Source organism: Drosophila tropicalis, unplaced genomic scaffold (assembly GCF_018151085.1).
Source record: "Drosophila tropicalis isolate 14030-0801.00 unplaced genomic scaffold, ASM1815108v1 contig_158, whole genome shotgun sequence".
In the NCBI taxonomy this organism is placed as follows: domain Eukaryota; kingdom Metazoa; phylum Arthropoda; class Insecta; order Diptera; family Drosophilidae; genus Drosophila; species Drosophila tropicalis.
This window is the reverse complement of record NW_027172602.1, coordinates 544,125-596,950: the sequence shown is the minus strand read 5'-3', so window position 1 is coordinate 596,950 and position 52,826 is coordinate 544,125. Positions and strand designations below refer to the sequence as shown.

Below are 52,826 nucleotides of genomic sequence, written 5' to 3'. Positions count from 1 at the left end.
CTTGACCAGGTTTTTGAGTGGATTTGTTTTCTGTTGGTTTTTGGTAGCTTTTTTTGGGCGATTACGCGAAAAATTTCCGCCTCGTGACTGCTACTGCCGTCGCTGCTGCTGTTGCTGCTGCTGCTGCACTTTGTCAGGCTGTCAGTTTGCTAGTTTGCCAGTTTGCCAGTGGGCCGTATCCAGGATTAGGATATTACATAATCCCCAACAGCTGCGCATCTTCATTTGCATACAGAGAGAGAGAGAGAGAGAGAGAGGGAGAGATGATTCCCAGCATACCTTGAAGAGTCTTTTTTATTGTTATTGTTATTATAATGGCTATAATCGTTAGTGGCAAATTCAATCATTCATCAATTACATTTACCTGCATTATTCTCTCAACATTTAAAACTAAACATTTTACGAAATATTTTTGAAGTTTTCTTGTAATTATTGCATTCCGCATTCCAATTAAAATACGAATTTTATGACACAGTTCAGTGTGTAATTATTATTTGTAGCCGAATATAACATAATTATTTCAATTATAGAAGACTTTGGACTTTAATTGTATTAATCAATCGAAGATTGAGGCTATAATAGATCATTCTGGCAGTATCTTTAGACTGTCTAATGACAATCTTTGCATTTTGTTGATATGAATCTAACTAAAACTGCCTAAAAATCTTAATAATTTCTGCATTGTCATTGTTGGCCATGCACTTTGCCCACTAGCTGAGTTAAAACTTATTAATAATCAAAAATGAAACCAGCGAAAAACCTTCGATGAAACAAACATAACTGACCACAAAGACAAAGTCTTTGTATACATACACACGTATGTACATACCTACATATAGTCAGTCAAAGCCATAGATAGCTGGTTATAACACTTTGTGGTTAACGTTAGTGATAATCTTATGAAAATAGTGTTTGGCTATGTTCTTGAGAGATGGACGAATGGTTAGTTGGTTGACTGAAATGATCAATCGATGATTTTTGATTACGATGATGATGATGATGGTTGAATGTAGCCTTAAGCTGACCTTCTTTAAATTTCAAGCTCATCATCATCATCTTCATCATCATGAAGTTGCCAATGATCATTATCATGGACGACATTTTTTGAGTGCGTATGCGTGATATAGTGAGTGATTGAGTGAATGGAAGGCGAATCGAGATGAGGTTGGGTCTATTTAGCCATTTTGATTGTTCACACTTAAGTGTCATTGTGTGCTTCCTATATATACATACATATGTATAGATTGGTTGGCATATATGAACGATAAAGATTTAAATGATGATGGAACGTTCAGGTCAAGCACACACATAGCATAGATTGACTTCTTGCTAACGTACTCTCAAATACGTTGGTCAATTATGTAAAGATAACTCTTTAATTAGCGACCGGAAGTCGTGTTTGTATGTGAATTCATTATGCGATTATTGTCATTCCATTGCTTGCTTCAGTTTTATATGTCTTCATTTTGTATAACCATACAAACACTCTCAAACGAATTCGAATTCGATATCGATTCAAAGATCAGATCAAAGCAGAGCAGAGTAGAGTAGAGTAGAGTAGAGTCGTGTTACCTTCGGCAACAAGTTGCCAGCTGAAGGATAACCAGTTGGAGGTTCGTTCGAGTGACAGATCTGGCTTGCAATGGGTTAACGACACAGTCTAAGTCATATAAAGAGCAACTAGACATGCATGGTAAACTACAAATTACGCATACGCCGCATTGTACAAACCTGAGCAAACTGTGTTGTTTCTTCTTACACATGTGTATGTATGTTCGTACACACATAGATAAAGTATCTTTTCACGTTGTTTTTGCTGTTTTTTTATATATATATGTATGTATGTTTTTTTTTCTTCTTCTTCTTCTCTTGCTCCGAGGAGATTGCAAAAGCCCAAGCACAAAAGTCGAGTCAAGAGACTCCACTAAAAGTTGCATGCGTTCGAAATCAGTTTAAGGTGAATTAGATTTTGACACACACACACACACACTAACACACGCATAGTTATACATACACACACTCATCCGATATTTTGCATATGCGCTAAAATTATGAAATTAGTTTCAGTCGCTCTTTTGGCTATTTGCAAAGGCTGCCAAATCGAAAATGACAACGAAATTAGCTTTAATGGCTTGTCTGGGGTTTTTGTTTTTATTGCATTTGGTTTTTCCTTTTATCTGCTGGTTTTGTTTTGTTTTTTTTTTTTTTTGCTGAGATGGCCACGCCTACTATTAAAAGTGTAATGCGTGATCAGCAAAGCCTTTGACATTTGGTCTTAAATAAATGAATGTCATTTATCAGATAATCTATAATCTTTTATGCTGGATTTTTCCATTCGAATTTGTTCATTAAGATAATAGTGTATAAACTATTCGGTCAGAGCGTGTAACGATGGCCTTTATCAATAAGTTTTCTTAGCTCATCAAAGGAATCTGAAGGAATTTACTTTAGTAACTTGTAGGAAAATGCTTAAACTAAGAACCAGCTTCACATAGTTAATAAGTTACGAAGATCTCTTAAGAACCAGTTTCACATAAACGATCTCTTTTACTTACCATAAATGATATTTTAGATTGTAATTACCATATTGCTGCAGTTGAGAGTTAGGTTGAGTTAATCCGAGAATGATTTGAGTTTAGAACTAGTTTTAACCAGATTGCAAAGTCTCCAAGTTGCCACTATGAATATTTGTTGATTGAAGTGAAATGCATAATTATTATTGGCCAAAAAGACAAATTACGCAATCTCATTCAATTAATCGCTGGCAGTTTCCTTTTCGTCTCTGTGCTGTTGATTTGATGGTTTTTATTTTCATTTTCATTTTCGTTTTCGTTTTCATTTTCCTGCCGTATCCAATCATTCCAATCAAAGTCAGACTGTCTGAATCAGACAGACGCCGCGACGTTTCGGCAAACTAGCTACTAGGAGCTATCTAGCAGCTGCTGCCAGTTGCAGATTGATAGAAAACCTAAAAATAATTTGATATTTTTTGGCAAGTCATTTGGCCTATACTTGCCGATATTGGCCACAAGTGCAAGTACAAGTACATTTGCACGCTGGCCTATCCAATTACGCGTACTTATTGGCCAGAGTACGAAAGCAGCCACGACAACGACAACGGCAACGACCCCGACCCCCAAATTCGACCCCATCATCAGAAATGCCATCATCATGTCACAATTTGCATAGCTTTTTGGGGTCGGAAAGCGAATTGTAAAGCGTCAATAAAGTTATTAAAAATGTGTTTTTGCGGTGAAGAAAAACTGAAAGCCTGAAACCTGATCGATATCACGTAATGCTCGACACACATAGACCCCAAAAAAAAAAAAAACAACAACAAGAAAAAGATACATATACATACACAAAAAAATAAAAATCAACTGATAAATCATGGCTCTGGCCTTTCCTTTACCTACTTTTTCACACCCAAAAACCCCGCCACGTTCACCCTGTTTGCCAATCAGGCCAATATGATGGCTGAAACGAAAAGCCGCAGAGTTGTTAACTTGATTTAAATGCATTATGAATTTTATGATTTTTCTCTCCTCTTCTTATTTTTTTGTAATTTTTATTGTTTTTATGACTTTTGGTCTGTTGCAGTACTTAGAGTCTGAGCTCTACAAAAACAAAAAAAAAAAAAAAAGAAATATATATAAATATATGTATTGTTAAATGTTATGGCAAGCAATAACCAATTATCTATTATGCTTAAAAAGGCATTAATTTGGTCAAGAATGTGAAGAACAGCTCATTTGAAGTCAAAGGTTATGAAACAAAGAACTAATTTTCATTATGATCGTTTTGTTTTTTGTAATCAAAAGTTTGTTATGCAACTTTTGGTAGCCTTGTCAGGCTTTTCCTTTTCCAAAAGTCAGTCAGACAACAACAACCACAACAACAACAAAAAGGCAAATTAGCATGTCAACTTGGATTTGAAAATATGTTCCGTAGTTAACATTAAAAAGAAAATGGAATATTTATTTCATTTAACTGACAGAGTCAGTTAGTTACTACACTATAAAGCATAACTATTCTTGTGATCAGTCAATTGGAATAAGTGCTTTAATCTAACATTTGGCCATGCAGATGTCGTTAATAGGCTGGCTAAAAGGCAAGAATCACATAAAATGAAGAGTGTATATCGTGTATCAACCATTTAGGACACTATACCGTAAATTTCAAGTTCCAGCTGGCAGCTGTGCGATCGCAAGAGATGACGAACGTTAAGTTGGTCGTTTTGGGAATTCCCATAAGATGAAACGTCTAGATTTTGCATGGTCGTTTGATGGGTGACGCTTTGGCTAACAATCAATTACCAAAGTAGGATTTAAGCCATGACTCTATTCAAAAGAAGAACAACTAATGGCCGAGTTAATAGGATTTGCATTCGTATGGAATAGGAATTACTATATCCATTACACTTTGCATAAGACAACAAAAACAACTTAAAAATTCTACTTATATATTGCAGAGGCCACAAAATGGAAGCTATTATACAAAACTTACTTAGCAAGCATCGATAGGCGCCAGTGCAGGATTACCAATAGTTATGGGCTCCAGGGTCCCAGTGCTAGCTTAACCCGGCACTGATATTCGCAGTTGGTCCATGGCAAATGTGAAGCTTTGATATATATTTTTGGTATAGAGCATTTACCAGTCTGTCATTAATAAATCTGTACACACACAATTATTTCGTTTTTAGTCGTTTTGTTTTTTGCCAGTTGTATCTGTTAATTTATTATTACTAATTGTTTGCAATTAGTCACAGGTGATGCTGGAGACGGAGATGAAGTGGTTTCTGTGGACTTAGGCAATTGCTGTTACTTGTGGACTAATCTATGCAAATACGAATATTGTTTTATGCGATTACAATAGTTTTTAGCACTTATTTGTTGTGTTCACTTCCTATGACCCCCCACCACCACCACCAGCACCACCGACCCACCAGACATTCCATCAATATATGTTTGTACATATGTACATATGTATAATTTTGTATACAAAAATGTGACAAAAGTCACAGTCCATCAATGACTTTGACTTGAAATCTGGTCTAAAGTCTAATCGAAGTTTTATGTCTAGTCATACCAACAGATGGACCGAGCTTTAAAAATTAAGTAGATAAGGGGGGGGCTGGAAATTACGGAGGGGAATGGCGGTTGAAGAGGGGGATAAACGATGCTACTTAAAGTATATAATGACGGCAGGCTGATGAAAAATAAGTTTCACAAAATTAGCTAAAGACGTCCGCCATTAAATCAAAGTCGAACAATAAAACTGAGCAATGACTACGAGTTTAGCGGAAAAACAGAAAACTCTGTGTATTATAAGTATATATATGAAATGTGGAATAGACACCAAGATACCCTGTGCAAGTATAACTAATATCAAAGTACATGAAGTACATATAAGAATAGTCATCTTCTAGTTATAAATATCATATATTTTCTGCATTTTCAATAAGCTCAAAGCAAATAGCTAATTTGATGGACGAAACTTTTAAAGCTGGCAAAGGTCAAAAGGGCTGCAAATGTCTATAAATCCCTATTTATATTCATGGGTATCAAAAAACATTGCCAGTGGCCAAAATCGACGACGACAGCGACACGGACATGGACATGGACATGGACAGGTTACACTACGAACCGACACCAATTTTTTTGGATTCGTCTAGTAAACGGAGTTCGATTTGTAGTAACCTTGTTGTTGTCTTTGGGCTGTCATTAAACTGAAAAGAGAAGACAGCAAAATGAAAAGCGCAAAAGAGAAGATAAAACACAATGGCATCGGCAATGCCTTTACATTTAATTGCAGCATTCGAACCGAACTCTGAGACGGAGAGACAAACAAACGGTTGGAAGGTATCATCCACCGATGTGCCATGAACTAACCTTACCTTAGCCATCATCAGTGTCTTGACATCAAGTGCATGGGCAGACAGAACAATTTAGGCTTTAATTTAGCTTTCAATGGCATTTAGTCATTTGACTAAGAAACATTTCTGATTAGCCATGGACCATTGACAATAGTTTCCAAGAACTCTTTAAAAGATTTGAGTTTAACTTCATTTGACCCATACAACTCATTAAAGAATACACCTCAAATAAATATATACAAAAAGTAGGTATAGTTATATTTTGTCGACTTTTCAAAAGAGTAACACAATAAATTGTATAAAAATTTTGTTATCTCTCTGGGTTTTTTTTTATACCTTATTTTATTTTAATTATTCTCAAGGTAAAAAAATGTCAATGTAAGATTTTTATGAAAAAAACTGTAAATTGTAACAATATGAAAATTGTAATAAAAGTATAAAAATAACTATTTATAATAGCTTCAGTTCTTTTTTTTTTCAAGGAGTCGTAAAGTGTCAACTTGTTTAGAACAAGAAATAAGTAGTCATTACTTTGTACTTCAAAATAATAAGAAGTATAAAGTCTTTTTATTGTATTTGACTACAAATATATAGTTAATTGTTAAGAGAGTTGAAATTATTGTTTTTTTAGTGTTACAAATAATTCAAAATTAACAACAAGTTAAAAAAAAGAATATGTAAAATGTTTTTGTTTTTATTCCAGTCGACACTTCTTAAAGTTACAAAAATAAAAAGAAAGCTTGAGGTAGCTAAAGGTCGGACAAGAAAGGATTATTTTTAAGAATTCTTTCCACTCAATAAATAAATCAGGTTTTTAACAGACAAAAGTAACAAAATGCGAAACGGTTTTTTATTATTTTTAAAAATTTGCAAAATTAGCACTAAATTATTTTATCTTAATATTTGTCAGCGTCAGTCGAAGGACTTTTGACTTGATGGTCAAATTGGCTGCAAAACGTTTTGAGTGATTAGGTTATTTTGCTTTTATTTGGGTTTTGTTGTTATTTTTGGTTTTTTTTTTTTTATTTGGGACTCGAGGCGGTCTTGACGCATTGTCTGTGGCTAAGCCAATTGTGGCTTAGAGGCTAAACCAATTGTGTAATAAGCGCTAAAAAGCAAAATCCAAGAAACAAAATAAAAGGTAGAGAAAAAGTCAAATGGTTTGCCGCCGACAAATAAAAAATTGCAGCAAATAGTCATAGTTAAAAATATTTATAAGGCTATTTATTATGCTAATTTTTTCGTCTGTCCTTCTTCATCGTCATTTACTCTCTAGTTATCTCTTGGTTATAGCCATGCTCTAATTCCGGCCACAAATGCAAAGTTCAATTTTGAAAATGCAATCATAAATTGCTAATAAAAGTGCAAAGTTTATAACTATTTCGTTTTTCGATTGTCTGCGCCGATAAACACACAAAAGCCTTACATATACATACATGGAAAATAAGCCGAAGTTTTTGATACCCTGCACTTGTGTCTTATTAGTGATTAACAAACGGCTAGACCCACTGAAAATTAAGCATTGCCAATCCAACTGATATCCTGACTAGCCATTTGAATCGATTTACATGTTAAGTACCAAGGTTTTTGTTTTTGAGCATAGCACAAACAATAAATCATAGTTAATGCAACCATTTTTGGCCAGGGTATTTAATACAGACTAGATATTGTGTTTTCATTTTTCGATTTCTTTATTGCAACGCGGCGTATGAGCAACGTAGCGTTGCCAAGCAGCAGACACGAAGAAACCAAGTCAAACGATTTGGCAAGGTTATTATTTATTGCACAAAGATATGTGTTAATAATATACACACACACACACACACACACACACGACCACAGACACAAACACATGCATACATTAAGCGGTCTTTTTGCTTTTTATTCGAAATGAATAAAACCAAAATAAGAAAAAAAAAAAAAAAAAAATTGAAACTGATCAACTGTTTTTCTTATTTGATCCGATTTTTCAATATTTGACATTTCCTAATTGCCTCAGTTCATGATAGGGTAGACAGTCAGTTGGTTAGCCACACACACACAATGTCAAGTGCTGTCTGGCTCATTAGCAGTTAGTTTTGTCGGGGCAATGACGTTTGGCGATTTCCGCTTCCGGTTTTTTTTATGTTGTATAGACTTGGAAAAGGGCTCAAAAGCCAACAAAGAGGTGTCAAAGGGGTGGGGGTAGGGTATGTCTAGTAAAACTACAAGTCAGAGGATAATGATGATTATGACAATTAAAATAAGCCAAAACTATTGTCATTAAGCGGAAAGGTTTTACGCTGATCATTGATCCAAAGGAGCCGACAATCAAGTTGAAGGTCGTTTAATTGTTAATGAGAACAGGAAATTTCCAAGTGGTAAACAAAAATGTAAGCTGCTTACTTATAATTACATTCATTTATTTATTAAAAGAGATGCTTATCAAATCTCCAATAACCTCAGATTTTTGCACTTTCTTTTCTTATTCTCCTCTCGTTTGTTCCTACTGTAGGATACGGCAATGAGGCATTCATTTTGAAGCATTATCTTTTTAATCACTTTGGACTCGGTCCAGCGACCTGAAATACATATGTATATGCCAGATCCAATTAGGGGCATGCGAATGGATGGATGTATGGATGCTTGGTAGTAGATAATGGCTTGCCATTTAATTGCTTGAGGTAAAGATCTCAAAACATTTGGAGCATTAAAGGGCGCAAAGTTTGAACAATCTGTGTAATTGAGGCATTATGTTTTCGTATATTATAATTGCGGGAATGCTGTGGTGAGGAGTCAAAATGGCAAACATTTTAATTGGCTCTATAGGGTGATCACACACACACACACACACACACACACTCTTACATACACATATTTATATGGATACAATATATACTTTTATAATTATTTATTTAACTTAACCCCAAGTGAAGCACGCTTCAACAGTTTTTATTTAAACTTTCCTCTGTTTTATTTTGTTTTTTTTTCTTGGTTCCCCCCTTCTCTATCTCTTTCTCACTGTCGTTCTCTCTCCCTCTCTCGCATCATTTCGGAATTGTACAGCTAAACGAATTGCGTTTTTTGGCTTATGTCATGCGGCTAGTATGGTGACGGTAGTGGCAGTAGTTGCTAGTTGCTACTTGTAGATGGTCCGATCGACCCATTGTCCATTTGGCCTGCCTGCCCCAACCCAACCCCTCGACAACGATCTTTGCGCACTTGAAAGGTTAAACGAGCGTGACGTGACAACGACTAAGCATTACGCTAAAACCACCACGTAATCTCGTCCAACCATGTTGATGAAGATGATGATGATCATCATCATGATAATTGTGAGCAGTAGCTATGCGGCTAATGGTAATTAATAGACACGCATAACTGCGACACCTGCTTGCCTCTTGACTTCCCCTTTAAACACAAAACCCCAAAAAAAAACGTTTTATATAAGCCGCGAGGTTAAAGTTTTCAATCACCTTAGACTTGGAAAAAAACAAACATCAAAATTGCATATCAGAAATGGCTCCATTAAATAAATTGTCTACAACAATTATGGTCACAATGTTCTAAACAAACAAACAAAAAAAAACAAAAACAAATTCCTCTTTAGGGTACATTAATGTACTTATGTTTCAGTTCAAGATTGCAAAGTGGAATAAACTCATTATGAAAATGAGAAAAAATCACATTACAATTGAAAAGTACAATCCATATCAGGGGGCAAGGGGGTGGTGGACCTTAAACTAAAACTTTTCACAACTCATTTAGAAGTAAGTTTCATTTCTTATCTGGGAGGGCATTATAGAGTTTTTCCAGTACTTTCAAGACCTGAGTCTGATTTCTATAGTCTATTACACAATGTCTCAGTAAAAGAGTGCAGTGATGCGACAGATTGGATTGTTTGATCGAAGGAGGAGCTGACACGCCCACATCAGCATATGTATACATAATAGATAAGTCAGTGAGCGGAAAACTTTTAAATTATATGACCAATTTGATTGATATAAAATAGGCATCGATCTCCTGGGCCCAGTTTTCATTTGGCTACCATGGAGAGCAAATCGAAATCCATTGGGCAGCTAATAGTCCTGTTAGTCCTAATCAGTCCACCGGCTAGTTCCCGTCCCCAATTGCAGTCGCACTATTTGCGAGCTGTGACCGCGTATAGGCGTTTGGAAAGGACTCTGCCGGCAGAGGAATTGCATGCCCTGACTGGAATTGGTGTGCTAAATGGCGCCCGCCTCGCGGAGCAAGCCATGGAGGAGCAGCTGGTGGCTGCCATTAAGAAACTGCTACTGCAAACGGATCTACAGCAAAGCCAACGAGTTGCAAGCCAAATAAATGTAATTGAACAGCAATTGGCAAGAGATGGGAAAGCTTTGGACATACTTGGCATGGCCATCGATGTGCTGAGCAAGGCCAAGGATGAGCAGGAGTTCCGACAAGAGTTACGTGAAGTGCGATATCAGCATATGGAAGAGGAGCTCTTAAAGCAAGAAGAATCGGCCAATTATGTGGTGGAAACGGAACTTGGCCAGAGATTGGGCCATCTGAGGACAGCTATACTGAAACAAGTGCCACAGATGAAAGCCCAATTGGAAGATAAAATAGAAAAGGCCCTGAAACATCTCATGGAACAGGCCACTGCCGATGGAATTCTGGCCAAGGCCAGAGAAAAGGTAAAAGTGAAGCGAGCAGTCACACCAGAGCAGCCCGATGAGATGCGCGTGATTAAATCCATACTGACAGAGGTTAGAGAAAGACTTTCTTCGGGCAGTTCTAAGGTATAACTTGCACTTCTTAATTTCAATTTCAAAGGATGACTTTCGTGAGAATCTGATTGAGCAGCGTAGCGATGGAGCCAACCAAAAAGCCAGCCTAAATAACACCAAAACTGAACTAGTAGATGAAGAGTTTGACTCTTTGGAAAAGGATTTGAAGGTAAGTCGTTCAACTCATATATTTGTAAATGACAGTAGTAAGTAGTGTGACTAACCATCGATAGGGGGAATGAGTTCAGTTCTTTTGGTTGTTTGCATTTAAAAGTCTTGACTAATGAAGTCTGTTGAAGTTGCCAAATATTACAGCCAAGAGCCGCCCCAAGATACAGACGCATGCCAAACAGGAGGAGGACGGCGAGAAGGGAGCTGGCGGCGATTCCAATGAATTGGGTGATGAGGATGATGCCGGAGAAGGCGGTGGTGGTGGCGGTGGTCTAGTCGGACTGATTGGCAGTCTTAGCGGTGTGAGTAGGAAATAAATCTCATGAATGTTGTCACAAATGTATTTGAAATCGTTTTCTACATTTCAACAGGGCGAAGGCGGCTCCGATGTGGGAGCCCTAATTGGTGCCCTAACTGGCCTTATATCCACATTATTCGGTGTAAGTTTTGCTTTAACAATTTCAACTTTCTCCTCAATGAACAAAGGATTCTCTGCATTAAGCCTGGCGGACTGGATATTGATGCATTAATTGGCACTTCGACTTCATTGCTGGCGGGTCTCTTGGCGGGTAACAAGAATTTCGGCACCGTACTGGGCTCATATGTGGGCACGGCTTTCGATGGTCTCTCCGGCGGTGGTGGTGCGGTATGAATCACATATTATCTCGTTTATCAGAAGTCTATATCCAATCGTCAAACGTTTAATTTCAGATCAATAATGGACAATTCTTGGGCAATTTCGTGGGCACTGTGCTGGCTTCGTTAAGCGCTGTATTTATTGATTTTCCATTTACTCGAAATGAACTTTGCAATCCTTTACCCATAACTGTCCTACTAACCTATATGTAGAAACAGATGTTGAAACAATTCGAAGTTTAATTTTAATTTGCCATTTTTGTTTCTGATTCTGTGATTTTGTCATACAGGATCCCGAAGAGGAGGGACCACCCCAACCTTTGACATTCACCAAAAATTTCGTAACCAGTTTCCTTGAATCGAAATTTCGCCCGGTTGAAGGTTCAGAGGAACGACATGGCAGCGCCGAATTGCCGAGGCAAAAGGCCAAAAGGATGGCGGAGCCGTTGGAGGCTTCGATTCGGGCGGCTTTGTCAAGCAGGTGGCCTCGCATTTGGTTAGCAATGCCCTCAGTTTATTGCTTAATGCTCTGTTGGGGTCATCGGGAGGAGCATTCCATGCATCCGCCGGCATATTCTCTAGCAGCAGCAGTGCACATCATGGCAAGCCAGGAGCGGGCGCCGTCCATTAGCCATTGCAGTACTGCACTTACATACATACTTAATGCAAATAATAGTATTTTTTTTTTTTTTTTTTTCTCTCGTTTGTTTATTGCTAGTAATAAATTTTTGTTTAAGTTTGGAAAACTTGTCGGTCATTTTGGCAGTTAAGAAAGCGTGAAAATGGAAATGATGTTACTGTTGTTGTTGGTTTTAAATAAAATGGATTAAGTCAGTTGCTTGGCCAGCGTGAATGATGCAAGAGAATGATGTCTAACTGCAGCTATTCGAGACTTTCGCAAGGACTACAAAACGCACTCAATAGAAAGGGAAAGTGGGCCGGCTGGCTGGAATGACGGAAACATGTTGTTGGCAAAATGCTTATCAACAAATGAAATATGTCAGTTAAATTTGGGCCTGAATTGCATTCATTCACGATTAAATGTTGCATAACAAAGATACTTTCTAGACTTCATAATAGATGATGGGTCCAAATTCTGTGGTGAAGATGATAGCAAAGTTAAATCAGCTCTTATTATGGATGGTTTAATTGATTACAACAAGCAGTTCACATTTTAAGGTTAAAGGAAATTGAAATGGATGTACTCTATAGATACATCTGTATATCTATATATTGGATAATTGATATGTAAATATATATGCAGCTCATGTGCTTTTTCTTTTCCTCTTTTATTCCGCTCAATTGAACATTAATTGTTTTCTTTTTCTCCCTTATTCTTACTCTCTCTCTCTCTGTCTCTCTTTCTCTCTCTCTCTGTTACTATTTCGCTCACTCTCTTTCTCCATATGTCTCTCTTTCTCTCTATATATGTAACTTTGCCACTCTCTTGCTGTCTTTTGCTCGTGCTCAACTACTTTAGTCAGTGAAGCGGGCGTTTTGTCACTTTCTACTGATTGCACGTCACTTTTTACTTTTCACTTTTCTTTCATACATCTATATATTTGTATGTATGTATGTATGTATGTATGTATGTATGTATGTACCTATATCTTTTTGCGTTTTCCCTTTCTTTTGGTAATTCATTCATTTCTTTTGCCTCATTCTGTGCCGTTTCGTTTCTCTCTCACACTCTCTCGGGCCCATTGAGGGGGCCTAGTTGGCGCAGTTGTCTTCCCAGCGTTTATTTTGTTTTTTTTTTCAGTTACGCGTGAATCTTTCACAAGACCGAGTGACATTTTTTTGTTGGCTAAGTTGCGGGCCGCCTTTAATTTAAATTTTTCATCAAAAATTGTTGAAATTGTGTATAAAAGTCAATTAATAGTGTGCCTCTGCACTTGTGTATATGTGTGCGTGTGTGTGTGTGTGTGTGCAATATAATTATTATAATTTTTTTTGCTTCGTATTTATTTTCGGGTGCTTTGTGCCGAGTGTTGTTGAAAAAGTTCACATTGCAATTAAGCCGAACAACTTTTTGCTGGTTTGTTTCTTGGTAAGTGATTTATTTGCTAGATGCAGTCAAATTAAAGAGAGAAACCGAGAGGATGAGAGAGATAGACGACTGGGGAAGTGAGAGAGATAGAGAGTGAGGGAAAGAAATACTCAAAGCCAAAAAATTAAAAAAAAATAAAAACAAAATGTGTGCCAAAAAACAAAAGACTTAGGCAACAAACTTGCTAACTAGGCTAAGCTATATTTTTGGGTTGTGCGTGTTTAATACCCTGTACTTAGCAAAGACTTCTTTGGGTAGATTCAATACATTAAGCAGTACTTAATCGTCATAAAAACGAAAGACTTAGGCAACAAACTTGCTCACTTTGATATGCCATGTCGTTTGAGTATAATTTTCTAAAACCAACTGGAGAAATCCAGATCAAGGCATGGGTACATTGAGTCGGCATTTCGCCTATTATTTGATAGAGGGTAGCTCCGGGTCTATACTCTGCTGTTAAATTAGGGATTAAGATTTGGAAAAATGTTGTTTTTGCTTTTTGGGCATAGGTCACCATGAAAGTTCGCAAAGTTAATGCTTTCATCGCATTGCAACATTTCAAAAAAAAAAAAAAAAATAGTCGAAATGCATGTATCTGTATGAGTGTGAGTGTGAGTGTGTGTGTGTGTGTGCTTTTGGTTTGTTCGTTTGGGTGTGTGCAATGTTTGGCTTTGATTAGCAGACTTTTATTAATCATTTTTTAAGATGCCGCTTTTGAAATATATCTTTCACACTTTCTGTCTATAATGTGGCCTTCTGCCAACATTTCCATAAACCAAATTGAAATTAAGCCATCGAAAGTCAATAATTTCGTTTTGCCAAATATCATTTGAAACTCAAACAGAGTGCTCCGAAAATAGGTTAATATTTTTCAAATTCATTTTCAAATCGGGAATATATCTGTTTTTATTATCTTCTCGAACTGATTTTGACTTACATTGGAAAGATAATTTTATTAACATTATTGGATTTTTGAAGAAACTCAATTATGGTTGATGTCTTAGACTTTATTCACTTCAATTCTCATTAACCTATATAGAAAATAGCAACTTTGATTGCCTAAAATTAAATATTCCAATAAAATCTTTTGCAAATTCTTTGAACAAAGATAACTCAGCTAAAATCAATTTGAGGAAATATTAATTGATTTATTTAGATTGCCGATTGGCGTATCGAATTTTATTGAAACATTTCAAATGATATATTCGCTTGTTGATAGCCGTCGCATTCATTTTTCAACAATCAACTGAGGATGAATGAAAGTCAATGGCATAGGCCACCGAGTCACCGATAGTCACACCAGCCATTGCAGAGTCACATAAATCCAAATGAATAGCCAAAAAGAGTGCGTTAACGCAAGCCACTTTGGTTTGGTTTGGCCCCAGCAAACCGGTAACGATCTTCAAGGTCGTTGACAAAATGAGAAGAAGAAAAATAAACAAAAAAAGACTAAGCGTTGGCCTGCTCCGCTTGGTCGATATATTGTCGCGTCTCGCGTCGTCGCGAGTCGATGGCTATATCGAGATAAGCCCTTGCCCAGCAGCACCATCGACACCAGCAACAATGCCTGGCGATGAGTGGCTGAAACGGAAAAGTTTCCGTACACTTTCGTTCAACTGTCATCGACTTGCGTGTACCCTGGCTTAGACAAGAGGCCAAGAATAGGTTTGACATTTGCCATTGGCAACTTAAAGGTGGTAACTGCATAAAAATAATAGGTATTAAAAGTTTGAAGCGTATGATTAGTTGTATTTGGCTTACCTTAATATACCCTTTCTCTGGTTGGGCAGTTGCAGGGTACATTAAAAGCGAAAGTAAATGCCATGAAAGTGGAGCAGACCAAAAGCTGGCCGCGTTGAAGGCAAACCAGCGAGGGGGCGTTCCTCTAGCCTATACCAATGCTCCATAGATACAGGTGTTTGTCTCTCTAACTCGGTCAATAAGTTTATTAACCTTTTTTTTTCTTTGCTGTTGTTGTTTTCTTATTTTTTTTTTTCTGTGTTATTGTATTTAACACATTTTATGCATTTATTTTTCGTAATTCGATATAAATGCTCTGATTTTGGAGATTTCATTTTCTTTTTGGATTATGCAAATCGGAAATGTTTGAGTAACTGAAAACCTAAAATAAAGCTATATTAAACACACACACACACATATATATATAGGCATTTGCTAACCAATCAAAATTGGCAATAAAACAATGCCTTTTCATTGTATTGACTTGTTTGATTTGCTTTCCGCCCTTTATTTTTCACTTTTCGGTTGTTGTCAATTTGCTTTTGCATTTAACGCTTATTATGTAAATTTGATGTGCCGCATTTTCATTCCCCCTTCTTACTCTTGTTTCCTTTCCCCCCCTTCTCACTATATACATTATTTTTTATTGTTTTTAATGAACTGCATGCTATAATTATGAGCGTGCCAAATCCGTGTCGGTTGGTACTGATTTAATACAGTTTTGTTCACACAATTTTATGGCTAGGCGATAGTTTCAAGTTAAATAAATGAAGTTTCTGGAGTCAATTTGAATATCCAGTTGTTCGAATCGTTTTTTGGATTATTTTCCTATGAAATTCAACAGGAATTAGATAGGCATTACTTACACGAAAACGATCAAATTGAAAGTGTTGGAAAGGTTAACAAACTATCCACTTTTCGAGACACTAGTTTATCCTATCTATATGTTTGAATCTTTGGTAAAAATATTTATTTTATAGATTTTTTTTTATTGGTTTAGTACAGAGAACAAAGCTCTTTGAAAAGTTCTTTTTCACTTTATTGACAATTATCAAATGTAAGCTCCAATCTGATGGCAATCAGAGATAACAGAGAACTGAAACAGAAAGTGGAGTTGGTGTCAAACTGGACAGTATGACGCCAGGACTATGGGAGAGAGGGCAGTTGTGGGCAAGGGTCCAGACGGGGGAAAGAATAATACAAAATTTAAATGATAAAAGCAATATCGATAGAAAAGATGGAGAGATAGGAAAGATGGAGAGAAGAATATTTCTGGAGAATTCAAGAATTGGACATATCTGCCCACAAATCTTTTATTTGACTCGCTGAGAATTAAATTTGTTGAATTCGATACACCATGCTGCAATTAGATTTGAGTAGTTGCAATTTGTTAATCTATTGAAGCAAGTACAACAAGTTGTTCAGATTTTTTGATACTACACTTAAGAATAAATAATTGGCAATTAATTATGAGCAAGCAATTTGCAAATAGTTTTTTTCACTCGCAACATGATTTCTGTCAAATTCTATCTAAAGTCAACCTTCAAATGGCATAGTTATTTGTATCTATCAAATACTATAAATAATTATAACTATTAGATTCGATGTAACAAAAAAACAAAGTCAAAACCCGAAACGATATTAAACGACTTTTTGTGTGTAGGTACACATACATAAGTTGATAGGCAGACGAGAATCGTATCGAATCGAATCGTATCGTATCGTATAGTATCGTATCGAGTCGGCATTAACCTTTGCACATTGACTTTAACTTGGATTTAGTTGGATGGATCAAATTGGCCACACCTTTTTCAAATCACGTCAATTCGTTGTGGCGGTTTTGGGAGCAAGGAATGCATGCATTACACTTTACTAAGGTTAAGTAGTTGCTGTTGGTTATCGTCAAGTCTGATGGCCCCCTTACCCGCACCCTTCTCAGAACATGTGTGACATTAATATACCGACATAGTAAAGAAAAAGCTGAATAACTGAAAAATCGTATACAACTGGAAATGTATGTGTGTGTGTGTGTGTGTGTGTATAGTGCATAATGACAATTGTTGCATAACTTTCGCATTGGGTAATGCTTAAATTATAGTTTAACAACATTTTGACTGACTGACTGTACATATGTAAGTATGTATGTATGTATGTACATACACCAGACCTGAGACTGGTGCTGAGGGAGAGGGAGAACAAGTTGGCTACTTTTGGTTAGTACAAATTTAATGCGTCTCTACGCCATTTGACATTTTACACAATGGAACTGGAATTGCAATCACTTTGATGATGTTGCTGCACGTGTTGTTGTTGTTGCTGTTGTTGATGAAGATCTAGTATAATGTTGGGTCAACTTTTGTGGGCAAGGACTAACCAGTCCGTGACAACAAGTATAAAAGACAACTTTATATAAATTAAAGTTTACGCTTAAAGTAAATACCAACCATACTATACCTGCAACAATTTTTGTTATCAGTTTTATGTGCAAAAGGGGCGCCAAGCAATTAGCACGACCATCAGCAGTTACGGCAACGACTTGAATATACCCTAGACTAACCAGATTTCCATCGACCAAAGAAAAGCTCCACTCATTTCTATTGATCTCATTTGAGTCATTTAATTAGTTGAATTGTTTGACTAACTAACAGAATAAGTGTATAATGAATACTAGATGTCAATTTAATATTTATAATAAACTCTGTTACGCTTGGCCAACAGGGTATGCAAAGATACAAGAGCAAGAGACAAACATTACGTTGGGGTCTTGGCCATGTCACTCATGTGGCTGAAATGTTAATATGTTTAAAACAAGAGTTGCAAGACAATTTAGACATGGGATAGAGAAACATATGACTGACTGACTGACTTACCAAAGGCAAATTGGCCAACAATTATGAGCAGCCAGAATGAGGCGCCAGTATGACAGACAACAAGCTTTAATTGAATAATTTGTATGTCATTTTACCACTTTACACACACACACTTACACTCTTTTCTGTGTTCTGTCTTTTGGTCGATAACATTTTATGATCTTTGGCCAGACTGGTTGAAAGGTCATATACATATAAAATGAAATTAGTTGTTAACTAAGTGTGGTGACTTTGCACTACCGCCATATAAGTTGGCTAAACCGAATCGATACGAATACTTAACATTGATTGATTGATTCTTGTACAGGTTATTGTGGCCATATAATATGTGTGTATGTAGTCGGCAGTTCAATCTAGAAATAGGGCCCATTCAATTACAATATTATTAGGTCTCAAAAACTTTGTTAGAACTACTTTTCACACTTTATATTGAAGAAACTATATACTTCAGTTCATTACTCTTTATATATTCAAGGTCGAAAAGTAGTAAGAAACGTGAGGTGATCAAGAATTGAAAATCGCCAAGCCAAGGAAGTGAAAGGATCTGCAGTGCAAAATTTGATAAGCTTATGATAATTACCAATTGACTTCATTACAACAAATCACGTTTTCAGGATAAACTCTTTGCCAATCATTGTAGAAACCGAGCAAAGACATGGTCTACACCTACATTTGTGCACACACTTCCTCTCCAATTCAATTGCTGACGAACTTGAACAAAATGAGATATAAAAGAGCCAAAAAAAAAAAAAAATAATAAAAATTGAAAGTTAATTAAGCCACAAAATGAGTCCGAAGCAGGCCAAAAGTAAGAGGCAGTCAGGCATATAGGAGCTAGCTGTTGGCACAGGTTCTGCAAGATCTCAATTCAAGATTGCTCGTTAAGCTGGAGTTGCAGACCTCCGAAACTCTTCATTTTGCTCTCTGTCAACCGATTTCGACCTTGTGACCTACAAAAAACAAAACAACACAAAAAGAAAAAGCCAAAAGCAAAAAGAAATACAAAGCGAAATACATACATACATACATAGTTAAGCATCCTGCACTTTGCATTTTGCTCTTTATTTCTTTGTCAACGAAAAGTTTTATCATAAAATAATGTCACAACCTTGGATTGGGGTGTGGCCGGTAGGCACCTCTCTTAATGCAATTAAGGATTATGTTTCAATATATGCACAGATGTGTATAAATAGTGCTTTTTGTTTTCATTTTATTAACTTTAGTATCTTTTTGTTTCACCAGTTGACCTTCGGGCATTAAGGCATCGATAAGCAAATTACAAATTGCGAATTGTAGGAGCCATTAAGTAACTAGTTCAACCGATTTCTTCGGGCAACATTCATATACATACATATGTATAATAAATGCATAATACACAGTGAGAAACCTTCTGGATTTTCCTTTCTTTAAACACTTGTGTTTGATCTAGTTTAGCTAATTGCCTTGCAAAATGGCTTAAATTAATTAATATGACAGCATATCCAAAGCAAACCTCTCTGTGTAAAATATTCACTAAATTAAATGCATTCTGTTGTCTGTGAATTCCCTCGAATAACTAAATCAATAGCCGTATTGGAACTTACTTGTGTGAGATGCCTGCGCCCTAAAGTATGTAATAAAATGTGAAACATTGAAAACACAAATGCCGATTCAATGCAAAATCTTGTTCAGTTACATTTCTATCTCATACTTAGTCATTCTACAGGGTATTATAGAGTCGATGTTAGATAAACTTATGTTCTTTTAACAACTGGAAAGGCTGGTCAAGTGTCAATTAGAATTGATGTGTGAAATGATTGTGATTTGTGGTGGGGGCATATGTTTGAAGTTTACTCTCCATATACATATATGTATATGTATATGTATGTATTTTCCACTCTTTATTGTTCTATTTTAGTTTAGTAAATTGATTTAATCGATACTTTTCATTGGCATTGCTAGCAATTTATTATGTCTGCTAATTGTTTTGTATATTGTTTCTATGAGTCAAATTAACTAATCACATATGCATATACAAATACATAAATATGTATGTTTTATGTTTATACATGTGTGTATGTGTAGATATTAGAATATGTTTACTTAGTTTCGCTGTCAGGCCATTCCATGGCAGTATGAGTTTTAATATTTTGTTTTTGTACCAATTTTTCCTATTGCAACTTGGTTATTAAGTTTTCCATTTGAATTGCACTTTGACTCCACTTTAGAATGGTCTATTGGCCGATTCAGCTTCATGCCCCACAAACTCCATGCCCCTCGTCAATTACTCACACATCTATGTATATATTCACACGGTTGAAGGCAATCAACTTAATTAATTTATCCGATTTGCTAAATATTTTAAAGCTTATTTTAAACATAGAAATAAACTGGATTCTAATAATGTTAATCGTGTAAAATGATTTACTATCGTTATCCACCTAAATATATTTTATACATTTGTTATACCCAACTAAAATTGGAATTGAAAACGATTTAGACTCGAATCTATATGCTTAAAGTCTGTAACAAATCGATGAGGAAGGATAATAATGACTCATGTGAATATCTGAGAGGGACCTTGACTAAATCTCAAAATATAATGCATGAGATAATAGTTTAAAGTGTCTAGTTAATAGTCAATTAGGTTTTCTTTAATGTTTCAAGGTCCGAAAACGAGGTTAATTTATAAGAATAATACACTTTTTCCTATCGTTTTTTGTCTTCGAACTTTGATTCTGATTTCATTAACTCCCAAGTATTTGACCAAATTATTGTATTAGAATAAAGTTTCATCCCAGTTTTCACCCTTTTTTCGTCAGGTCCATTTTAACACAAAAGAACCCAACTTAGGCTGGATTTTTATTGTTGGGACTTTGGTCTGGCGCAAATAGGAGAGAAAATCGGAATCTTGGTATCATTTTTATGAACTAAACACTATGGGAAAGAATGTCCACTGTGGACTTCTCTGAAAAATGTCCACTGTGGACTTTTTTCTGTGTGTGTGTGTGTTTGTGTGCAATATTTCTTCTTAATTGAAAACAAAAAGCAAGTAGAAATTAAAAGCGCATTGCAGAAACATCGCAAAGACGGCACAACCATCAGCAATCAACCATCAGGCGTCGGGCGTCAGGCGTCGGGCATCAACTGAGTGACTTAACCACAAAATGTTGGTGTTGCTTCCATGTTTTGCACTTTATTGAGCGTTTTTGTTTTGTTTTCATTTTTTTTTGATTTTTGGTCGCTTGAGCTCAAAAAAACAAGTTTGCAGCTGGTGCTCTGCTCCCGTCCGCTGCTGGCGTAGGAGAGCCATTGCGCATATTGGACGTGGGGGCAATAAAATTCAATCAGCAGAAGCAGCGAGCGTCAGCAGCAAAAGCTCTGCTCTCTGCGTCGCGGCGCCTCGCAACGTTCAATTCGAACGTTGACTGAGCTGCTGGCGCAGCGTGACTGCTGCGCTTGCGCATTTCGGTTGTGGTAACCGATTTTTTGGCCACTGCTAAATCATTGAAGTAACTTTCGTCTGCAGTCATTTGCTTAAAGTTAGTGAACGTGCTAGTATCGCGGCGTATTGGCGGCGGACAAGAGAAAAAATCAAATAAATAAAAACAATAATAAGACTACTTACAGACCATACGAAAAGCAAAATTTCAAAAACAAATATTTGTAATTCCTATTTTTTTTTCTTGTTTACCTGCAAAACAACAGAGTGTTAGTGTCCAAAACAAAAAAAAACAATTGACCATTCAACTTTTCATTTCGAATCACATGTAAAATTTTCATTTTCCCAAGACTTTATTTTATTTTGTGTGCTCATTTTCGTTTTTTTTCTTGCTTGCAGAACTGACAAAAATGCCTAGCATAAATGGTAAATGTTGGCTAATGATGGTGGCTCTGCTATCGTTATCGTTATCGCTGGCCCTAACGGCACCCGCACCGCAACAACAGCAACAAGTGGACCTCCAGGACAGCATCGAACCAGAGCTTAATCCCATAAATGCCGAGGTAAAGTCAAAAAAAAGAAAACCAACTAAAAAATACTAGGAAGTGGAAACCGAAACTTGAATGTCTGCCCCCTCTCCCATACTCTACCATTAACACTCCTCTCTGACTCTCCACGTTTGTTGGGGTAGGCCAGGAGCGTTTGAAAGTACACATTGCTTGAGATCGTTTGGTGGGGGGGGAGGGGGTCTTTTGTTATTGTAAGCGTTGTGTAAGCGCAATCATCAAGAGTTTTTTTTTTTTCCTTGTTTGAATTTTGGTTGCCAAAAAGTGCATTGAACCATTGAAGAAACTAAAACAACAACAACAAGCCCAAACACTATAACAAATTTCTCGAAATCCGTTGTGAAGTAATATGAAATTCCAAATTCATATCGAACACCCAACGACCTTGAGCTCTTTTCATGGCGACAAAAAAAAAAAACGTAGATAGAGAGAGAGACAAAAAGCAACGAAGAAGAAAAGAAGAAGACAAAACTTGTTAACGACCTACGTTAACATTTCAAAAACCAAAAGCCAACGCCTCGGTACGCGTTTCGCCGTTAAACCATCATCACATGGAGGTGTCTCATTTGGCGCCTCTCTCTTTTTATTATACCCTGTAACCCCGTAACAGGATGAAAAGGTATATTATAGTTCGCCAATGTAGATCCCTTGGTTGATCACAAAGTTATCGATTGACATTCCCAAATGATCGATAACAAACGTAATCCAGACATGGCAGCTCCTTTACTCTTTCTAACAAATTTCCCAGATTTGAGACTGTGGATTTTTTTTTTTTTTTGTATTTATATCTTAATATTTCAATGACTTGCAGTAGTTAAAATTGTATATATCTGATACAAGATTCAAGCTTAACGTTTTCTATACGAAATCAAATCATGGCTTATCGATTTCACATTGTAATTTTAGATTTTAGATTTATAAAGTTCTAAATAGACCCATTTTTTAAATTTAAGGTGAAATAATTGCTCAAAAAACATTCTAAATGGTCTGAAGGAAACGATGAATGATAATTTCTAAAGATTGACTGTGTAGAATCATTTAAATTAAAACAAATTAGAGTATATCAAGTTTGAGTATTCAATCGTAATACTCTTTAATTTCGTTTTGCATAAAAAGGGATATCAATAATCTTTTTTTTTAGGAAAGGACAACTTGATATGTAAATTATCAAAGGATTCTCAGGAAAATTTTGGAATTCAAGGCTAGAAAACTAATTAAAAGTCACGCAAGTTCAAGTGGCTTTTAAAATTTACTGTCCGTTTGATCCTTAATGTCCCTATATACATATGTTTCTAAATTTTGAAGTGGCTCATAAAAAAAAAAAAAGCCCACAACTACAGACATTTGTATATAAACTGTAACCTTATGCAAAGCTCTTAGTTATTCCAATCACATTTAATGGTAAACAACTATATATATTTCATCACCCGATTGTGACGTCATAAACTTGTCATTGCTTTGTCACAATGCAACGAAAAAATGTAATGAGGAAAAATTAACAAAAACAGTTTTAGACCTATCGGATCATACGATCATCATTAATGAAACTTATCCCCATTTCCTCTCCTATCTTCAAGCCACGTATCGAAAATAAACAAAAAGTTTGTATAATTACAAGTGATCGGACAAGTATTTGAGATCTATGTACATCCGATATACCCTACAATCTGACTGCACTATAAAAATTTGTCTTTGGATTTAATTGTTTCTTGGTTTCCCCTTTGGCCATTGCCTATGCGTTTTGTTTAGAAATGAGTCAATTTGTCGATGGTTGGGTTTTGGTTGTGGCTTTGATTTTGATTTCGGTTCCTCAGAGTGCATATATATCGCATGTTTTATCGATTTCTTTCGATTCGCTTGGCAATGACGTTGTGAATTTTAAATACTTGTATTTATATTGATTACCATAGATTGAAAGTCACAGCTTAGAATGGAGCTTAATATATGGAGTAATTTTTTACATGTATATTAACTTATATGTCTGTGGTTTTTTTTTTATTTTTTATATCTGTATGCGTTAGTTGATCTCTGTCTTGAGCCCACAAAAATTGGGTCAAGTCGAACAGGTTTCAATTCATTTAAATTTATGATTTGTCAGCAATTAAATTTGTTTTTTTTTTTTTTTTATTATTGGACTTTTCAATGTGCAATTAGACAAAGAATTCAATCTGATTTATACCAATATTGAATTGAGAACAGAAGGCCAGAAACCCTTTATTATGCAATATCATTTTGGCTCCATCTAATGCTTGGCTTTGTTAATTAACTTGTTTTGTCCAATCCTAAATGGATTATAGCCTTTAAATGAATATATCTAGAATAGATACTTAAACTTGTTTACAGAGCTTTCCTAAAATGTTGGTTGTAACTTTCTGAACACTAACGCAAGGTTCTCTAAGGAGACAAATCTCAAATCTCTCTTGTATTCAGAAATACGATTGAATTGGCACATGGTGTCCTTCGAAAATTGATCAAGTTAACTTCTATTAGTATCAAAAACGGTTGTATACTGAAGTATTGAATAGTTTTCGATATATCAGTTTTGTAATGAATGAATGTAAAGCAATCAACCGTTAATGTTAATTTTTAAACGGAATTCACTTTATTCGGCTTAATGTATGACAAAAAAAAAAAAAAAAAAAAAAAGAGAAAAACCAATAGAACTGCCATGTTCGTATGTTATATTTCCAATTCTAGGAGGTATTAGGTGCTGACCTAGATCGCAACAAAAGAAAATTGCCCGATGCCACTTTCGAGGCGAAAAATGCTGTACTTGGATTTGTTTTTGGCGTAAGTAGATCATCACCAAAAAGGGGTAGAAATATCAGAGATGTTAATGATAAATTTTTGCACTTCATTATAGAAAATCGATAACTTCCTGGACACAAAGACGCGTGTGATTGAACAATTGGATCGCTCCAATATTGAGAAGAACAAGCAATGGGATATCAAATCGCCGGTGCCAATTAAAGATTTTCAGACTCTGATAACGGCTGTTGTGTCACCGAAAATCCGTTCACTTGGCAATATAGCCAATGATCTGACCACTGGCGTCTTGACCACAATCACAGCCTTCAGTGGCTCCTCATCGGGCAATGGCAATGCCAATGCTGGTCTTGGCAATGTTGTATCGAAATTCCTGGGTTTCTCTGGACCCATTCTGCAGGGCTCATCGGGTGGTGTCAATGGCATTGCCGGTGTTACGACACCAGCTCCCGATTCCGATGAGGCGGGCTACTAAAAAACAAATAAACCTATAAACATAACGAACGAAAAAACACACGAAAATATTTCAAAAATGAAACAAAAAAGAGAGCTAAAATATTGTAATTTATCATTTTCACTCACCCCCACTCACCATCCACTGCTCCCCTTTGTCCTATTTGTTTTTTTGTTATATCCTGATTAGTGGAAATTGCTCAATTAGATTTTAAGCGAAACAAAAAACAAAATTTATGGAATTTGATATATATCTACATTTGTTTTAAGTTACATTCATATCTACATACATATTTGTACATATTTGGCATAAAAGACAAGAAAAGCGAAGAACCAATAAAAAAAAACAAAAACGAAAAAAAACAAACCGAGAACCGACAACAACTTTAATTACAAAAACAAAACACACCAAAATAATATAAAACTTTTGTTGGGGTTTTTGTATATTGGCTGGTTACAAATTTTTGTTGTCGCTGTGTTTCTTTAAATGGTTGTTGCCTCTGACCTTGGCCTTGTGTGGAATTCGGTTTTGGTTTCGGCTTTGGATTTATAGTTACAGTTACAGTTACAGTTGTTGGTCAAGTTCAGCTTTCTCACTCTCTCTCTCTCTCTCTCTCTCTTTCTATCTCTTCTTCATATTGCTCATACGCAGGGTAAGCCGCGTCGGGCACGCGCCGGTGGAAAAGATCTGAGCGATGCAGCGAACATCACCAGCGACGATGTCTCACTCGATTTCCCGGGTGAGCTATTGAATAAATCATTCCAAACGATCACCAATGTCTCGCAATCGTTATCAAGATTGATTATGGTAAGTTATTTTTTGTATATTTTTCTTATTGAGACATTGAAAACGAAACGTGTTTAACGGTTCAAATGGCCAAGAAAACTGAAAGCTTTCTGATTCACAGCTTTTCCCAAGCCTAAAGACAAGCCCAAGTGAGTCGAGGCAAAGCTCATTATTGGCCTGTGTTGAGCTTTTATATAGAATGTGTACCAAACATTTATTAGTTATCCATTTCCTAGCCCTGGCCAACAGATCAGGGCTAACAACTAAGTCTTTTTCGAATAAAATCGGTTTGATTATCGATTACTAGATGAGAACAAGAAGAACTGCAAGTCAAAAGTTATCAATTGGCATTTTGAAAGTCAAAGTTCAATCAAACTTGGCCGAATGATATATATGAGTTTTTCACTGAAATATCGTGAATTAATTGTCGAAAGAGTTGCTTGTAAGAGATAGTTATGCAAATCGAATAATTGATCAATTGTTAATAAATAGAATCACAACATTACTCTATGAAATATTTACTTCTTAATGCATTTTTGCTTTTGCAGAACTCCGCCCGTCGTTATTCCCGGTTTGTGTTATTCTTCAAGCCCATTTTTGGGGACGCCTTGGTGGTTAGGGGTTCTGAAGATCCCACTACAACGACCACAAGTCGCCCCACAACCAGAAAAACAACAACAACCACCGAGGATGCGGAGAAACTGAACGAAATTTAAAGATCTACCCATTCTCCTAGTCAGCACATGAATTTAATTATATGTTATACAGTATGTTTTTTTTTTTCAACTTGTAATGGTTCTATCTATCTATATATTCTGTTGTTTTAATATATTGCACAGTTTTATTTATATTATACTAATTGTAAGTAGATATTCAGTTTACTGTACTCGCACGTGGTCGGAGCAACATACGCACCAGTTTGAGTGAACCTCTTGGTCCATCGAGAAAACCGCGCCACAGTATTCCCTTGTAGCCATCAACATCACGTTCGAGGAGTTTCTGATAAAGTCCGAATGGATTGCTAACCAGAGTTAAGATGCGACAAACTTATTAATTTCCATTACATTTGTAAACGATTTCTGTAGATTGAGTTTACCTGAGAGTACATGAGTTGCCATACCAAAAGGCAGCCGATTGGGCAGCGGCACAATTCCCATCGCTCTCATCGTTGTCCATGTCGTGGGTACTGAACTTCTTGTTCATGTGCTGGCGCAAGGCGTCGCCAGCATCGCCCTGATATTTGCCCAGGACATTCAAGCGATATTGCTCCGACTCACTGCCAATGCTAAAGTGATCGTAGACAGCATAACGCAGTTCCTGTTTGCGATTTTGCAATTGGACAAGCAGTTCATAATTATCGCTGCTGCTGAGCTGGTGGAGTTTCTCCAGGCCAATGAAGAACTCATTGGTCAGAGGTCCAAAGCCGATTTTGTAGTCAGTCCATTTTCGATTGAAGTCTTCGCTGCCATCGTAACGATTGAGAACCACGGTCCAACCGCCGCCGCGTATTTTCTGTTCGCAGAACACAAAGAAGGGTTCGACATTCGCACGTGGTCGAATCCGGACCACACCATGCTGCTGCTTCTGACAGTTGTGGGGTGTCAATGGCTCCACTATGCCGAGGCCAGCCGCTGCAGCTACATCAGCAGGCAAGCCGGCGGCCAACAATTTGGGTTCAATATCAAGGCTTAAAGTGTCAAGGATTTAAAAGCGTTCTATGAAGGAGGAGGAATCAATTGAGATTGAGATGTTCACTTACAGTCGGGTGCCCAAAATATGAGGTGCTATAGCTGCTGGACGACGCAAGTCAACCAATTGCTCCTGCAGTTGACCAATTTGTTCCTTCACACTGGTAATATCTTTGGATAAGCTTTGTATGCGGGAATTGATGCCGCTTATTGAGCCGATTGGGCAGGTCTGCTGCAAAGTTTTTGAGAAAACAATTAACTAACTGCTCGGTAATCATTACCATGTTGTCTTACAGCATCGTCGAGAGTCGGTGGCACTATCAGTCCGCCACCCAGATCGGTCTGAGTTGTCGATAGACAGGCCAACATTGTGACCAGAGCATCTAACTGCACCATTTGCGACGACATTTCAAGCCTAAATGCCTTAGCCAAGCATTGTGTTTTGTTGTAACAGTCGTGCAAGTTGTTGCCAATACTAACTAGTAACTGCCTTAGCACAGGGCCAAAACTATAACCGCTAATTGCAATTGAAAGTTTCAATTTCTTCTCAAAGTTGAGCCCTCGCACCATCTAAACCGCTCATGCTTCTAGCACATTACAAGCGACAAAGGTCAGGCTACTGATATTCTCGTTCCTCGAATTGATCTCGCTCCGCACATTTATTGGCATTGACAAACGAGTATGCTAATGCCCCAGCTCAGTGATGAGCTGTTAGTTGCAACCGATTTTGGTACAACTTTAGAACGGATACACCAATTGAAATGAGAGGGGATTTTTTTCCATGTCTCCCTTATACCAATTTAACTAAAAACAAGATCTCACTAACGCTTTGATTTGGTATTAGCATGGCCAATGCACAGCATTTGATTTCAATTTTTGCCACACTATTGGCAACAACAACTTAGCAGTTGGCATTTCCTATCTAGCCATCTCTACTAATCACTAGTCGAGCCAGTTAGTCAGGTAGTTGTAATAGCTACATCGCAGTCGCTGAAACGAACTGCACAAGTGCACACTCAGAGCTTGTATTGCAATTGATTCATATCTGTAATAAACAACGAGCATGACGCTGGAGACACTTGTCACGGCTTTGGCCTGCCTTAGCACAACAACAACAACAACGAATGGACCAAAACCCATGGCCGTGATCATGCAGAATTCTGTGGAGCCCTTCAAGGTGGACAATGTAAGTGTCAAACGGCAGCATGGAAAGCATAAATTTGTCTTTAATTACCATTCTCACACAGGCAACGTTAGGCGGCTGTCCAGTGGGTACATTGAGCGGCTTGGCATCACGGTAAGTTTAGAAGAAGTCTAGTATTCGATCCTTCATTGCAACTCATTCACAGAATTCAATTCATGACCGAGGAATTGCAAACACTGCAAATGGACCTAACGGAACTGCAGCAACTTATCAATGATTACAAAAACGAGCCGCCAGCTTATCATCTAGACACACGCATGTGAGTAGTCTTAAATCATTGGCGGACTGTGAATTTGGGGACTCTGCCTTCTAATTTCCCAAATACAATTCCTAGAGCTCAAACTATTAAAGTATTTGTTTCTAAGGTTGCAGGGAACAGACTTGTGTTAGATTAGCCTACAATTATAAGGGATTGACGATTAAAATGATAAATAAGATTAAGGTGAATTGACGCCTGCTTGATTTCATATGGTTCACTTGAATGGGCATGCTTCAATGGATAAGGCAAATTTAAGACAGACTAATTACAAAAAAGAATCATTAGCTTATCTTGGTTGCAGGCAATCAAGTCGGGTTCATCATAATATCATCTTGATTAGGCATTTCTTTTCCATTTAGACTCTGCTTTTTCAAAAATTAAATTTTCGGGTTACCTTTACAGTGGTCCTTCTTCATTGTCTGGTGTAGTTGGCCAAGGTGTCGCAGCTGCTGGATCGGTGGATGATACACCACGCGATTGCTGGGATCAGAAGCATGGTCAAGTGCGCATACGTCCTGCCCCCGATATGGAACCCTTCTTTGTGAATTGCGATCAAATGGTACGCGATGGCGGCTGGACAGTGATTGCCTATCGATACGATGGCAGTGAGGATTTCAATCGCAATTGGGAGAACTATAAGTCTGGCTTTGGATCTTTGAATTCGGAGTTCTTTATTGGCCTGGATAAGCTGCATCGTCTGACGAATAGTGCTGCTCATGAATTGCTTATCCTTATGAAAAGCCAGACAAAGGAACAGCGATTTGCCTTGTACGATCAGTTCAGCATTGGCAATGAGGCAGAGAAATATCTACTGTATTTGCTGGGCACCTACAAAGGCGATGCTGGGGACTCTTTGCGTTACCATGCGGGCAAGAAGTTCACCACATTCGATCAAGATAATGATGATAATGGACAAAACTGTGCCCGAACCCATGCTGGGGCCTGGTGGTATGGTCGAGAATGTTTGGAGAGGTGAGCTTAAAGTGTTGTTTGTTTTAAGCAATTTATAAGCAATTTCTTTTGTATATTTTTTAGCAACTTATTTGGAACTTTTCAGCCAAAGTATGGCCAAGAAATTGGCTATTTTAAAGGGATACTTTGGAAGACATTTGTACCCGGACCAACAGGATCATTGCGATATGTTCGTATGCTGATAAGACCATTGAAGAAAACGTAAAAAACAAATGAAAATCAAGACTCGTAATATTAGGTGTTAACTATTTAAAATATATACTTTTATTCAAAAGCAGATCAAGACTCAATTTAAGTTTCTCTCTGCTTTCTAAAGTTTGTGTGAATTGGTGTGATGGGAAAACTGGTTTTATTATTGTTATTATTATAAAGATTTCTCATTAAATGACGTTCAATTAATTGGCATACAATGGAAGCACACACTCACACCCACACATAGAAGTGTGATAAAATGAATGCTGCTCATTACTGACAATATAGTATTATGAGAAATTCATTAATTTTGCTCATTTGCATATAAAACTCAGGCATATTTACATATGTATGTGTAGACCTGCGGTTTTCTCTATTTCCTAAGCAACCGCACTATCTAATATATATGTACATACAAATATTTACATATGTACCTACATATGTATATACATATATATTTAGTTGCTCTAACATTTTCCTTACAGCAGCACTTCATATTTTTCGATTGGAAGACATTAATGAAGTGAAGGCCAAAGGGATAGATATAGCCAGAAGGCATCCACAAAAGACAACACACACACACACACACATACACACACAAAATGTATACCATTGAAAAGGGAAAAGCGAAATAAATTTCATAAGTTCTCCCCTATTCTAAAGAACGGGTGGTCAGGATGAGGTTGGTGGGTGGCAGAGCATTTGACTCCAATTGTGTACCAAATTCAATAAATAACAAGAAAAGTTTAAGTCAATTTGAAGCGACCACGAAAGCTGCTTACACTACTTCAAAGGCATTAATTTCAATTGTGCACTGATTCAAGTCCAGAATACCCTTAAAGCATATACCACATTCAACATACTTATATAGAGAAATATATTGTTATATAAATACTGTTTCAAAGTCCACAGTCCTGAATCTAGTTGTGCATATATCAATTAAATGGATTATATATCAATTACAATTTGAAAATATAAATTTACGATTTACCAACCTTCAATACCTTTTGAAGGATTTCTCTTGATAATAACGATATGATACTATACGAATAGTTATGTCAAGAGAAAAAATCAGAAACTATTTGAAAGGGTACATCAAATTCGTTTGCATTTATTTTGGATATCTGTTATGTCAAAAAACAGAAAAAAAAAAAAAAAATATTGCTAGTCCGACTTTGCAATGCTTCTTTGAATTGTTTTTTTGTGTGTCTGTTATTGTTGTTGGTTTATTTTTTTGTCTTTTTGTTGTTTTTGTTGTTTTTTTTTTTTTTTTGAATTTTCATAAAACTTTTGCTCGTTTGCCGCTAATAAATTATTTTGCACAAAGTTTTTGCCAAAGGCGAATCGTTACACCGACTGAGAGACTAACTCGAGAGTTTTGTCTCTCCACTAAGCTGTCCACACAGAAGGGACAAGGCTGGGCATGGGATGAGATGGAATTGTATGAGATGGGGGCACACTCCTGACAGGGTCAGGAACAGTGGCAAAAGCAGCAGAGGCAGGGATAGAGAGAGAGAGCTACACCAATATTCAACCGATGCCAACTGCAAGTTGCCCTCTATTACATGTTGTCCAAGAAGAATGGTGTTCCTGCTACTGCTACTGCTGCTGGTGGTGGTGGTGCTGATTCCTGTTCCTGGGTGCTTCTCTTCTTGTTTTGTTATTCCTGTGTGTGCGCTTTGTTCATAAATAATTTGCGCCACAACTCAATTTCATGAGCGTAAATCACTGTGCGGTCACTTGGCCCCATTGGAGGTTTAGAACTGAAGTGGTAGGGGCAGTGGCAGGACAGCAGGACAGCAGGACTTCGGGACGGCAGGCCAGCAGGAGGTCCTGCCAATGCTGCTTATTGTTTCACTTCTTCTTTTCAAATAATTCTTCAACTTTTTCTGTTTGATTATTTAATGTTGTTGTTGTTGTTGCTGCTGCTGCTGTTGTTTCCTCTCGTTTTCTTGTTTTGCCCATTTACCATACAATTCCTTATTTATGTCCAGTCAGGCAGAGAAAAGTTCTGTTGCTGTTGTTGTATTTTTTAGCTTTCCGTTCGCCTTCGGGGAGTTTCATCCAATGATAGTCAAGAAGGAGACAGTCTTTTTTTTTTTTTTTTTTTTTTTTGTTTGGGCCGTTGTGGCACTCACTTTGTGACTTTGTTGTTCTGTGGGTGTTAAATCAACACAAAGTTGCGGCAAACTTTTCAATTGGCTTGACAAATATAAAGAAATTTACAATATCGCATTCGAGTTTGGGGCCCCGAAAATTGGGGACAAAAGGCCGTTTCGCGTCGAAGATAAATGCCAACCATCCGAATGGATGACACACGCCAAACAAAATTCTATTCGTTGGTGGGTGGAACTCTCTATGAGATAGGACTTAAATAGGCAATCTGATCGATAATGTTTACTTAAAGCGAACATATGGATCGAAATCGATATCGAAGAGTGTACTCAGGTCTTGTGATCCGGATTTATTGAGATTTAGCAATTATTAAAAGATTTTGATTAAGTTTCCTAGCCTGGGTCTCTGAGTTGTACTCTCACACGATTTGATACAAGCAAACGCAATAAAAGGAATACAAACACTTACCCTAAATTCTCATATTTGTTGGCCATGGCAAACGGTAAGAGTTTTTTTTCGGGGTATATTCAGTTGATTTAACCCAAAGCGTCCACCAGACAGACGACCCCCCCCCACAATAAATTGCAATTCCAAGTCACTTAAATTGCAACAAATAGCAGAAGGCGAACCTGACAGTGTAGAAACGTAAACTAAGGCAGAGAAGCACGTGAAATGTCATCCTTTATGCTCGTAATGGAAGGGCAACTGATGTTTGGGGGAGAACAGCAACGATAGCGGTCAGGTTGAAGGGAGATGGCTAGCAACAGGACTCCTTTGAGTTAGCCATCTTTTGCTTGGCGTTTGTAATTTTTCGTTTACGCTTTCGGTTTTCTTTTTGGGTGAGAATTTCTTTCTTCGTCTTGGTTTATGTTTTGCAATTGTCACTCGCCACTAGTCACTTGCCACTCGCCGTTGCCGTGGCCATTGCTGTGACCATTGGCGTTGCAACAGCAGCAGTCACACTCAACAACAAATGGCGTCAACTTTGATACATGACATTTGCTTAGCGCTTATTGCTTTTGCCTCAAGTCCGCCCGCCGCCTCCTCAACCACCACCCAACGAGCATTCTCTCTGTTTATGAGAAATTTCTTTGATTTATATTGTATATCAAAAATTATGTTATGCTCTTTTAATACCCTAACCAAATGTATTTATGAATTATGTTGATGGAATGGAAGTCAACTGACTGTAAAAATTTGCAAGGGCATCTAGAGTTCGGCTTATTTTATTTGTTAGGTTGTTTATTTGTTCACTTCAATTGTCGTTTTCTATCTTGTGGCTGAGTTTCAAATATTTAAAAACTAATAACTGTAAAATTTTATTTAAATGTCTATTTGCTTTTAGCATTAAAAATGCATTGCACTGAACTCTGCTGTGGCAGGTAAAAGTTTAAATTAAAGCATAAGCCAAAAACACTACGAAACTAAAGTGAAAAATGTCTAAAAGTCTGTCTATCATAGATTTAATTACTTCAAAAACAAACTTATATACAAAAGTAAGAGGTTTTCCAACAAAATTCCAAAAAAAAATTAATACAAAAAAAGTCTCATTTTATCCATTTTGTATCCAAGCGTATCATAGGGCTTCAGGACCTTTACAGAGCTCTGATTGCTGATCTCTTAAAAGTTGATTTAGTGCGTAAAACTTTTGAAAATTTCCAAAAAAACTTACGAAACTACATTAATGCGATTTTAAAGAAATTTCATTAAGCCGAGATGTAACTTTTTGAAATCGGTTACAAATTCCTTGCAGCTTAACCGGAAATTTAACATATTTCTTATAATAAGATACATTTTTCCTATATTTCTATATCTCTTAAGATTCTTTGTTATTCAAAATTTCTCGCTATGCTTATATGAATCATCTTTTCTATATTTGTACAAATTGAGATATTTCTGTTATATAGCAGCTCAGATCTTACGAGTTGTCTAACGGACAACAGGGCACTACTTTCGACTCAGCTGATCAGGAAAACGTATATACATATATGTGTATAAAGCTTAGCGTTATAAACATCCAAAATAGTGTGGTACACGTCTTTACTTTTCAATTGTCGCACAAGAACTGATTTATTGAGTTTTCTTATTGCTAGCTTATTCTAAATGGTTACATGTATGTGTGTGGATCTTATAAATGTAGATAACTGAGATAACTTGGTAGTGTGAGTATCCACTGTGGGGCTTATGTGAGTATGACTAGGTGATGCCTGCAATAGAGTGTTCAAACTCTTTTTAAACTATTTTGGTAGAAATTCAGACTTCCAAAGAGATAAAGAAGTTTACAAGTAGTAAATGTTTGTTGAGATATCAACAGACATTCGATAAAATAAATATACTCGCTATCTGGTCTGGATTCTAGGTAAACTTTCTTAACTGTTTGGCTCTTAATTAAAACTGAAATGTTTGCCACAGTGTCTATGTATGTTTTTTTTTTTTTTTTTGTTTTGTTATTAATTTCAAGCTTCTCGGTTACCTTTCGGCCAACTAAAAAGCAAGTGCAATATATAACTCATAACGTTGTGAGAAAAAACAAAAGCAACAAAAACCGAAAGAGAAAAAAAATGGGAAAGGAGGAAAATTGGAATCAATGGCTAAGAAGTCGAGGCTGCAAAAGCCACAAAAAACAAATGTCCAAGAAAACAAAAAAATTCACAAAATTGCAACTTTATGCGTAAAAAATGAAACCAAATAGAACAGTTAGACGAGAAGGGGTTTGGCTAGTGGGTAAGGGAGGTGGGAAGAGGAGGTGGAGTAGCATTTTGTTGTATTTTTTTGTTTTTTTTGGTGCAAAAGTGGGCAAAAAGCTAAACAATGACAGCTGCAGCTGACGCGTCTGCAGATGGAGGATAGAAAAAAAAAAAAAAAACAACAAGAGGAAAAATAAGAGGACGAGAAAAGCGGGAAGGAGGTTAGCATTTACTTACGGTCGAACGCACTTCATCTGGAAACCATAAAATTGAAAAATGCAGCAACGAAAAAGAGGAAAAGCCAGGCAATGGCAATGACGATGTATGTATGTATGTATGTGCGTGTGTGTGTGTGGTATGTAGGTGCCGCCCGCCATTGCGGGGTTGGTCAAAGGGGTTGCGGATAGGTTTTGGGGTTCCAGCTTTGGGTTTAGCTTGCAACCGCACAAAAGTCATTTGAGCGCCGTCGTTAACATGTCACACACACAAAGACACTAATACACACACACACAATGGCTTAGAGATCACCTCGTGACACGCCATCTTGAATATATTTGTTTTGCCCAAAAGTATGCAACATGCAAATAAGAAACTTCCAAAATCCGAGAAATCTTCATTATCTGAATTATGAAATTCATATTGGAAAACTTCCCATGCTGTCCGAACAAACTTTTCCACCAAAAGCTTATTGAGTCGTCTCATCTCTCACGTGACTCTAGATATCTGTAGAAGAAGTGTTTGTGTGTGTGCGAGTTTGTGGTAAATATGTATTTTTTTTTTGTATTTGTTTGTTCTTTTCATACAGTTGGGTTTTTTTTTTGTTCTTTTTGGACTAGAGTCGTCGAGTCAAAATGAAGGAGACTCAGGTTGGCGGGTTCGCGGGTCCAGGGGTCGATGGGTCACGGGTTTCTTTTACCATCATCGCCGTCTATGTCAGGCAACCGCAAAATGCGCGAGCCACATGAACAATACCCTGCTAAAAACTGATCCTCTTACTCTAAGCCAGAAGTTTGTAACAATAACATGAAAACATGATTCATTGATTCTTCTTTCTTGAAGTAATTTGAATATTAATGGTGGCCAATAACTTGGTACTTGAGTTCAAAAGATTTTATATATAGATTTTAGAATTAGAATTGAAGAAATTGCAGGGTCTTGACTTGTCGTTGTGGTAGAAAAGGACTCCATGGGATATATGTGTGTGTGTGTGTTTTTTTTTTCTTATATGGCGATCGACAACCTCCCCTGCCAAGCATCCTCACCCCCATTACGGTCGCATATATATGACTTTGTTCATTTCGTTTGTTTTACAATAACAACAGGGAACAACGCCAGAGAGAGAGAGAGAGATAAAAAAAACGAGAAAAACGCTCATAATTAAAATGTTTGGCCAAAAAACAAAGCAAAACGGGTAAAGGCCAAAAAGAAAACGTTTGCCAAAAACGAAATGAAATGTTAACGGCAAGCGGCAAATGTTAATGGCAACCATTCTTTTTCTCCTTTTTTTTTGGATTCGGTTTTTTACTCTGGCACAGTGCCTAGAAGCTCCACTCTGCCCGCCACTCCACTCGTAACCCCCAGGGTTGTAGACAATGAAGAATTTTAGTTTATTATCGGCAGACACAAATGGTTCGAATGTGAAATCTTAATTGAATTCCTGACAGTTAAGACTAGAATATATGTATGAAGAAACCTAGAGATGGAAGTTCGTCTAAGACTTCGGAGTGCCTCAAGTTATATATCGATACCGAGTACTTTTGAAACGTCAATCGATAAAAAATTCAGGAGGCAACTCTATTAAGTCAACATGGCAACTCTTTAAACACTATTTTCAATCAGTTTACCAATCAAGTAGGCATTGACAAATGAAATGTCAACGAATTTTTCCATATAAGTCCGTGTAGGTCCCATTCGATTCATTTTATAACTTCAACTCAAATAGTCAACATCATTCGGAACTAAATATCTCAAAATTAAAAGTGAACAAAAAACAAAAACACAAAAAGTAAGTGAATAAAAAAGGATTAAGGATAAAATTCCATTTCTAAATTTTGGCAATATCCTTAAATGCTTCTAGAATGGTACAAGAAGTAGACGAGACTTGATGCTGTTACACATACAAAAATACATCAGGCCTTTGACGCTGGGCCTGTTTGTATTTTTGTTCTTTGTTCTTTCGGAATTATCTAGACAACTAATTCGAGAAAGACGTACACAAATCATAATGATACTTGCATTCATTTTACATCAAGTAACAACAACAAGATCAACATCATCTTTAGAGAGTCCTGCTTACACTTATGGATGAAGTAGGTAAAACATTTCCAGTTTTAAACTTTAATTATCCATTAACTCTTTTGTTTATTTTTCCTTTTACAGAAGTAAGTTTAACGATTTATGCTAACTTGGGTTTATAAGTTTTGACGGTACCGGACCAAACTTCGAAGGGTATTCTCGGTGGAAGTCTGTGGATTGCGTCAGTGTTTCCTATATTCAAATATATTTGTACAATCTAGACCAAATAAAAGTCATTACACTATTTGCAATGTTAGATGAATCGAATTCTTATTTTTCCTTAGGTTTAGCATTTAATGTACACATATTTTTATATAATCCCAATCGATGTCATGAACAGGTCAAATGCTAAATGCATTCTTTATATGTAAGTACAAATGGGGCGTAGTTTTCCCAGTAAAAACAAAACAAAAAAATATCTGTACACTCGTATTTGATTATGCATTTTGACAGACTGTGGTAACACCCTCTGCCCATGTCATTCAACTCCATTTTTCCCTTGCACAAGGGTATGTAAATTTTAGTCAGAAGCACAATATACATAGATATAAAGTATATATGTACATACATACATATAATCTTAATCAGCACATTCATATAGAGATGTCCGTCTGAATCGACGCGAACTCTTAGTCCGGAGGAGCTAACAAACGGCAGTCACGAAAAGTGCTTTTTCTCAACAACTTAGTTATTTTCTGCGCTACTAGCAGAAAATATTGGTGCGTTGCACCTATTAACGACTGTGCCATATATGTATGATCAAGATCGGGTGACTAAATCATATAGCTCCCACAGGAGCGATAGGTGGAAAACAGTGGCTTTGATTGGAAACATCGCTATTTGCAATGCTAAGATTGTAGGCCGAACAAAGAAACCTTATTTGCAGAACTAACCGTGCTAACCCCGGCCCCTTTTTTTTTTTGGTAAGAACCAAAACAAACCTTTTGACAGCACTTCCAACTATTCTGTTGAACATTTACCAACACTGCATTTGATAAATTACCTCTAAGAACTCTGGTCCACAACTTGATGAAATAATGATTAAGAAATAAAACCAATTATCAACTATTTGCTGCTTGGTCGTAACATATGCCTGACTTTATATTGTTTGCAATTTAATAGAATTTGTTATCGCTCGAGTACCCCTAACTATCTAATAATAGAATTTTCTTAGTTTATCATAAATCGAAGTAGGCCTTGAGAACGTCAGCTGATTTCCCTATAAATACTGGGCAGGTTTTCCATTCGAATCATTCGTCTGCCAAATGTAAAGCAGTCAACAACACTCGGACTTAATTTCATCAAAATTTTAAGTGTAAAAATGTGTTAAAAACAAAAGTAAATATTAACAGTTATTTGGATTGTTCATTACGTAAATTAACCAAACTTTAGTCCTCTTATTCAGCTTCCAAGTTGCTATAAGGATGGCGATGTGGTCCCTTTCTCCTCAATTGGAGTATGGCAAAGGTCGTTGGTAAGGATATACTTTGACCATAGTTCGATTTGGTAAATTGATGTCAGATATTTGTCTCGTCTGTTGCAGGTGTCTGGAGGATTGTTGAATTAACAGCAAAACACAATCTGTTTATTTAGTGGTTTTTATTTTTCCACAAATCAATCCAGTTTATTTACATTGTTTGAGTCTGTACATGTGGACGGTACCGGGCCCAGGATTGGGTCTTGAAGGTTTGCGTCAAGAAGTTAAACCTTAGGACACGAGAAGTGGTTGAAGACAAAAACACTGCGGCTGAAAAAGGTTCAGGATTTGCTGGCAATGTCGTTACGCAATTTGTTACACAAATCATTAAAGTAGTCGATTACAATAGTAAAAGAAAGAATAACTGTGTCTTTATTTAAGGAAAATGGTTTCTGACCCTAAAATATTTGTTTTGTTGTTGGTACAGGTATAAACATAAGTTTTTCAGTAATTCTGATTCACAAAAAAGCCAAGAACTGAATGAAAATCGAAGGAAGCTGCATCAAAAGCTGTCCTTCAAAATACTTCAAATTTTATATTCTGTATATTTGTACATCTTTTTTAGCAAATTTACGATTTGTCACGTCGCGAACTTGATATTTATTTTAAATAAAGATTAAATATGGATTGATTTCATTAAAAAACCTGATTTGCATAACTTGTGTCCTTATTTTAGTATTAAATATTATATCTTCCAATAAACCTCAAAGAAATGAAACACAAATGGTTTTGAACGTGTTTTACTGTATTTGAGGATCCGTATGGAAACATCTTTCAACTTTTAGGTCCTTTCGATGACCACAAGGGTTGAAAAATGCAAATTAAGCGACGGAATTTTCCGACAGATAGAGGAACAATCGCTGCCCTTGTCTTTATTTCCCGATGTGGTGGCCAAGACGAAGATTTCCGCGATGTTTTTATTGTTTGAGAAAAAACAAACTTTTTGACAGCGCTTCCAACTATTCTTTTGGACATTTACCAACACTGTATGTGATAAATTACCTCTAAGAACTTTTTTGCGAAATAAAACCAATCATCAACTGTTTGTTGATTGGTCGTAACATTTGCCTGACTTTATATATGTAGTTTGCACTGCCCAATTTAGTAGAATTTGTTATCGCTCGAGTGCCCATAACTGTCTAATAGAAATTTCTATTTTTATTATAAATCGAAGTAGGCCTTGAGAACTTCAGCTGATTTCCCTATAAATACTGGGCAGGTTTCCCATTCGAATCATTCGTCTGCCAAATGTAAAGCAGTCAACAACATTCGGACTTTATTTCATCAAAATTTTAAGTATAAAAATGTGTTAAAAACAAAAGTAAATATTAACATTTATTTGGATTGTAGATTATGTGAATTAACCAAACTTTAGTCCTCTTATTCAGATTCCAAGTTGCTTTAAGGGCGATGTGGTCACTCTCTCCTCAAATGGAGGATGGCGAAGGGCGTTGGTAAGGATATTCTTTGACCATAGTTCGAGAATGGTAAATTCATATAAGATATTTGTCTCGTCTGTTCCAGGTCTCTAAAGGGTTTGTATTAAGTGGCGTTCACTATCCGTGGGTTTTCATTTCATTCAACGAGTCGATTCGGCAGAGTACATCACCTGCTCAACTTCTTATGTGGACGGTACCGGGCCCCAGGGTGGGGCCTGCAGGTTTGCGTCTAATCTTACCTAATCAGAACTATGTGGACGGTACCGGGCCCCAGGGTGGGGCCTGCAGGTTTGCGTCTAATCTTACCTAATCAGTATTTGAAGGAAAATAAACAAAATGTTCAGTAAATAAGATGGAATAAAATACAGATATGAAGTAAAGGATATTTTCTTCATAGCTATCGCAGAAACAACAGAAGATTTTGTTCAGTCTGAGCCCAAGTCAAGTGGTTGCAGGGTCTAGAATGATGTTTGCCCTGGTATTTTGATATTTATAGAATTTCGGCATGAGTTTTATATTGAATGTGATACTATTTGTCATACAAACAGGACGACTTTCGTGGGAATCCAAGGAGCTTTTAGGGAACTGTTTGTCCTTAGAAAATGCTCAGCTATCTAGTCGGTTTGAGAATCCTACTCAAATTGTATTATTCTGTCTATATTGTACTTCTTTTTTAGCGAATTTACAATCCATAAAATATGTTTTTTAAATAAAGATTAAATATGGATTGATTTCATTAAAAAACCTGATTTGCATAACTTGTGTCCTTATTTTAGTATTAAATATTATATCTTCCAATAAACCTCAAAGAAATGAAACACAAATGGTTTTGAACGTGTTTTACTGTATTTGAGGATCCGTATGGAAACATCTTTCAACTTTTAGGTCCTTTCGATGACCACAAGGGTTGAAAAATGCAAGTCCGGCAACGGAATTTTCCGACAGATTGAGGAACAATCGCTGCCCTTGTCTTTATTTCCCGATGTGGTGGCCAAGACGAAGATTTCCGCGATGTTTTTATTGTTTGAGAAAAAACAAACTTTTTGACAGCGCTTCCAACTATTCTTTTGGACATTTACCAACACTGTATGTGATAAATTACCTCTAAGAACTTTTTGCGAAATAAAACCAATCATCAACTGTTTGTTGATTGGTCGTAACATTTGCCTGACTTTATATATGTAGTTTGCACTGCCCAATTTAGTAGAATTTGTTATCGCTCGAGTGCCCATAACTGTCTAATAGAAATTTCTATTTTTATTATAAATCGAAGTAGGCCTTGAGAACTTCAGCTGATTTCCCTATAAATACTGGGCAGGTTTCCCATTCGAATCATTCGTCTGCCAAATGTAAAGCAGTCAACAACATTCGGACTTTATTTCATCAAAATTTTAAGTATAAAAATGTGTTAAAAACAAAAGTAAATATTAACATTTATTTGGATTGTAGATTATGTGAATTAACCAAACTTTAGTCCTCTTATTCAGATTCCAAGTTGCTTTAAGGGCGATGTGGTCACTCTCTCCTCAAATGGAGGATGGCGAAGGGCGTTGGTAAGGATATACTTTGACCATAGTTCGAGAATGGTAAATTCATATAAGATATTTGTCTCGTCTGTTCCAGGTCTCTAAAGGGTTTGTTTTAAGTGGCGTTCACTATCCGTGGGTTTTCATTTCATTCAACGAGTCGATTCGGCAGAGTACATCAACTGCTCAACTTCTTATGTGGACGGTACCGGGCCCCAGGGTGGGGCCTGCAGGTTTGCGTCTAATCTTACCTAATCAGAACTATGTGGACGGTACCGGGCCCCAGGGTGGGGCCTGCAGGTTTGCGTCTAATCTTACCTAATCAGTATTTGGAGGAAAATAAACAAAATGTTCAGTAAATAAGATGGAATAAAATACAGATATGAAGTAAAGGATATTTTCTTCATAGCTATCGCAGAAACAATAGAAGATTTTGTTCAGTCTGAGCCCAAGTCAAATGGTTGCAGGGTCTAGAATGATGTTTGCCCTGGTATTTTGATATTTAGATACTTATAGAATTTCGGCATGAGTTTTATATTGAATGTGATACTACAAACAGAACGACTTTCGTGGGAATCCAAGGAGCTTTTAGGGAACTGTTTGTCCTTAGAAAATGCTCAGCTATCTAGTCGGTTTGAGAATCCTACTCAAATTGTATTATTCTGTCTATATTGTACTTCTTTTTTAGCAAATTTACAATCCATAAAATATGTTTTTTAAATAAAGATTAAAGATGGATTTTGTTTTCATTAAAAAAAAACCTGATTTGCATAACTTGTGTTCTTATTTTAGTCTTAAATATTATAACTTCCAATAAACCACAAAGAAATGAAACACAAATGATTTTGAACGTGTTTTACTGTATTTGAGGATCCGTATGGAAACATCTTTCAACTTTTAGGTCCTTTCGATGACCACGAGGGTTGAAAAATGCAAGTCCGGCAACGGAATTTTCCGACAGATTGAGGAAAAATCGCTGCCCTTGTCTTTATTTCCCGATGTTGTGGCCAAGACGAAGATTTCCGCGATGTTTTGTTTATTGTTTGAGAAAAAACAAACTTTTTGACAGCGCTTCCAACTATTCTTTTGGACATTTACCAACACTGTATGTGATAAATTACCTCTAAGAACTTTGGTCCACAACTTGATCAAAGTTTTTGCGAAATAAAACCAATCATCAACTATTTGTTGATTGGTCGTAACATTTGCCTGACTTTATATATGTAGTTTGCACTGCCCAATTTAGTAGAATTTGTTATCGCTCGAGTGCCCATAACTGTCTAATAGAAATTTCTATTTTTATTATAAATCGAAGTAGGCCTTGAGAACTTCAGCTGATTTCCCTATAAATACTGGGCAGGTTTCCCATTCGAATCATTCGTCTGCCAAATGTAAAGCAGTCAACAACATTCGGACTTTATTTCATCAAAATTTTAAGTGTAAAAATGTGTTAAAAACAAAAGTAAATAATAACAGTTATTTGGATTGTAGATTATGTGAATTAACCAAACTTTAGTCCTCTTATTCAGCTTCCAAGTTGCTATAAGGATGGCGATGTGGTCCCTTTCTCCTCAATTGGAGTATGGCAAAGGTCGTTGGTAAGGATATACTTTGACCATAGTTCGATTTGGTAAATTGATGTCAGATATTTGTCTCGTCTGTTGCAGGTGTCTGGAGGATTGTTGAATTAACAGCAAAACACAATCTGTTTATTTAGTGGTTTTTATTTTTCCACAAATCAATCCAGTTTATTTACATTGTTTGAGTCTGTACATGTGGACGGTACCGGGCCCAGGATTGGGTCTTGAAGGTTTGCGTCAAGAAGTTAAACCTTAGGACACGAGAAGTGGTTGAAGACAAAAACACTGCGGCTGAAAAAGGTTCAGGATTTGCTGGCAATGTCGTTACGCAATTTGTTACACAAATCATTAAAGTAGTCGATTACAATAGTAAAAGAAAGAATAACTGTGTCTTTATTTAAGGAAAATGGTTTCTGACCCTAAAATATTTGTTTTGTTGTTGGTACAGGTATAAACATAAGTTTTTCAGTAATTCTGATTCACAAAAAAGGCAAGAACTGAATGAAAATCCAAGGAAGCTGCATCAAAAGCTGTCCTTCAAAATACTTCAAATTTTATATTCTGTATATTTGTACATCTTTTTTAGCAAATTTACGATTTGTCACGTCGCGAACTTGATATTTATTTTAAATAAAGATTAAATATGGATTGATTTCATTAAAAAACCTGATTTGCATAACTTGTGTCCTTATTTTAGTATTAAATATTATATCTTCCAATAAACCTCAAAGAAATGAAACACAAATGGTTTTTAACGTGTTTTACTGTATTTGAGGATCCGTATGGAAACATCTTTCAACTTTTAGGTCCTTTCAAGAACCACGAGAGTTGAAAAATGCAAGTCCGGCAACGGAATTTTCCGACAGATTGAGGAAAAATCGCTGCCCTTGTCTTTATTTCCCGATGTAGTAGCCACGACAAAGATTTGACCCAATTCCAAGGTTTCCGCTATGTTTTGTTTATTGTTTGAGAAAAAACAAACTTTTTGACAGCGCTTCCAACTATTCTTTTGAACATTTACCAACACTGTGTTTGATAAATTACCTCTAAGAACTTTGGGTCCACAACTTGATGAAAGTTTTTGCGAAATAAAACCAATCATCAACTATTTGTTGATTGGTCGTAACATTTGCCTGACTTTATATATGTAGTTTGCACTGCCCAATTTAGTAGTATTTGTTATCGCTGTCTAATAGAAATTTCTATTTTTATTATAAATCGAAGTAGGCCTTGAGAACTTCAGCTGATTTCCCTATAAATACTGGGCAGGTTTCCCATTCGAATCATTCGTCTCCCAAATGTAAAGCAGTCAACAACATTCGGACTTTATTTCATCAAAATTTTAAGTGTAAAAATGTGTTAAAAACAAAAGTAAATATTAACAGTTATTTGGATTGTAGATTACGTGAATTAACCAAACTTTAGTCCTCTTATTCAGATTCCAAGTTGCTCTAAGAATGGCGATGTGGTCACTCTCTCCTCAAATGGAGGATGGCAAAGGTCGTTGGTAAGGATATTCTTTGACCAGAGTTCGAGATTGGTAAATTGATGTAAGATATTTGTCTCGTCTGTTCCAGGTCTCTGGAGGATTGTTGAATTAACAGCAAAACACAATCTCTTTATTTAGTGGTTTTACTTGGTTTACTTACATTGCGTAAGTCTGTAAATGTGGACGGTACCGGGCCCAGGATTGGGTCTTGAAGGTTTGCGTCACAAAGTTTAAGTACGTTATGATTCATCATACATAAGGACACGAAAAGAATTTAAGGCAAACACTGCGGCTGAAACAAGTTGGGAATTTGATGGCAATGTCTTTTACACAATTTTGCGCACAAACAGAGTAGTCGATTACCAAATGAAATAAAATACTTTTTTCATCAATTGTTTTGTCTTGATCTGACCTTAAAAAATTTAGTTTCTTGTTGGTAAAAGATTTGGTAAGTATTATCATAATTGTCAAAAGAGCAGCATGAATCTGGCGGAGGTCTAAGGAACTTTTTGAAGACCCTTCCTGGATTTGATTTTATAAGTGCCTAGCTCTGTACCGTTTGGCATGATGGCTTTGGTTTTGGCAAGTTGACTATCTCAACGAACTAGTAAGGAGATAAATGAACTGTGCCTATTTCAAATGATTGGTTTACTAGAAATGTAATTGTTTTTTTATAATATTAACCTGACAAACTGAACCTTTGTTATTGTTTCTAAAAGCAACTTTGATGTGGCTTAGTTTCTGCGTTGCCGCTTAACCATTTCTGTAGAAACAAAATACAAAAGTGCATATTTTTTTTGCTGTTGCTTTTGCATTTTTATAATCATGTAGTTACGCCCAGAAGGAGGCGCTGCTATCGCGAAATGCCATTGCAACAACAAGAAAACATAAAAACTAGCCCCGACAATGCGAAGCCGCTGGCATTTTTAATTACTTGCATACAAATTAATTATGAAAAGCATGGGGGCGGTACAGTCGGATATATGGGTGGGTCCTTGGGCTCTTGGGGGTAATACATATGTATTTGGTCATACTAAGCCACAAGGGGAGTAATGGCTGCAAAAATTTTTAAATCATCTACACACAAACAGATAAATGACACTGAGAAAGTAAAAGCAATAAATGTAACTAAGCCAAACAAAGTGGGTTCGGGTGTCTCTCTCTCGTGAGATTGGCAACAGCTGGCGCCTTTAGATCTGTACTTAGCACTGTCAGTTAAGCTACTCTACATACATACATATATACACACTTACTTATATATGAAGGAGATTTTCTTGAGGTTATTGAAAACCACATAATATCACCTGGTTAATAAACAACGAATTCCATGGATAGAATTCCCCTTTAAGACGAATCGTTTTTAAACGTGATTCAAATATTTAAGGTTTTAAGAAAACTTTGCCAAACTTTTCGACACTTTCAAGTTTCGAGTTCTCTGATTTCCTTCTTAGTCATTAATTTAAATTGGGAATAAGTTTTTGTTTTTAATAATAATACCATTTGCTTGTTAATTGTTTTTGTTTCTTTGCATAAGCACCTGAAAGTGTGTTGACTCTTGCTCTCTCTCTCTCTCTCTCACTCTTTCTTTACTCACACTTTCTCCGTTTAGTTTTCTACCAAAACTAAAGTGTTTTTTTTAACAACATCTACTGCAACATCTCCATTTCAGAAGCACTTGCACCACCAACACTATCACCACCACAAGCATCAGCACCACCAACCACTTCTTGCACTTTACTCATTACCATATCAATTAAACGCAACACGCACATGAAGCCAGCTTTCAGCTCTAAGACTACGACTAAGTTTTCTTCTAATGAAACTTTATCCAGACAAGCCGCACACACACACACACACACACACACACAATATACACATATGCCGTTGAGGCCAAAGCTGTTTGTGTATATAGAGTTTGACTTTTATTATTTTAGTTAAACTTGTTCTTCTTATTCTTAGTTGGTTTTTTTTTCTTGGTTCATTTCTTTTTCTATTTTTTTTTTTTTTTGCTCTAACCTAAACCCAAATCAAATGTACAACGTGTGCTGGTGTGTGTGCGTGTGTGTGTGTGTGTGTGTGAGGATGTCTTATGGGCTTTTGCCATAGCCCGTGTATCTGGGCTTTATTGATATCCTGTCGTCAGCTGCCAAGTTTCTACCAATTCGAAGGGTAAGTCCAAGACATTCGCGCCCACATCCCCCTGCTGACTCTCCAAGTTCTTCTTCCCACACCAGCAAACACTAATTCATCAAATTTAGCTCAAAAACTGAAGATTAATGACATACGTGTGGCATATTACGAAACTTGGTGACTTGATGAAATTTATTATTATTTCCTATTTTGGCTTTAGCACTAGCCAACATCGTAAAGGCAACTTTATGCCTTAACTTAATGCCAATTGATGTAACTCTTTTCAATTTGACCTCTTTCACCTGCAAGCACACACTTTTCATTACATCCATAAAACTTGATCCCGTTCCATGTAATTAAATGAAACGTCTTTAGGCCTTCAGTGGAAAAGTAACCTATTAGTAAATTTTTGGACAAATGTATGAAAAGGAAAGGATTTATATTTTGTTCCTTACCAAATTGTTGCTAATCAAAACTTTTTCAATTCACTTACAAGTAGTAGCAAATAGAGTATTAAGGAATCCTTTTATCTTTAAGATTTTAAGGGAATACATTAGCTGGAGATGCTGGCAATTTTCTTTTTTCACACTCGCACACATACCTTTAAGATTATTTTTCCTGTCGCACACTACACATACTTTTCTTGTCTGTGTTTGTGTGTGTGTGTGTGTATGTGGGTGAGGAGAGGATGTCTGGTGAAAAATGTTTTTAAAACACTTTGCCGCGGACACTCTATTAAAATGTAATTATTCACTGCTAGGCCGTTGCCACTTTACACCTGCCACGCCTACAAAGACCACCCACACACCGCCCATCCATCCAACCATTCCACACAATCGCCCAACCTCAAAACAAGCTTGTTTCAATTTCGTCCTGCTGAAGAGGGGTGCAGCTATTTAGCATAAAGAATCCCTTAAAATAATTACAGTTTTCAAACTTCATGTAGACCTGCCCCCTCCACCATTCTCCCGCGCACGAGACAGCTGTAGCGTAGGACTAGGGGTGAGAAGGGGAGGCGGCTTTTGTAAGGTCGTCCCTCGTCTGCTTGTTGTCGTTCTTGTTCTATACAAATTTTTAGTGCCATGTTTGCTGCCTTGCTTTGGCATTTATTAGCTCCCAGGGTGTTGGCATTATGAAAGCGGTGCGGGAGAGTTGGACTTGCGGGGTGGGGCGGGAATAGATAGGTGGCGGTATTGTATTGGACAACAAGTGAAATAAAATGTAAAACAAAAGCAAACAACAACAAGCTGGGGCTATATTTTTCTTCGAACATGCCCACCTGCCCTTTCCCATTCTCTATTCCCTCACTCACTCTCGCCCTTTGCCTTGCTCCTTCCCATCATTTTTCACCTCCTGCTACACACTCAGCCTTGAGCCGTGCATTAAATTAAATGATGTGAAAATAATGTTTGTTGTTGGTGTTTTTGGGGCAATAGCCCCAAGTAGGTTGTAGCCCGCCAAGGCACAGTACAGCAAATGTGCAAATAATTCGAAGCAAAGTGTAAGCAAAGGCAAATGGCCAGACAGGTCCCAAAAAGAAGCTGTTGCAGTTAAGACAGATGAGGCACAGGGGCGGTGTGTGTGTGTGTGTGTGTAAGTTCTCAGACAAAATAACAACAACCACAATAATTATACACACGCACACAGACCCTGGCACACATCCACCCACTCGCCATACACTCAAACAATTTAACGCACATTATTCAAATGCAAAAATAAGCTTTTGCAGTCGCTTCTTGTCATACCCTCTAACTGCCAAATGCCTAAAGGGTATATCGGACAATTTGAGAGACATTTTTTATTTAATTATGGAGTTGAAATGTATTAGAATTAGAATTAGTCCATGTCTATGTGATTTATTTAGGAACCAACAGCAATCGGTACTTTTGAGGGGCAACTTTTTGTCTAACCCCTAACTGGAATTTTATTTCACTTGCTACTTGTCCGAGTAGATCCTTGGAGAGATGTCTTCTTCTTTCTTCTCAGTTGGCATTAGCATTAAATTTATTTCGATTTATCTATGTCGTCGCTGGGACATACACAAACAAAATGTAGCCTACTTTTTGGGGCCACCAAAGACAATTTCTTTTACAGAACCTAACCCAATTATAGATACGTATATATAATTTTGGACGAAGCTAATTATTGAAGAAATGCTCTTATTATATGTTGTTGAGTGTTCTAGCTGGAATCGGGTGACGAAGCAGAACAATACAATGTCTCGGCCTGTTGGGCACAACAGACAGACCACAGCATTAGGCAAACAGCAAACAAATTATCGCTTCAACACCAAACAAAACAAAAAGGGGGAAAAAAGAGACACAAAACCAAATGAAACAAGAACCAATGTGAAAATGATACCAACCAAAGGAAGCAGCAGTAGCAGCAGCAGCAGAGGAGAAGGAAAAGCAAAGTTCACACGCAGAAATTTAAATAAATCTTAAATAAAATTCACCACAAATGGCAGGCAAATTTGCCAACCTCATTCACCCATAACACCTCCTGCCGCCTGGCAAACAGCTTTCCACCCTTCCAACCGGAGATAGCCGCTGGCATTTTGGAATTTTCAGGTGAATGCTTTGATAGCACCTCGGGCCAAACAACAAGCTCCAGGGACAAAACCAAAAAAAAAAAAAAAAAAGAGAAGAGCAAAAAATGTAAAAAAAAGGAAAAAGAGTCTAACAAATCACCCGGCATTATGCCGGGGCCTACCTGAAAGTTGTTTTTTTTTTTTTTTTTGGTATGGGTAGACAACTGGGAGGCTGACCGTTGGGTGGGCGTGTCCGGGCCGGACATTCGTGCCTAATTTCATGAGCTACCCAAACGACAAATTGCTGCGTCATTAAGGTCGGCTACTGAAAACGAAAACGAAAACGAAAAATAAAGACAAAAGACCCACAAAATGTTCAGACAATTGAGCAAAATAACATATTCTAAATATACTTATCTTCAAATATATAGATACAAAGATAGATGTATGTATGTGAGCAATATGTCTGTATGTACTGAAGTCCAAAATTGATTTAAAACATCCAATTTCTTCAAATTAAAATACATTTTCTCTTTTCAAATTCTAAGAATAGAAAGTGTTCAAAAAATCAGAAAATCAGTCTGATTCTAGCTGAATATTGGGCAAAGATTTTGAGTAACCGTTTGTATGGGGAATAGCTCTTCCTCACCTCACTCACTTATGCAATGCAAACCCATCATTTATGCCGTAAGCGTTCCATCATTAATAAGACTCTAAACCCTAGGGTCTGCTGCTCTCCCCTTCCCCTCGGTCGATATGCTCGTATTTATTTATTGTATAACTATATTTTTCTGTGTCAGTGCATAAGGAAATTCTGCGAAGCCGAAATAAAATATGGTCAACAGTGCAACATGTCATTGTTGCAAACGTTGTTAGGAGGCGGGTACAAGGCAAGGTACTGGGTATATATGTATAGAAGAAGCCAATGCCAACGCCAGCCGAGCCAACAACAGGACTGCAACACAAGGACAACACATGTCACATGGCTGGCTGTCATTGAGTCCAGTTGCAGTTGCAGGCGGAAAGACGGGAAAATGGCAATAGTTCTCTGGACAAGCTGCTGACCAACTGCCCTGTAATAGCGATGGTGAACGAGTCTGGACAAGAACCTGGATGAAACTAGAACTGGACCGTATCCTTTCCTCCACTGTCCCCTTCCCATACCCGACTCGTTGGCAACGACGGTCTCTGTTCGTTTGTCTCTCTGGCAGGTTGATGGTTGCCATAGCAATGCATTTTTTATTGGTTTCATCGTTAGACATGTGAAATATGTACACCATGTGGGTAAATATCACAGGTCATCTCCCAGCGTGTTGCCGTCCTCGTCGGTGGCGGGGTGGACGGAAAAAAATGTTAAACAAACAACAAGAGCAACAACAAAACTAAATGATAGAAATAAATAAATGCCGGGCACTACATTTTTTTGACAACTTAACAACACAATGAACCGAAAAAACGGAGAAAAAAAAAATGCCACTAAGAAGAAGGCAAATCTATTTACGTACTTTGTCTCCTCAAAAAACGATTCTAAACAAATGGAAAACAAATAATTTTTTAAAATTTTAAATATCGAGAGTAGTTTTAAACTAACTATCAAATATGATGCCTCAAACTTGATGTCAGGAAATTTCTATGACTCTATATGTCCAGTTGAGGGGACCTAATCCTGAAAGAAATAGCATCTTTTGGATACAAAGGGTCACATTGGCAGTCCTTCTCTTCATTAGGTGCTCCTCTTGTTTGTGTATCGCTAGCTAGTTCCACAAAAAGTGTTCAAAGACCATGGAAAAGGCCATTATTTTATTGATATTTGCTTAGCATTTTCATGTGGCACAACAGAGTTGAGCTCTTCTTTGACTGAATAAAATTTTAATACAATTTTCCATATATCCAGAGATTTGTTTTGCGGAAGGCGGACTTTGATGCGATAAAGTGTCGGTGCATAATGAGAGAGGCACCTGAATATATTTTGAATGGGAGGATATGTAAAAGAGAACGAATCCGGGAATTCATTTTCAGTTCAGCTATCAGCCGCGGGACCTATTCTGGCGCGTTCTGTCCCATTCCGTTCATCTTGCCAGTACCACGGGTTGGCAAATCATTTTACGGTTATTGCAAGAGCTGTCAGGATGGCGGATGGAGCGGAGGAGAATATCGCGCAGACTGGCCGCATTTGAATAACCATAAAACACTTTGCATCAGAGGAAAGGGGGGGGACGAGCAGTGGATGAGAGCGGGTGGGTGGGCCGGGGTAGTGTGGTTGATTTTGAAGGTAGCAGCATCAGGTGTGAATGGCCACCAAATCCAATGAATGTCAATGATGTCGATGTCGATGTCGTTGTCGTTGTAGTTATGGCAAATGGCAGACGATGCGAATTTATGCCGCACATAATACAATTTTCCCTCATATACATATATGGCTATACATATATATATCTAAGTGTGTGTGTGTGTGTGAGTGTGTGTGTGTTTATATTGCCACCGAAATGTCTATTTGCATTTGGTACGGCGGGGACTTTATGCTGGCGTTATCCGCAGCCAGATAAGCTCCATTATCGGCCAAAGGTCTTTTGTGTAATGTTTTGTCTACCATCTTCCCCACCACCCCCTCCATTACACCGTTTCTGGTCATGGGCTTATGCAAATATGTTAATAACATGTGACTCGTAATAAACAATAAGTGAAAAGGCTTTCAACTAATCAAAAATTATGCACCAACATTTTATAGCTTTCATATCACCATATTAATAATATCACGCATACGCCATGGTTTTCAAATGATCATTGCGTTCGCTATACCTTTGCCGTGGCCTTGATTTCAAATCAAAATTGTTGTATGTTTGAGTCATAACATTTCCGTTTCGTCAAAGCCTAACCTTATAAATGAACGATTTCCGCATTAACTAGCAGACCATTTGCTACATCCCCAATAAGTATGCTATAAATTTGTGGAATTCGAATTGTTCTAAAGTTTTATTCGCCACCCTTATATAAATAACTAACAACAAAATTAAGCGACAAACAAATAAAATAATTATACTTTTGTGCCAGCCTGATATGCTTGTGGCAAGTTAAGGTCTTTAAGACCAAATTCAACTTGGAATTTCCCGCACGCGGTCACCATTTGCTTTTTACCCAACTTTTACCTGAAGCGGCT

The 52,826-nt window shown here is 37.0% G+C and overlaps 4 protein-coding genes and 7 long non-coding RNA genes across 15 annotated transcripts; 9 read left to right on the top strand and 2 right to left on the bottom strand.

The window, feature by feature from the left end:
- The first annotated feature begins 9,903 nt into the window (after positions 1 to 9,903).
- On the top strand, positions 9,904 to 12,064 carry LOC137583040 (uncharacterized). The gene is given in 8 exon segments (XM_068297931.1): positions 9,904 to 10,605; positions 10,673 to 10,795; positions 10,926 to 11,099; positions 11,169 to 11,237; positions 11,300 to 11,443; positions 11,509 to 11,568; positions 11,724 to 11,856; positions 11,859 to 12,064. Coding segments are annotated over 8 exon segments (1,611 nt in total).
- Positions 12,065 to 13,441: 1,377 nt separating this feature from the next.
- Positions 13,442 to 26,762, top strand: LOC137586494 (uncharacterized). Of its 2 annotated transcripts, XM_068302556.1 has the most exons (4): positions 13,442 to 13,483; positions 21,914 to 22,077; positions 24,778 to 24,870; positions 24,944 to 25,445. In XM_068302556.1, exons 2-4 carry the CDS (start codon positions 21,925 to 21,927, stop codon positions 25,319 to 25,321), a joined length of 624 nt encoding a protein of 207 aa, XP_068158657.1. In that variant the 5' UTR covers positions 13,442 to 13,483; positions 21,914 to 21,924; the 3' UTR covers positions 25,322 to 25,445. The 2 variants fall into 2 exon arrangements, 1 of the variants encoding a protein (XP_068158657.1); XR_011033796.1 differs by lacking the exons at positions 13,442 to 13,483; positions 21,914 to 22,077; positions 24,778 to 24,870; positions 24,944 to 25,445 and adding exons at positions 26,506 to 26,528; positions 26,635 to 26,762.
- On the bottom strand, positions 24,745 to 25,575 carry LOC137586495 (uncharacterized). Its single transcript, XR_011033797.1, has 2 exons — positions 25,429 to 25,575; positions 24,745 to 25,334 (listed from the first exon to the last, which is right to left on the bottom strand). It is a non-coding gene; the product is annotated as an uncharacterized lncRNA (long non-coding RNA).
- A 51-nt stretch (positions 26,763 to 26,813) lies between the features above and the next one.
- Positions 26,814 to 28,448, bottom strand: LOC137586492 (microfibril-associated glycoprotein 4). 2 transcript variants are annotated; one of them, XM_068302554.1, is made up of 4 exons: positions 28,069 to 28,448; positions 27,846 to 28,003; positions 27,183 to 27,773; positions 26,814 to 27,107 (listed from the first exon to the last, which is right to left on the bottom strand). In XM_068302554.1, the coding sequence occupies exons 1-4, from the start codon at positions 28,342 to 28,344 to the stop codon at positions 26,960 to 26,962; spliced, it is 1,173 nt and encodes a 390-aa protein (XP_068158655.1). In that variant the 5' UTR covers positions 28,345 to 28,448; the 3' UTR covers positions 26,814 to 26,959. The 2 variants fall into 2 exon arrangements, with proteins under 2 accessions (XP_068158655.1, XP_068158654.1); XM_068302553.1 differs by having other exon boundaries at positions 27,846 to 28,006; positions 28,069 to 28,435.
- A 289-nt stretch (positions 28,449 to 28,737) lies between these two features.
- On the top strand, positions 28,738 to 30,486 carry LOC137586493 (fibrinogen-like protein A). The gene is made up of 5 exons (XM_068302555.1): positions 28,738 to 28,960; positions 29,022 to 29,071; positions 29,124 to 29,237; positions 29,640 to 30,209; positions 30,273 to 30,486. Exons 1-5 carry the CDS (start codon positions 28,838 to 28,840, stop codon positions 30,412 to 30,414), a joined length of 999 nt encoding a protein of 332 aa, XP_068158656.1. The 5' UTR covers positions 28,738 to 28,837; the 3' UTR covers positions 30,415 to 30,486.
- A 6,577-nt stretch (positions 30,487 to 37,063) lies between these two features.
- LOC137587323 (uncharacterized) lies at positions 37,064 to 37,754 on the top strand. 2 transcript variants are annotated; one of them, XR_011033917.1, is made up of 3 exons: positions 37,064 to 37,208; positions 37,281 to 37,512; positions 37,583 to 37,754. It is a non-coding gene; the product is annotated as an uncharacterized lncRNA (long non-coding RNA). The 2 variants fall into 2 exon arrangements; XR_011033916.1 differs by having other exon boundaries at positions 37,281 to 37,516.
- A 1,004-nt stretch (positions 37,755 to 38,758) lies between these two features.
- On the top strand, positions 38,759 to 39,339 carry LOC137587266 (uncharacterized). Its single transcript, XR_011033905.1, has 3 exons — positions 38,759 to 38,836; positions 38,891 to 38,972; positions 39,042 to 39,339. It is a non-coding gene; the product is annotated as an uncharacterized lncRNA (long non-coding RNA).
- An 850-nt stretch (positions 39,340 to 40,189) lies between these two features.
- LOC137587188 (uncharacterized) lies at positions 40,190 to 40,794 on the top strand. Its single transcript, XR_011033886.1, has 3 exons — positions 40,190 to 40,296; positions 40,351 to 40,429; positions 40,500 to 40,794. It is a non-coding gene; the product is annotated as an uncharacterized lncRNA (long non-coding RNA).
- A 937-nt stretch (positions 40,795 to 41,731) lies between these two features.
- Positions 41,732 to 42,369, top strand: LOC137587185 (uncharacterized). Its single transcript, XR_011033885.1, has 3 exons — positions 41,732 to 41,834; positions 41,889 to 41,967; positions 42,038 to 42,369. It is a non-coding gene; the product is annotated as an uncharacterized lncRNA (long non-coding RNA).
- A 948-nt stretch (positions 42,370 to 43,317) lies between these two features.
- On the top strand, positions 43,318 to 43,905 carry LOC137587243 (uncharacterized). 2 transcript variants are annotated; one of them, XR_011033896.1, is made up of 3 exons: positions 43,318 to 43,402; positions 43,457 to 43,538; positions 43,608 to 43,905. It is a non-coding gene; the product is annotated as an uncharacterized lncRNA (long non-coding RNA). The 2 variants fall into 2 exon arrangements; XR_011033897.1 differs by having other exon boundaries at positions 43,339 to 43,402; positions 43,470 to 43,538.
- An 891-nt stretch (positions 43,906 to 44,796) lies between these two features.
- On the top strand, positions 44,797 to 45,401 carry LOC137587276 (uncharacterized). Its single transcript, XR_011033911.1, has 3 exons — positions 44,797 to 44,891; positions 44,946 to 45,027; positions 45,098 to 45,401. It is a non-coding gene; the product is annotated as an uncharacterized lncRNA (long non-coding RNA).
- The last annotated feature ends 7,425 nt before the right edge of the window (positions 45,402 to 52,826 follow it).

Bases quoted from the DNA above. Each gene is read 5' to 3' on its own strand.
- LOC137586494 (XM_068302556.1), top strand. From the start codon at position 21,925: ATGCCTAGCATAAATGGTAAATGTTGGCTAATGATGGTGGCTCTGCTA. The intron at 22,078-24,777 runs GTAAAGTCAAAA...TTCCAATTCTAG, and splicing joins TTAATCCCATAAATGCCGAG to GAGGTATTAGGTGCTGACCT. The intron at 24,871-24,943 runs GTAAGTAGATCA...ACTTCATTATAG, and splicing joins TACTTGGATTTGTTTTTGGC to AAAATCGATAACTTCCTGGA.
- LOC137586492 (XM_068302553.1), bottom strand. From the start codon at position 28,344: ATGGTGCGAGGGCTCAACTTTGAGAAGAAATTGAAACTTTCAATTGCA. The intron at 28,007-28,068 runs GTAAGACAACAT...AAAACTTTGCAG, and splicing joins CACCGACTCTCGACGATGCT to CAGACCTGCCCAATCGGCTC. The intron at 27,774-27,845 runs GTAAGTGAACAT...TGACACTTTAAG, and splicing joins CATATTTTGGGCACCCGACT to CCTTGATATTGAACCCAAAT.
- LOC137586493 (XM_068302555.1), top strand. From the start codon at position 28,838: ATGACGCTGGAGACACTTGTCACGGCTTTGGCCTGCCTTAGCACAACA. The intron at 28,961-29,021 runs GTAAGTGTCAAA...ATTCTCACACAG, and splicing joins AGCCCTTCAAGGTGGACAAT to GCAACGTTAGGCGGCTGTCC. The intron at 29,238-29,639 runs GTGAGTAGTCTT...TTACCTTTACAG, and splicing joins TATCATCTAGACACACGCAT to TGGTCCTTCTTCATTGTCTG.